Source organism: Orbicella faveolata, unplaced genomic scaffold, assembly GCF_042242905.1.
Source record: "Orbicella faveolata isolate gen_17 unplaced genomic scaffold, um_ofav_v1 contig_34, whole genome shotgun sequence".
NCBI classification, from domain to species: domain Eukaryota; kingdom Metazoa; phylum Cnidaria; class Anthozoa; order Scleractinia; family Merulinidae; genus Orbicella; species Orbicella faveolata.
Window position 1 is genome coordinate 12,211,037 of NW_028301563.1, and position 60,948 is coordinate 12,271,984.

General features: G+C 37.6%; 5 protein-coding genes across 5 annotated transcripts; all 5 read left to right on the forward strand.

Annotated features, from left to right (window-relative positions):
* The first annotated feature begins 20,041 nt into the window (after positions 1 to 20,041).
* Positions 20,042 to 22,169, forward strand: LOC149104806 (uromodulin-like). The gene is made up of 3 exons (XM_089272265.1): positions 20,042 to 20,045; positions 20,587 to 20,715; positions 21,533 to 22,169. The coding sequence occupies exons 1-3, from the start codon at positions 20,042 to 20,044 to the stop codon at positions 21,898 to 21,900; spliced, it is 501 nt and encodes a 166-aa protein (XP_089128391.1). The 3' UTR covers positions 21,901 to 22,169.
* A 9,946-nt stretch (positions 22,170 to 32,115) lies between these two features.
* On the forward strand, positions 32,116 to 32,896 carry LOC149104807 (uncharacterized). The gene is made up of 2 exons (XM_089271004.1): positions 32,116 to 32,479; positions 32,685 to 32,896. Exons 1-2 carry the CDS (start codon positions 32,152 to 32,154, stop codon positions 32,840 to 32,842), a joined length of 486 nt encoding a protein of 161 aa, XP_089127130.1. The 5' UTR covers positions 32,116 to 32,151; the 3' UTR covers positions 32,843 to 32,896.
* A 2,135-nt stretch (positions 32,897 to 35,031) lies between these two features.
* LOC149104808 (uromodulin-like) lies at positions 35,032 to 40,718 on the forward strand. The gene is made up of 3 exons (XM_089272266.1): positions 35,032 to 35,196; positions 35,610 to 35,754; positions 36,575 to 40,718. The coding sequence occupies exons 1-3, from the start codon at positions 35,032 to 35,034 to the stop codon at positions 36,937 to 36,939; spliced, it is 675 nt and encodes a 224-aa protein (XP_089128392.1). The 3' UTR covers positions 36,940 to 40,718.
* A 9,371-nt stretch (positions 40,719 to 50,089) lies between these two features.
* LOC149104809 (uncharacterized) lies at positions 50,090 to 57,410 on the forward strand. The gene is made up of 4 exons (XM_089272267.1): positions 50,090 to 50,445; positions 50,650 to 50,799; positions 55,029 to 55,132; positions 55,858 to 57,410. Exons 1-4 carry the CDS (start codon positions 50,145 to 50,147, stop codon positions 56,206 to 56,208), a joined length of 906 nt encoding a protein of 301 aa, XP_089128393.1. The 5' UTR covers positions 50,090 to 50,144; the 3' UTR covers positions 56,209 to 57,410.
* Positions 52,116 to 54,380, forward strand: LOC149104810 (uncharacterized). The gene is made up of 2 exons (XM_089270938.1): positions 52,116 to 52,531; positions 53,218 to 54,380. The coding sequence occupies exon 2, from the start codon at positions 53,368 to 53,370 to the stop codon at positions 54,169 to 54,171; it is 804 nt and encodes a 267-aa protein (XP_089127064.1). The 5' UTR covers positions 52,116 to 52,531; positions 53,218 to 53,367; the 3' UTR covers positions 54,172 to 54,380.
* Positions 57,411 to 60,948: the final 3,538 nt, after the last annotated feature.

Consider the following 60,948-nt stretch of genomic DNA (forward strand, 5'->3'; position numbering starts at 1 on the left):
AGCAAACAAAATGCACATCGAGTTTCAGGCGTTTCTCGGGAGAACACTTGACGGCGGGACAGAAGACGGCTGTTTTTTTTTTTAGGCAAGACACTGTAACGCTGTACAGTGAGCTAGTAGATGAATAGCAATAATATCAATGCGAATAGCATTAGCAAAGTAACTCGCATTCTCTTAATAAAAGTAAAGGCTTTAAAGAAATTAGTTGCTCAAGTTGATTTGTCATAACTTTGTACAGTTTGTCTTCTAAGAGAGCTTCTGAGAACTTTGTTTGGCCCTGCAGTAAAGATATTGAATCAAAGCAGGCCTATTCTTTTCAGTGATTTGAGCAATCCATTTGCTCTCGTTTATAGAGAAGGAAATAGAGTGTGATTACAAAAGCTTAAAATCTGATAATTTTTTCAATATTCAGTCCTGTATATAATTTGTGAAAAGTGAGGGTTATTTATAACTTCTATTCCTCAAGACAAGAGACTTTAAGAAGAAATTTGATATGAAAGGCAGAGTAACAATTTTTCTTGATTGCGCGGAACAACCATTACTTTGTCTTATCTTAAAAACTGCTCTTCCTATCGGTTTAGCTTAATTTGTTTAAAAGTTATTGAACACTTTTTAACCAGTTTTGATTGAAATTATAAGCAGTATACGATATACAATATACACGTTTTTAGCTCGTGTAGGTTAACTTTTGTGTTGTATGTTTGTTTATCTGTGTTTTTGTTCGATTTGGTTTCTCAAAAAAAATGTATCTAGTGTAATCGCCTGTAGGGAATGCCAAAAGTTCTTTAGTAAACATGGTTGGCTATTGCCCAGACAACAGTGAAACTTAAAAATTTGCTGACATCCCAGACATTATACAAGCAATTTGCAATTGTATAAAATAGTAATTTCTCGTAAATTTAACTTAGTAGCAAGGCTAGTTTCTCTAGTATAAGCAGACCGAGAAGTTTTACAATTTTTTTTTTTTAATTACAACTTTTTTTTTTTTTTTTTAATTTGCTTTACATTTTTTTAAAATCAAAATTAAACACTAAACTAGTAGTAGATCCCTTCAGGTAGTTTTACAAACATACACTAAACGCCTGCATTTAAGCCACACTAGCGGCCATTTCAAAGACACAAACCACTAAGGTTTTGTCGGATTTATGAAAGGAAGCAGGTGACGTTGAATTGTGAAAGCCAAGGTTTTGGCTCACGGTTTTAGCCGCCGTAGTACCAATGAATGCGATAGCGTCCGGCGCTTGCACGTACAAGACGGATAGAGAGGAGAGAATTACGAATTCCTAGCACGACTGAAAATGCCGCCTGATATGGAATGACGGTGGTAGAACTCTCTAGGTACAGTATGGCGGATTTTACAAAAGAAATTATCTCTTCTCTGAAAGTTCCAAGGCTGCTGACTGCTGTTGCAGCATGTTGAGCTGGTAAATTGTGTGTACATAATGTAGATATTAAGAGGCCAACAAAAGAAATCACTTCCAGAAATTTTGCCTTTTTCCTCAATCTATCAAAAAAACTCTTCCTTCGGGAATCTAACCAAGAAACAATTCAGTTTGTAAGTCTCCTCTTTCTTTTAGCCCAAAATCTGTCTCAAAATTCTTTTTGGTGTTTCAACTTTTCTGATCAGATTGATATGAAAATTTCAGTTTTTATCACATCGATTTACATTAAACTTTGTTTAATTCTTCAAGGATTTTGCCTTACGTCATTAGGACATCATTTGGCAATCTTAGTCTTCATATTCCTTAGTTAACTCCACTGTGATAGACTCCAGGCAACGAAGTTATTTCCACAGACAGGCATTTTTCAGGGAATGATCAAATTCCTTACTTTAATTTTGTAAATATATTTAAGCTGTAGTGCTAACATGGTGTAAGGTATTTAAACAGACAATTGTCACTTATAGATATACGTCCAGTACCTTTGTTATTTGATTCTGCAGATGTTAGTAATGAATATCAATACTCCTTTCTAACTTTTCTCATTTGCCTTACAGTTTAAATATAGTGGATACGAGACAATTTCTGGCAGAAACTACAAAATGCCCAAAATTGCCTTGCTTACAAGTTGGATTATAGTTAATAATTGTTATTATTGGGACAGTTTTTATCTCTATAAGTACCTTGTAAGTTTTAACGTCTATTTAAAACTATGAATAAGGACTCTTCATTATTATAACAGTAATTATTATTCACCTTGTTACTCAAAATAATGCAAAGTTTAATGGGTTTAGTACAACTAAGTTATACATACACATGTATGTTTAGTTATATTTACCGCAGCGCTAGAATTACTTATTCAAAGGGCCAGTAGCATGATAGTGCTTTTGTCAAGTTTTCTGTGCGACAAAAGGCACCAGGAGTCAAAAGAAAAGCGCTGGAATTATTGTTGATTAATTTGTTCATGATGCAAAAGTAGATTTCAAATAGCAACAAATTAACTTAAATGAAAATTCAAGTTGAAGATGAAACTAACTCTTATCCCACCAAATTTCTTTCCTGGTTAAATTTTCATCCCACGAAGTTATTAGTTCTCTCACATATTCCAGCAGAAACCAATTAATTTTCAATCTAAATAAAATTTTCAAACTGTACAAATGACTTGCGCACTATCACACTACACCGGGGCCCAATGCCATCTTAGTGCAGTACTAATTAAATTACGTTACGTACAATACAACGTTTAGTAATGAGTTATCCAACATATTTTAATATTGAACACATACAGAGGTTTTTAACTGACTGTGGTAAAACGACAACCAAGGTAATCACTCTGACCAATCAAAAAGGACACAGATATTCGACTGAAGCAATATTGAACTCGAATACGAACTCGAGAAAAGATGTGCGAGCGAGGCTTAGCTAGGGTTGCTTGAGAATATGACGCTAGGCTTTTAAACCAATCACTAAGCGTAGCGAGGCAAAGTCAAAGCAAATTAATGAGAATTACCTTGGGAATTTAGGGTAAAAGCCTCTGTGTTAGTAAATTAAAGCATTCTTTCTGAATGCATGATATAGTTATAACCTGTCGGTGTAAATATTGTTTTATTGTTTAAATGTGCCAGAAGTCTGGATGGAACGTAATGATGTTATCTCGAAAGGTGTTTCTGTTGGGAAATCAAAACATGCCACTTAACCATGGTTCGTTTTAAACATTAACTTGCCGTCAGTGTTAAACGTATAAGAAATACGGCGAAGAATAACTTCTGTTCATAAAAATTTTTCCAGTCTGTTAATAACGATTGAAGAGCGTACTTGTAGAGATTTGGATGGAAATGAGGGTGGATAAACACAGAATTGAATTCAGATTAAATTAGAAGTACAATCTCTAAACTCGGTAGTTAAGACATTTGTTCCATCCAGACATGAATGCAATAAATCTGTAAGTATATGTTTGTTTTTAGAAAAACTCATGTACACGTTTCAGAATGTTAAACTAAATAAAATTCCTTTAAATGTCATGGCTGTTAATCTTTTCAGATAGCTTTTATACTGTGAAAAGATGAAAGTAAACGGCCGACCTCGATCTAGTGGTACTGCCCGGTTCTCTCTGACAATGACACTTAATTTCTTTCATTGAATTCTTTATTATCCTCCACCACTTCTTTCTTTCTTTGCCATCACCTTTTTCACTTTTCACTTCTTCTTCACCATGTCCTTCCTCTTCATGGCAGTTTGCCTCTAATTCTTAATCGGTGAGCTTTGCATAAGCCTAAGTGCACATATCCTTGCTTCTGGATGCCAATTTCCCTTGTTAATGAGACTTGCTAATCGAGCTTTGTGCCAGTCTGCTCTCAATTTTTCTAGTGCATTTAACAGAAGTATTTGTTTGTAATACACTTGTAACGTTCCTCAGAATCACGTTTGATGATTTTACGCCTTGTTTCTTCTTGGATTTTGTTTAGGCGCTCTTTGTTTCCCTTTTCAGCTTTTCTTTTCTTTTCTTTTCTTTTTTTTGTCTTCCGTTCTTCATTCCTGTCTTATTTAGCAAACCTTTGAATGCTCGGTCAAGACTTTGCTTTATGCTTAAAACCTTCTCTTATTTGTCACTGACATCTCCTTTCATTTGAGCAAGTTCCTCTTGCACTGCTTTAGTATACTGATATTGCTCACTGGCCCATGGCTCAAGTTTATTTCTGTTAAAAAGTGTCCCCAAATTAGATGGAATGTTAATTTTCTTCCTTTTTCATTTGGGACATAATTTTTTCGAATTTTTTAACACCTTTGGACACAATGCCTATATGATTAGGCCTTAGTTGTGTCGGGGACATTCTCATCAATTTAAAACAGGAGGCTTCATTTGTTTCAGAAATAAAGAACACTCAAGTCATGCTTGACCTTTTCATAATATTTTTGGGTTTGAAATCTTCTTTTCCTTTCCTTGTAAAGTTATCCAGCAAATAGGGTTGTGCATAGACTACGAGTAGTCCCTCTTTCGCTTAGTCCGTCGTGCGTGACGCGGAAGAAAACCGGGAAAAAAAAATATGGCCGCGCGAAAGGAGGGACTACCGCCTAAGCCCAAGAGTTTGAATTATGCGTTGCTCTCACAGCGCAAAAATATGATTGGCTTATGTTACGAGCGTTGACAACGTTGACAACATTCGAGATACGTGTGACGTCTTGCGGGAATGTTTTGGAACCGGAGCGAATCGAAGTGGTACCAGAGCAAATCGAAGTGCTGGAATCGCGCTTCGCAAGCCGTGATGTTCTTGCGAATCTGCCAACAGGCTTTGGAAAGATTCAAATTTATCCAGTGTTTTGTTTGGCAAAGCTTTCCGCCTCCAACCCGACTGCGAGTGTGTTAGTGATTTCGCCGCTCAGCAGCATCGTCCAAGTCAGCGAATATAAATTCACTGAGCTTGGCCTTTCTGCCGTCCATTTGAAAGATTTAACCGGACTTTTACTTGAAACCGGACATTCACCTGAAACTTTCCGCTGCTATCGGCAAACATTTCACCGTAGTTGGATGATCTCCTATGTCAAACACATAATGTAAATTCTCGGTTGAAACTCTGCATTTGAAATTTTCGCAATAACTTTTATATTTACACTTACAGACGCAGCGAAAATCGTTACAAGATGCCTCATTCGCCGTCTTCTTTTTAAAACGTCTTTGGCAGTTTCGCTGAAAAAACACTGAACGAAGATATACTTCTCACGGCATATGTTTTTGTCTGAGAGCAATTTTATTCAGGATATCTCCCGTGGTTATTGACAACAGGCGATAATAAGAGGACGTCAAGATGAGAAATCCTACACCGAAAAATCACTCGGCCGTGAAAGGGCAAACTCTTGGGCTTAGGCGGATTTCGCGCGGCCATTTTTTTTTTCTCGCGGTTCTCTTTCGCGTCACGCACGACGGACTAAGCGAAAGAGGGATTACTCGTAGTCTGGGTTGTGCATGTTTGTACATATCTGGGAGTATTTTGTTGAATTACTTGGGCCTTTCGTGCGTTAGGTCCTTATACAAGTACTTAAAATAGCCTTCGCTGTTACTCTCTGTTCCAGTTGACAATTTTGGTGATGAATTCCAAGGCAGTCGGCATGGAAGAAATAAAATATAAAGCAACATAAATATAGATAATAAAAGAAATATATAATGAGAACAGGCCTCACATTGTGATTCAATTTCTGCCATGCAAATTGTTCAGTTCAAAAATACTTTTTCAATGAAATAGCAAAGAATTGTGTTGTTAAAAGCATGTCAAAAGAAAATAATGCTAAAGAACCCGCAAGACCGGATGCAAACTTAAACAGATACGTGACGTGAGAAATGCAAGCAGAGACAACACGAAACGCAAGCAGAAACAACAGGAATGCTTCGAGGACTATGATTGGAACACTGCTTGTCGCACTGGTAAAGTTGGGCAATTAAGCAATCAAGAGCTTGACAAGTATCCGTCAGTCATTTCAACCTTCAATTAAAGGGCAAGAAAAATGATAAGGTGCAACGAGTCACTGCACATGCCTTGATCAGAATGGGTGAGGTACTTGATACCCATGTCTCTCTTCAGCGGCACAAAGTACTGCAAGATGCTAACAGTGACAATGATATGGACAGCAGTTCTGATGCGGAAAGTGACAGCGGAGATGATATCGTTATTTCGCAACTTTGTAGCTCTGATTCAGCGTAAAGCGAGAGTGATTTAAAAGGAAACCATCAGTGACAGAATACCTGTTGTAGCACAGGTCTCTGGCCAAACCCGATCTGGGCGCGATATTGTGAGGTCGTTCTCTCACTGTCGTGACTTTTTTTGTATTAGTTGACCCATGTAAGTGGACTGTTTGGAAGTGTTCACCGGTATGTTCTATATGGCTAAAAGAAATACATAGCCCCCCCCCCCCCCCCCCCCTCCCCACACCTATGATGCCTATTTATGCATGATACAGTTATAACCTGTCGGTGTAAATATTGTTTCATTGTTTAAATGTGCCAGAAGTCTGGATGGAACGTAATGATCTTATCTCGAAATGTGTTTCTATTGGGAAATCAAAACATGCCACTTAACCATGGTTCGTTTTAAAAATTAACTTGCCGTTAGTGTTAAACGTATAAGAAATACGGCGAAGAATGACTTGTCTTCTTATAGATTTTTCTAGTCTGTTAATAACGACTGAAGAGCCTACTTGTATAGATTTGGATGGAAATGAGGGTGGATAAAGTCAGGATTGAATTGATTAAATTGGACGTACAATCTCTAAACTCGATAGTTGAGACATTTGTACCATCCAGACATGAATGCAATAAATCTGTAAATATATGTTTGTTTTAGAAAAACTCATGTACACGTTTCAGAATGCTAAACTAAATAAAATTCCTTTAAATGTCATGGCTTTTGATCTTTTCAGATAGCTTTTATACTGTGAAAAGATGAAAGTAAACGGCCGACCTCGATCTTTTGGTACTGCCCGGTTCTCTCTGACAATGACACTTAATTTCTTTCATTGAATTCTTTATTATTCTCCACCACTTCTTTCTTTCTTTGCAATCATCTTTTTCACTTTTCACTTCTTCTTCACTATGTCCTTCCTCTTCATGGCAGTTTGCCTCTAATTCTTAATCGGTGAGCTTTGCATAAGCGCAAGTGCACATATCCTTGCTTCTGGATGCCAATCGAGCTTTGTGCCAGTCTGCTCTCAATTTTTCTAGTACATATAACAGAAGTATTCGTTTTGTAATACACTTGTAAGCTTCCTCAGAATCACGTTTGATGATTTTGCGCCTTGTTTCTTGGATTTTGTTTAGGCCCTCTTTCTTTCCCTTTTCACCTTCTCTTTTCTTTTCTTTTTTTTTTTTTTGTCTTCCGTTCTTCATTCCTGTCTCATTTAGCAAACCTTTGAAGGCTCGGTCAAGACTTCGCTTTATGCTTAAAAACTTCTCTTATTTGTCACTGACATCTCCTTTCATTTGAGCAAGTTCCTCTTGGACTGCTTTAGTATACTGATATTGCTCACTGGCCCATGGCTCAAGTTTATTTCTGTTAAAAAGTGTCCCCAAATTAGATGGGATGTTATTTTCTTCCTTTTTCATTTAGGACATAATTTTTTCGAATTTTTGAACACCTTTGGACACAATGCCTATATGATTAGGCCTTAGTTGTGTCGGGGACATTCTCATAAATTTAAAACAGGAGACTTCATTTGTTTCAGAAAAAAGTAAACTCATGTCATGCTTGAGCTTTACAAAATATTTTTTGGTTTGAAATCTGTTTTCCCTTTCCTTGTAAAGGTACTTTGTCAAGTTATCCAGGAAATAGGATTGTGCATGTTCGTACATGTCTGGGAGTATTTTGGTGAAATACTTGGTGCTTTTATGGTTTAGGTCTGTATACAAGTACTTGAAATAGCTGTTACTCTTTGTTCCAGTTGACAATTTTGGTGATGAATTCCAAGGTAGTGCTTGGAAGAAATAAAATATAAAGAAATATAAATATAGATAATGAAAGAAATATATAATTAGAAGAGGCCTCACATTTTCATTCAATTTCTGCCATGCAAATTGTTCAGTCCAAAAACACTGTTTGAATGAAACAGCAAAGAACTGTATTATTAGAGGCATGTCTACAGAAAATAATGCTAAAACACCTGCAAGACAGGATGGAAACTTAAGCAGATACATGATGTTAGAAATGCGAGCAGAGACAACAGGAAACGCAAGTAAAAACAACAGAAATGCTTCGAAGACTATGATTGGAACACTCTTTGTCGCACTGGTAAAGTTGAACAATTAAGTATCCAGAAGCTTGACAAGTATCCGTCAGTCATTTCAACCTTCAATTAAGGGGCAAAAAAAAGAAAAAAATGATAAGATGCGACGGTTCACTGCACATGCCTTGATTAGAATAGGTTAGGTACTTGATACCCGTGTCTCTCTTCAGCGGCACGAGCGCAGCGGCAGCGACAAGATGATACCAATGACAATGATATGGACAGCAGTTCTGATGCGGAAAGTAACAGCGGAGATGATATCGTTATTTTGCATCTTTCCAGCTCTGATTCATCGGAAAGCGAGAGTGATTCTAAAGGAAACCAACAGTGGCAGAGTATCTGTTGTAGCACAGGTCTCTGGCCAAGCCCGATCTGAACGCAATATTGTGAGGTCGTTATCTCACTGTCGTGACTTTTTTTGTATTAGTTGACCCATGTAAGTGGACTGTTTGGAAGTGTTCACCGGTATGCTCCATATGGCGAAAAGAAATACATAGCCCCCCCCCCCCCTCCCCACACCTAGGATGCCTATTTATTTTAGTGACCCCCTCTTCATTTCTTAATTTTTTGATGATCCCCCCTCTTTTGTGCCATCTCCTTCCCCCAGGCATAAATATTGAATGGTCCCCTATTGTTCAGTATACAGACGAGCCTTCTCGAGGAGACAGACCTTTAGCAAGGACGACCGTGACAGATTGCAATGGCTACCGGAAACAACAAATGACTTCCGTCAATGTTCTGCGCATGTCGGAGTAGAAAGTAGCAAGGAATGACAGGCCTGCACGACTTCTAACAATAGAAACTTTTGAACCATGTGCGCAATCTTTGACCCCTTTATAATTTCGCTCTTACGAGTATGTCTTTAAGGGATTTCCCTCTTTTAAAAGATATGAGTGGTGGCTCTATGAAAATTTGCCGTAGAGAAGGCTGATTTTGTATCAAGTGCCATTTTTGCATTAAAACATGTTTGAGATTAGGCACTGACGGTTGATATTGTGTTACAAAAGGCAAGATATCTTTTCGGCTTTCGTATTTTTGTTGTAGCGCTGATACCCTTTCTGTGAATTTGATATCTGATTGGAGTGTCTCAATCAGATTTTTTGGATAACCTCTAGCAAGGAGACGTGATTTGAATTTAATAATGTTCTCTTCAAATATTGTTCTTGAAGAGTTAGTACGTAAAAGTCTAAGAACTTCTCCCAAGCCAAGGGGTCAAAGATTACGCACATGGTTCAAAAGTTTCCATTGTTAGAAGTCGTGCAGGCCCGTCATTCCTTGCTACTTCTAACCGTCGTCCACTCCGCACCGACCAGAAATGAAATTACCATTCAGTGCGTGGTTACCAAGGGTTAACTTTTTAACTCGCAAATTTTACGTGTGGTCGTCTGTTGTTGGTTTGCCTGTAGACCAAGAGTGACATAATAACATGTAGTGTACAGTCGAACCTCCGATTGCGACAACCTCTCATAAGCAACCGTCTCTCCTCAGCGACCAGTTTTCCAGAATACCAAAAGTCAGATCACTATATTTTGAACCTCTTGTAATCGACCACCTCTCGTAAACGACCGCGACCACTTTAGAGCTATAACCTTGAAATTTTCTGTTGTTTTAAACCTCCAGTGAACGTCCACTTGACAAATGATAGAGCGAAAATTGGATAATAAAACACATCGTAAGATGTTGTAACATCATCGCATTCCTAGGTAGTACAAGAGATGGAAATTTTCTCAACGGAAAGTATCGGTTTTTTTTCTCGAAATTGACTTTTCACATGAATAAGACATTTAAAACGCGGGTAATTCTCTGCAGTTACCATATGCTAATGACGCAAAATTTTGACCGACAAAATGGTCTGAGCTCTCGTAAGCGACCACCTCCCGTAAGTGCTTACGGGATGTTTGACTGTAGTATTTTTATTTTTACGAAAAAAACTTGTGTTTTTTTGCTCGAAAAACAAAGTGAAACGCCTTCGAAAAAATAAAGTTTGTCATATTTACATTGCAAGCGTAACTTGACGCCTGATAATATTTTTTTACGAGTATGGCAAAATTAGAAACGGACAATATGTTTGTCAAAGGGAAAAGAATAAATTTAAATTCAGTCGTTCGAATGGCGTTTAATTAATTAATTAAGTAAATTTTAACGTATAAGAATCGCACGCACGTAGGCCTGTAAAATATGATGTTCAACATCCTACCTTTTGTCAAAACGTTACCAAAACCGAGGAATATATTGAGCTAACAGTCGAAGTCGCAATGACGTCCTGATATAGATATGTATTCAACATTCAGGCCAAGTTTATCACGAACCAACTTCAAAAAAAAAAAAAACTCATTAAGAGGAAAACAACGAAATCAATGTTTAGTTCGCAATAAAGTACCAAAACAAAGATAGAGAACACGGAAAATGCCCTCAAATTTCCAGGATTTTAACAGAACGATTGTTAAAACATGAGTTTCGAACGTTCCTTTCATTAGAATATGACTTTAACTCAGGCATGCAAGAAGAAACTTGTTCCTGTAAGGGTAGTTGACAAACCAGATAGAAATATTTTATTCACATAACAAGTGCGTAATAATTTAAACAGGAAGTCTTTATGGTAGGAGCAGGAGGAGTCAAACTGCTACGAGCAGAAATAGCTCTGAATGACAGAGACAAAACAAGCCATCTCTTATTACACAGTGTTGGCTTGTAATGGGCTGCTATTTGGACTTCACTTCTCCATCTGGTGTTAAGCGGCCTTCACACGGCAAATTAAAGCTGGCAAACTCGTAGTTGGCAAACTCAAGTTGGTGTGTGTGAACGGCCCAAATACAGTACGCAAACACGTTGGCAAACTGTTGGCGACAAATAGAACTTGCCTCTACTCTCGTCAACTTTTTCACCAACTTTTTCGTGTTGGTAAACTCGTTTCTGACGTGTGAACGACTGGCAAACAAGTGCTGTTAACTGTCAACCAATCAAAACACGCGCTCTGTTCACTTGATTTATTTGCGTAACTCTTCACAAAGTGGCGGACGCAATTCAAGATGAACATGAGGCCACTTTTAAATTTATCGAAGAGGTTCACAATTGTCTGGCTGTGTGAAACGATTCATCTGTAGTCTACAAAGATACTAAAAACACACAAAAGAAAATGGAGGAGCCAGTGGACAAACTGGGTTTCGTCCAAACCTTTCTGTCTCTTCTCTTCTCTTCTCCTGTTTCACTGTTCGACGTGAGTGCCACTGCACTAAGTCGGCCATGTTGCAAATTACCGCGTGTTGTGATTTGACGCGAGTTCGACGTGTGAAGGTACGAGTTTGCCAACTTAAGTTTGCCGTGTGAAGGCCGCTTTAGCTCAATATATTATCTTACCATTTCCCACGAGACATAAAATGTAAAAATACTGATGAAGCATGATGTAAATTCAATTTCGTGAATGGCATTTAACTAACTTGTAGCCATCTTATGTGCATGGAGGCCTGCAGAATATAATGTTCAACATTCTTCCTATTTATTAAAAAGTCATATTATCATTACTACTTTTTAAATTGAATTAATTATAAGGTTAGCTCGAAGTTGCAATAACGTCCTAACATAGATGATTTATTCAATATTCAGTTTGATTAATCACGAGCCACCTTGAACTAGAAAACAATATATTAGCGGAAAAACAGCGAGATTAATGTTTAAATTTTCAATAAAGTACAAAAATAAAGGTAGGGAACGAGGTGAGTGCCAAGGAAATTCATTGTTAAAAACATGAGTTTGGAACGTATATTTCTTTGGAATAAAACATTCACTCATAAACAAGCCGAAGAAAAATAAATTATTAAAATAAAGGAGCCCAAGAAGGAATTTCTTCCTGTAAGCTTAGTTGAAAAACCGGCAGATAGAAATATTTTGTTCACATAATAAGTGGGTAATTTAAACGGGAACTCTTAGTAAAAGTAGGAGGAGTCAAACTGACATGAGCAGAAATAGCTCTGAATGACAGAGATAAAACACGCCATCTCTTATTTCAGTGTTGACTTGTAATGAGCTGTTATTTCGACTTCACAACGCCAGACTTTCCATAAGACTTGAGAACTGAAGACGTTCGTTGCGGTTTAAAAATGAATGTTTCTGCCCTCCTCGTTTTTGTGTCATCGATTTCAATAATGCTTCGTCCAACGCAAGCGGAGGGTGAGTTCCAAAATGTCTTACATTTTCATTGATAGCCTTTAAATCGCGTTTTATACTCTCCTACTTAGTGTATCCTAACATCAGCTTGTCTGGGCTGGCATCCCAAACTCTGCCTCATAAGCGGGTTGAGTTTATTGTTGGTTCTTCTCTTCAACCTCTTCTTCTCGGTCATGTTTTCTTCCGGGTACTCCTATTTTGCTATCTTTATGAAGACCGACATTTTAAAATTCCAATTCGACCAAGAATTTGAGTTTGTCCGGATTTGTCTGAACACCGTCAATATTTTCAGTTAGAATTCGCAAAGATCACGCAAAATTGTCATGATAAAATTTTCTCAGGTAAAACTGACACGATATTTCATTAATCACTCACAAAAACGGAGAAAAATATGTTTTTTTGGTAACATTTTTATCTCCTGACTGTCTCTTTGCGAAAGCAATTTCGAATTCGGTCCTTAATTGACGATACGCGAAAAGTTTAAAAGATAAGACTCATGCAAAAATATAAATGTACTTATTTAGTTCAATAGTTTTCTCGATAAAGATGGTAACGATGGTGATAATTAAGAGACTATGATCTAGATCACAGCCTTTTGTGATAAATTGGGAAACTAAACTTCTAAAAGTTGCAGCTCAGTCATTTTTGTCTTCTTTGTCTTTCGTGGAAGCTTTGTTTATTTAGCACTCTTTGGTATTTTAAAGCCGATAGTTGTAATGTCAAAATACTGTAAGATAAAGAAAACCATTTTCATGGAGATTTCAAGTTCTTGAAGCATCATCGTTAAGTTTTCCAGAAATAACGTTTGAATAAATCTAGCGGAATTTATTTGTAATTTGTCTCACAATTTTGTTGCGCATCTACGACGCAATTTGCAAATTGCAAATTGAACGAGGTGTTGTCTAGTGCAACACTCCCTGAATTGGACATGTCTCGCACGTTTTCGCTACAGCAATGCGAGGCATGTTTATAACCCAGTGTAACAGCGCCTTTTAACACGATTGCCGACGCATAATTCTTTACAACAGTTCGTACGAGAAATAGCTACTCGCTTTTATCTTATAGCATCAGACACGGTTCTTAAAAATAATTCTCTGTCAGCACATAAATAAAGACGAAGAGGAAGCTAGAATATCAACACCAGCTATTTTCTCACTAGATGGGAAAAGGGATCTGTGAAATGCGTGTCTAGTTTGTATTCTATCGCCAAAAAAAAAAAAAAAAAAAAAGGATGATGCTGCATTTTTTGTTAATAAAATCGGCAAGGTAATTAATCTGACACCCATTGCTTCGCATTTGTGTAATCTTTGAGGACAGATCTTTCAAAAACCTTTGAAAGGCACGGAAATTTGGAGTTTAAACGGCAAATAATCGAAATGCGGGCTTTCTTGTTATAGTCATAACAAACATATCCTACTATACGTAATGCTGTTGTTAAGAAGTATATTATCTGAATTTAATCATAAACAAAAATAGGAACTTTATGCCCATGGGTTGTGTCACAGTTTTGTCGGTCAGTCTTTTGTTATAAAGGTAATTATCATTTGATTTCTGTAGTCACAAAATAAAAACGACTTCTTACGTGCTCGAAAGCACTCGACAATTAAAAAAGGAAGTTATTACCAGTAACAGGTGGATTTGAAATACCCACTTTCTTCACCGTGTAAAATTACCGTATGTCATCATTAAAACCCCTCAATTAAGTTAAATTATGCAGAAATCATCTTTGTTGTTTACGTATCTTGCAGTCTATAGGCGAGTATATGGTTTTCTCTTGAGCGAGCGAACTCCAGCGTTTCATTTGTTTTCTTTCGTTTTGTGTATTTGTTGAGCTTTTTTGTCTTCTTTTTGTCTAAGTGAGCGATATCTTGGATTCAGTGGGTTGAAGAAAGCAAACAAAAAGTTAAGGGGATGCGTAAATAAATTTAACCAGCTCTTTTCCAGCAAAAACATCAGCGTTACAGGTTATTAATACAACAGAGCATACCTAAAAACATAGTAAATGTTTTCCTTGCACGCTACGCTGGAAAAATTTGGAAAACGCAGCCGGTCATTTTGGATGGATTGAACCTTAGAAAGATAGCCGTGTTTTGAAATTCCTCCTGTTTGAAGAACGTTTCATGATGGGTTGGAGGAGGCGGTAGTCTTAACCACAGAAAGATAGCCGTGTTTTCAAATTTCTCCATTGTAGTTTGCACGCAGCCTGAGTTTTTCATCTCTTTTTCTCACAACGTGAAGTAACTTTCAATGATTCCCCCACTAACCGCTCCCTAGATAGAGAGCGTTAGTGAGAGTAGGGAATATAAGAAAATCACGACGGCAACGACATTTGGAACGTCACTGAACAAAAGGTTTAATGAGCAAAACAATAGCTGTGCGAGTGCGTTACAATTCTTGGTACATTTCCTTGCCGTCCTCTACAAAACAACGACGTGAAATGACCAATTTTTGCGTTGTCTGGAGAACATGAACCACAATGACTAATTTTTTTGAAAAGAAATGCACCGTTGATAGGGCTGGAATACAAAAAGGACAAAGGAGGCCTAGAGGGCATCAGATTTCAGATACGCGTTGTGGGTTTACATACATATTCACCCCTGTTGCTTTCTGCTAAACTATATAGACTATAATATGGGCGCTTGCCACAAAACCAAAAGTTCCGAAATTTTCGAAACAGACGCGAATGGAACGGAAATTTCCTTGGAAAGGTTTCACAAAGTCAGGACATTTTTGGCCGGAAATTTTTTGGTCGAATGGAGAGTGCCCATATCTATAACTCGTTAGCCGGGAAATAGTTAGCAGAAAAATCGGCCACTCAGAAGAGCTAAAATTTCCTTTGTTTTACCTTGAGAATTCGCAATTATTGACATAGCAAACTTCTACATCCATAATTAGGCGGTATAAAATAGTTAAGCATTATGTACTGTAACCTTATTTTGCGCATTTCAGAGGCAAAAATAAGAGTGAATGTGTGGCTGTCCACCGGGACAAAAAATGTGTCTGTTGTAGACTAGGAGTCCGCTGTGGAGACGTGGCTGTTAGTGGAGGTTTGACTGTGTAGTCTATATAGTTTTCAAAAAGTAAGTAGTAGGAGTGAATATGTACGTAAATTATCAACACGTATGCATTAAAGACTAGTGTCTCGTAGGCCTTCTTTTTCCATCCCAGCCATTTCCCCGGTGCGTTTCTATGTCAAAAGCACGAACAATATCCGTGTTTTTTAAAGTTGAATATTTATTAACGGTAATACAGTCGAACCTTTCTAGACGGCCGTTATGGAGAGGTATCAGTAGGGATGAAATATGACATCCATATTTTCTTGGTATTCAACCTTTTTATCTTAAAAAAAGAAAAATGATCAGTGTGACATGTAAATACGTAACAAAATCAAAATATATCAATAAGACTGAGACCAAACAGATATAGAGACCAACGACGCGCAGTTTAAGAGGAATAAAAATAGAATTATTACCTGCTTTCACAGGAAGCGGTACTTTCTTGATAATTGTCTCGGTCTCTCGGACGAGGATAACTCTGTCTCTCGGACCGATAACTTCGTGAATGTTTTCAAAAGTGTTACATCTCCTCGTGTATTCTCTTACCGTTGCGTTTTGCACTAGAATTTCGTAACAATGCCAGTGGGCTTTAACTTAACCTTAAGTTAACCTACGGATTAAACCTCAAGTCAGTGGCATCAATATTGTCACCGGTTACAGACGATCCATTTTCCAAGTTGAGAGGCTTTGATTGAAGTAGAGTGTACCTGTCTACTTGAAACGGTTGTGCTGAAAGTAGCTGGCCAAGCTCCATGTTGATTTCACGAATGACGAATTTACCAAAATGTACCACACGTTTATGTCTCTTGAGGGGTACTTTTTCAGTTTCGACTTCAAATTCTGTGCACCAGTGGGCTTTTGATGGTATTGAAATTAGCTAAAATTAGCCCTTTCGCTCGCGAGTTTCGATGAAGGTAATTGTATCGGCCTAAAATATTATAACATTTGGAGCTTTTGCTAATCAAATGAATGCTTTAGAAACAGCAAAATATGCACTCTGAGCTAGCCAAAATATATTGATAGACATGTTCGCGTTGATCTGTACGAGCGAAAAGAAAATGCACAATTTTCGGCCATTTTCGGCGGCGGCTGGCAGCTATAAAGAAGATTTTCGAACTCTCCTGGATTACGAAAAAAGGTAAAGTGCTTCAGGACCTTTGAAGGATATTTTCGAAAACAAGTCACTGTAGAGGTGATTTGAACAAAATATGAAGAAATCCGAAATTTCGCGACTGTCACCTCATTCTCGGTATTTAGAGGAATTGGCTCTTAATACAACAGAGCGCATCTGAAAGCCCATTAAATGTTTTCTGTCAAATCAACGCTGGAAATACTTTGAAAACGCAACAATTGCCGGTCATTTTGGATTTGTGTTTGAGGAAAACTCTGACAGGGAAATCACTTGATTATCGTGATGTCATCCTTCTTGAAAAGCCCTGTTTTCAAAATGTTTTCCGTCCACACTAAAACACAAGCCGGCGTTTTCAAATTTCTCCAGTTTGAAGAGCATTTTCGAAAAGCACTGGAGGAGACGGTAAAACTAACCGTAGAAATATAGTCCGTGTTTTCAAATTCCTCAGTTTTATTGTGGCCGCAACCTGATTTTTTCACGTTTTCTCTCAAATTGAAGTTAATTAAATTCAATCATTCCGTCACAAGCCGGTACCTAGATACAGAGCGTTACTGAGATTGCCTAACGGATCGAGGCAGCACCGGATCGAGATATTCTAGACTCTTTTTGTGTTTCTATTTCATTTTCTCGTTGTTGGTATAGGGCAAGAATTCGACAAATACGTTTCAAGTAGACTATTACCTGATTCAAGATTATTATTTTATAGTCTTTTTTACATTTGTTTCAAGATTACTTACAGGATTGTTACAAACAACACCGTATAATAAGAGATGGCGTGTTGTGTCGCTGCCATTCAGAGCTATTTCTGCTCATTGATACTCAGCTATAATAGACCGAGATGCTCGCTTGCATCTAACAGTAAATTTTTTATGTAAGGCACCAGAAACATATTATGCAAGACTTGATATTTTTCTCTCCATATGACAGTTTCGGAAGCTGGCATAAGTGTGGCCATCACGGTGCTTCTGATGTCTCAGATGTTTTATAAACTGGACGCTCAGCAGTGTATAATTCGAGGCGAATATTCCATCCGCGGCATGATGTTAAAAGGACATACCTTCATCGAGGAGAAGACCGGAATCTGGCTTAATTGTTTAGACAAGTGTGATGATGACGTCAGATGTCAAAGCTTTAACTACGTCATCAGCCAAGGCATATGTGAGTTGAACAACCGCACCAAAGAAGCCAGACCTGAAGATTTTGTTCCAGATAGCGATCGCTTCTACATTAAACGATTCAGGAAAAGAGGTATTGTCCTTCTTTGAACAGTTCATCTCTTTCTTTTTTTGAGGATAGTAATTGTGTCGTATACAGGCGGCCCAGAATCTCATTGCATCCCGAGGACTACGAACAAAGCCCGCAGTTTTTAGTCAAGAGAGCTTAACAATAGTGGTGTTTAGTTATGACAGAAAAGCGCCAAGAAAAAAAACAAGTTTTTGACTTTTCTATTTTCAGTTCCCCTTGGATCCGTTTCCGAGTTGCCAGCTGAGTCGTGCGCCGAGATTAGGGCGAGTGAAGGAGAAGATGCAGTCAGCGGTAATTACTGGTTCGATTCAATTAAACCTGGCGAGGTAGTCCTGGCTCGTTGTGACATGTCTAAACTAGGTAACTAGACGTCCGGGGTTTTACCTCGATTTATTATTTTCAAACCTCTTGTAATAAGCCTCATCTACGCGCTATAAAATGCCTCAACTTCCAGGCTGTTTCTATCATTACAGACTCTGTATTCTACAAAATAAGGCATATTTGCGATGCGTCCAACCTTGGGGCTAAATGAATTTTTTTTACGAACTTTTACATTTAAGTTCTTTTACCTTTCTATTAATGTAATCTAACCAGCAGTGTCAGTTTTAATAAACCCTTACGGCAATAAACGTCCCCATAGCGAAAATAACGTTCAAGACATGGACATAGACTGTTTAATCTATGAGATGCTCTTCATAAAGAAGAAGCCTAGCTTTAAAACCCAATCGGGCTCTCTCCGCGAAAAACTATTTGTTTAGAGGTAAAACAGCAATAGCATTTATGAAGGCCATGAAGCCGAGAGCTACAAAGATGGGTTTCAGGTCTGCTATCTTCTCTTGACTAATAATTAACAGTCAAACAGGCTCTATCTTCCCCGTGCAACTGACAGCGGGTGTTCAGAACCAGAAGATTCCCACCCAGCAAGACGTTGTGTGTGGAACAGATATGTTTCAAGGAGCAGATCCGTTGCCATTCCCTGACTGGATTATGATAATGATGGACATTTGATAAAGATGTTTTGTTTTTCTTTATAACAAGCAAAAAACTCTCTGAAAGTTAGTTAGTTACTGATCTCTTTTGCCTATTTGCTCCGGGCCGGGCTCCGTCAAATATATCAACAGAAGCTATTGCAGTTTAATTCTTTAAATCTTTTCTTCTAAAACAGATATCGATGACTGTGCAAGTCATCCCTGTAAGAACAACGGGACCTGTACAGACCGAGTAAACGGATTCAACTGCAGCTGCGCACCAGGATTCAATGGCACACAATGTGAAACAGGTAACTATAGCCAAAACTAGTTAATTTTCATTGATATTCTACGGTTTTGAATCTCTTTCTAAGTTTTCTTTTTCAGTGTTGTATCTTTTAACTTCAAGCGTAGTTTTGTTACTGAGTTTTGTTGTTGGTTGTTGCAGGTTCTATCGAATGTGACCGTTATTAACTCTCTGCCTTATCACCTTGAAACAGATATCGATGATTGTGCAAGTCATCCCTGTAAGAACAACGGGACCTGTACAGACCGAGTGAACGGATTCAACTGCAGCTGCGCACCAGGATTTAATGGAACGCAATGTGAAACAGGTAATCGAAACAGATAACCTCACCAATCTTATCGTTCGTGTAAATAATAAAACAGCAAAGTTAACAAAGATTGCGGGGGGTGGCGGGGGAGGGGCAAATAGAAGGGTTTATATCGGGGGAGGCTTTAACGTGGTATTTTACGGTATGACCGTTTTTAAATTTCTACCTTATCCCTTTAAAACAGATATCGATGACTGCGCAAGTCATCCCTGCAAGAACACCGGGAACTGCACAGACCGAGTGAACGGATTCAACTGCAGCTGTGCACCAGGATTTAATGGCACACAATGTGAAACAGGTAGTAGTTCGTGTAAATAATAAAACAGCAATGTTAACAAACGATTAGGAGCCAATAAAAAGGTGTATTTCCTAGAAATTGACAGCCACCGGAAAAGGGAAAACAAAAAGAAAGTCGTCTTTGCCACGAGGAAACCAAAAGATAAACCTTTTTGACGAGTTGCTGTGAAACTTCCATGGTTTTTACTTTTCCAGCAGAAATGTTTTAATTCCTTCTTTACAGTATATTTCCTTGTAAAAGTTTGCCTGTGAGCGGACACACGAACCAAAGTTAAACATGCTAAACACAGTAGGGCGTGTAGTTCCATGGTCATAACCTCCAATCTGGTGAAGGGGGGACAGATGGGGAATTGACCGCATGGGTATGGCTTCGATTCAGGGCCGATTTTATACCTTTTGTGGGCAGGTGGAGGCGAAATGATGCGAAGAGTTAGTTACTTAGATGAGTGAACGAATTCAACTGCAGCTGCGCACTAGACTTTACTGGAACACTGTGATTGAGATAATCGCTGTAGATAACAGGAGGTAATACCACATGCAAGTAACAGGGATGAAACGCCTACAATCGATGGGCAGATGGCAGTACTGTGTGGTTGATATCACTGAAAGTTTCCCGTTAGCCAGCCACACGATTACTCTAATAAAATGTATCCGCTATAGGTGTTTCTATATGCCGTGTAATCACTTTAGAAATGTAAAAACTTTGGAGTGGATTTAAGGCGCCAATTCTACTTATTTTCCTTCGTAACAAGGTTCTCTTGAGATTTTTCTGATACTTTTTGTCGCCTTTTTAATGTGTAAAGTAGTTTATTTTCACCAGAATGCCCTTTTATGCTCGTAATGGGACACTTAACCATCCATTGTGACATTGAAATAGTAACACTTAGATCCCTTTGTTTTTAGACATTGACGAGTGCGCTGCACAGGTCGACCCATGTGATGCTGTTGCCAACTCTCAGTGCAAGAATACGGATGGATCGTACAACTGCCAGTGCAAAGATGGATTTGTAAGGAACGGTCTTAATTGTGAAGGTGCAACACAGTTTTATCATTAGTAGGGATATCTTCTATTCTGTTTTAATTAGCTACAGTTAAAAACTTTATTTGTCGTTATGTAAGGACGGTTTGTCACATTTAAGAATCTTATTTAACAAGTAGGCATGTATCAGGAAAAAAAAAAAAAAAACCCATATGAAGTTAGAATCCACTACATAGTTGGTTAAAGTATCCCACATGGTATTCCTCCAGCGGTTTATCCAATGCCAGAGAGTAAACATACCTTAGTGGAGAAACACTGGCGCTGATTGCGATGTTCTTGCACTTAGAGCCGATATATATCATAGCATGAAGGACAAATTTATTCACCTATGGCTTACATACAGGTTACCAAACAGCATTTGAACTGGAAATTTCAAATGTAAATATGAAGATTTTCTCGTATAAACAGACAAAAAGGTGGTAATTAATACCTATTGTAGAAGTTATATTTCGGTGTCGAGATCTTTTTACAACCTTGTTCCCAGGAATACTGGAAACGAAGACAAATCATATAGAAATGTTTGTGCATGACCGGATGTAATAAAGTGATGCAAAATTGAACAAAATATTTGAAGTGACTGTATTCAAACTACAAGTAACTCCCAACGAAACAGCACGACAGAGGTATCTACGGATCAGGGGAGGGTTATTTACGTATTACTTTGTTTGTTTTTTTAGTTGACATATGTAAGAACTACTGGAATCTGACAGACGCGGAAAGAAGATATGACTACGCAAGACAAGACGACATATGTCAAATGTCTTCTGTGTTTATCACATATTTATTTACACATCTGTGTATTTCCTTAAGTTGATGTATGTCACTGGCAAAATTACCAAAATCTGACAGATGCAGAAAGAAAACATGACTACGTAACAGTAAACTACAAATGTGACAACACACTCAATGGCTGGTATCGCTTCCAAGGAGCTGCAGGCACAAAAATGGTGACCACATGTCCACCGATGGACCGTTGTGGTGCACACTATCCTGTCTGGTTGAGTGGTGGTCATCCTACAGTGGCTGAGGGTACATTCCGAAGTAAAGTCTGCTTTCATAAGTCTGAGCACTGTTGCTACACCTGGTTCTTCATTCAAGTAAAGAACTGTAGCTCCTACTATATCTATAAGTTATTTCCCACGCGGGGTTGTAATGCCCGATATTGCAGCACTGACTAATCCGGTCATAGCATATGTATGTTTCAGTTAGCTTCAGTTGAATAGTAGTGGCAACAGACTTAGATCATTGTCTCTTTTAGTGCCAAGCGGGATATTACTTCCCGACATGATTACCTACAGCAAAACTTAACCATGGCCTGGTTTTTCAAAGCATGACCAAGCTGGGCCAAAATTAGTGTTACCCATTTATAAACTTCAGCCATTTTTTTTCTCTCAACTTTTGACGACGGCTTACAAGCTCTAAGTCCTCTAAAAATAAGCAAAGAAAATACTTTACCCACGAAAGAAAACTTTAAACCTCCATCAACTCTTAAACCTGGATTACAAACACAATGCACATCGAGTTTCAGGCGTTTCTCGGGAGAAGACTTGACGGCGTGACATAAGACGGCTGTTTTTTTTTAGGCAAGACACTGTAACGCTGTACAGTGAGCTAGTAGATGAATAGCAATAATATCAATGCGAATAGCATTAGCAAAGTAACTCGCATTCTCTTAACAAAAGTAAAGGCTTTAAAGAAATTAGTTGCTCAAGTTGATTTGTTATAACTTTGTACAGTTTGTCTTCTAAGAGAGCTTCTGAGAACTTTGTTTGGCCCTGCAGTAAAGATATTGAATCAAAGCAGGTCTGTTCTTTTGGGTGATTTGAGCAATCCCTTGGTTCTCGTTTATAGAGAAGGAAATGGAGTGTGATTACAAAAGCTTAAAATCTGATAATTTTTTCAATATTCAGTCCTGTATATAATTTGTGAAAAGTGAGGGTTATTTAAAACTTTCATAACTTTTATTCCTCAAGACAAGAGACTTTAAAAAGAAATTTGATATGAAAGCCAGAGTAACAATTTTTCTTGATTGCCAGGACCAACCATTACTTTGTGCTATCTTAAAAACTGCTCTTCCTATCGGTTTAGCTTAATTTGTTTAAAAGTTATTGAACACTTTTTAACCAGTTTTGATTGAAATTATAAGCAGTATACAATATACAATATACACGTTTTTAGCTCGTGTAGGTTAACTTCTGTGTTGTATGTATGTTTATCTGTGTTTTTGTTCGATTTGGTTTCTCAAAAAATGTATCTAGTGTAATCGCCTGTAGGGAATGCCAAAAGTTCTTTAGTAAACATGTTTGGCAATTGCCCAAACAACAGTGAAACTTAAAAATTTGCTGACATCCCAGACATTATACAAGCAATTAGCAATTGTATAAAATAGTAACTTCTCGTAAATTTAACTAAGTAGCACAGCCTAGTTTCTGTAGTATAAGCAGACCGAGAAGTTTTACAATTTTTTTTTTAATTACAACTTTTTGTTTCTTTTTAAATTTGGTTTACATTTTTTAAAATTAAAATTAAACACTAAACTAGTAGTAGATCTCTTCAGGTAGTTTTACAAACATACACTCAACGCCTGCATTTAAGCCACACTAGTGGCCATTTCAAAGACACAAACCACTAAGGTTTTGTCGGATTTATGAAAGGAAGCAGGTGACGTTGTGCAATATTTACACAAGGCGTGACTAAGGTTTTGGCTCACGGTTTTAGCCGCCGTAGTACCAATGAATGCGATAGCGTCCGGCGCTTGCACGTACAAGATAGATAGAGAGGAGAGAATGACGAATTTCTTGCACGGCTGAAAATGCCGGCTGATATGGAATGACGGTGGTAGAACTCTCAAGGTACAATATGGCGGATTTTACAAAAGAAATTATCTCATCTCTTAAAGTTCCAAGGCTGCTGACTGCTGTTGCAGCATGTTGAGCTGGTAAATTGTGTGTACATAATGTAGATATTAAGAGGCCAACAAAAGAAATCTCTTCCAGAAATTTTGCCTGTTTCCTCAATCTATCAAAAAAACCCTTCCTTCGGTAATCTAACCAAGAAACAATTCAGTTTGTAAGTCTCCTCTTTCTTTTAGCCCAAAATCTGTCTCAAAATTCTTTTTGGTGTTTCAACTTTTCTGATCAGATTGATATGAAAATTTCAGTTTTTATCACATCGATTTACATTAAACTTTGTTTAACTCTTCAAGGATTTTGCCTTACGTTATTAGGACATCATTTGGCAATCTTAGTCTTCATATTCCTTAGTTAACTCCACTGTGATATACTCCAGGCAACGAAGTTATTTCCACAGACAGGCATTTTTCAGGGAATGATCAAATTCCTTACTTTAATTTTGTAAATATATTTAAGCTGTAGTGCTAACATCGTGTAAGGTATTTAAACAGACGATTGTCACTTATAGATATACGTCCAGTACCTTTGTTATTTGATTCTGCATATGTTAGTAATGAATATCAATACTCCTTTCTAACTTTTCTCATTTGCCTTACAGTTTAAATATAGTGTATACGAGACAATTTCTGGCAGAAACTACAAAATACCCAAAATTGCGTTGCTTACAAGTTGGATTATAGTTAAAAATTGTTATTATTGGGACAGTTTTTAACTCTATAAGTACCTTGTAAGTTTTAACGTCTATTTAAAACTATGAATAAGGACTCTTTATTATTATAACAGCAATTATTATTCACCTTGTTACTCAAAATAATGTAATGTTTAATGGGTTTAGTACCACTAAGTTATACATACACATGTATGTTTAGTTATATTTACCGCAGCGCTAAAGTTATTCAAAGGGCCAGTATTATGATAGTGCTTTTGTCAAGTTTTCCGTGCGACAAAAGGCACCAGGAGTCAAAAGAAAAGCGTTGGAATTATTGTTGATTAATTTGTTTATGATGCAAAAGTAGATTTCAAATAGCAGCAAATTAACTTAAATGAAAATTCAAGTTGAGGATGAAACTAAATCTTATCCCACCAAATTTCTTTCCTGGTTAAATTTGCATCCCACGAAGTTATTAGTTCTCCAACAGATTCTAGTAGAAACCAATTAATTTTCAATCTAAATACAATTTTGAAAATGTAGAAATGACGTACGCGCTATCAAGCTACACTGGGGCCCAATACCATCTTAGTGCAGTACTAATTAAATTACAGCGTTTAGTAATGACTTATCCAACATATTTTAATATTCAACCCGTAGAGAGGTTTTTAACTGACTGTTGTAAAACGACAACCAAGGTAATCACTTTGACCAATCAAAAAGGATACAGACATTCGACTGAAGCAATATTGAGCTCGAATACGAACTCGAGATAAGATGTGCGAGCGAGGCTAAGCTAGGATTGCTTGAAAATGTGACGCTAGGCTTTTAAACCAATCAGTAAGCGTAGCGAGGCAAAATCAAAACAAATTAATGTGCATTACCTTGGGAATTTAGGGTAAAAACCTCTGTGTTATATTAGTAAATTAAAGCATTCTTTCTGAATGCATGATATAGTTATAACTTGTCTGTGTAAATATTGTTTCATTGTTTAAATGTGCCAGAAGTCTGGATGGAACGTAATGATCTTATCTCGAAAGGTGTTTCTGTTGGGAAATCAAAACATGCCACTTAACCACGGTTCGTTTTAAACATTAACTTGCCGTTAGTGTTAACCGTATAAGAAATACGGCGAAGAATAACTTCTCTTCTTATAAATTTTTCCAGTCTGTTAATAACGATTGAAGAGCCTACTTGTATAGATTTGGATGGAAATGAGGGTGGATAAACTCAGGATTGAATTGATTAAATTAGAAGTACAATCTCTAAAATCAATAGTTGAGACATTTGTTCCATCCAGACATAAATGCAATAAATCTGTAAATATATGTTTGTTTTAGAAAAACTCATGTACACGTTTCAGAATGTTAAACTAGATAAAATTCCGTTAAATGTCATGGCTGTTAATCTTTTCAGATAGCTTTTATACTGTGAAAAGATGAAGGTAAACGGCCGACCTCGATCTTTTGATACTGCCCAGTTCTCTCTGACAATGACACTTAATTTCTTTCATTGAATTCTTTATTATCCTCCACCACTTCGTTCTTTCTTTGCAATCATCTTTTTCACTTTTCACTTCTTCTTCACTATGTCCTTCCTCTTCATGGTAGTTTGCTTCTAATTCTTAATCGGTGAGCTTTGCATAAGCGCAAGTGCACATATCCTTGCTTCTGGATGCCAATTTCCCTTGTTAATGAGGCTTCCTAATCGAGCTTTGTGCCAGTCTGCTCTCAATTTTTCTAATTCATTTAACAGAAGTATTTGCTTTGTAATACACTTGTAAGCTTCCTCAGAATCACGTTTGATGATTTTACGCCTCGTTTCTTCTTGGATTTTTTTTAGGCGCTCTTTCTTGCCCTTTTCAGCTTTTCTTTCCTTTTTTTTTTTTTTTTTTTTATCTTCCGTTCTTCATTCCTGTCTTATTTAGCAAACCTTTGAACTCGGTCGATCAAGACTTTGCTTTATGCTTAAAAACTTCTCTTGTTTGTCACTGACATTGCCTTTCATTTGAGCAAGTTCCTCTTGCACTGCTTTAGTATACTAATATTGCTTACTGGCCCATGGCTTAAGTTCATTTCTGTTAAGAAGTGTCCCCAAATTAGATGGATGTTATTTTCTTCCTTTTTCATTTGGGAAATAATTTTTTTGAATTTTTTAACACCTTTGGACACAATGCCTATATGATTAGGCCTTAGTTGTGTCGGGGACATTCTCATAAATTTAAAACAGGAGGCTTCATTTGTTTCAAAAATAAAGTACACTCATGTCATGCTTGACCTTTTCATAATATTTTTGGGTTTGAAATCTTCTTTTCCTTTCCTTGTAAAGTTATCCAGCAAATAGGGTTGTGCATAGACTACGAGTAGTCCCTCTTTCGCTTAGTTCGTCGTGCGTGACGCGAAAGAAAACCGCGAGAAAAAATATGGCCGCGCAAAAGGATTTCGCGCGGCCATTTTTTTTCTCGCGGTTTTCTTTCGCGTCACGCACGATGGACTAAGCGAAAGAGGGACTACTCGTAGTCTAGGTTGTGCATGTCTGTACATGTCTGGGAGTATTTTGTTGAATTACTTGGGCCTCTCGTGCTTTAGGTCCTTATACAAGTACTTAAAATAGCCTTTGCTGTTACTCTCTATTCCAGTTGACAATTTTGGTGATGAATTCCAAGGCAGCCGGCATGGAAGAAATAAAATGTAAAGAAACATAAATATAGATAATGAAAGAAATATATAATGAGAACAGGCCTCACATTGCCATTCAATTTCTGCCATGCAAATTGTTCAGTCCAAAAATACTTTTTCAATGAAATAGCAAAGAATTGTGTTGTTAAAAGCATGTCAAAAGAAAATAATGCTAAAGAACCCGCAAGACCGGATTCAAACTTAAACAGATACATGACGTGAGAAATGCAAGCAGAGACAACAGGAAACGGAAGCAGAAACAACAAAAATGCTTCGAGGACTATGATTGGAACACTCCTTGTCGCACTGGTAAAGTTGGGCAATTAAGCAATCAGGAGCTAGACAAGTATCCGTCAGTCATTTCAACCTTCAATTAAAGGGCAAGAAAAATGATAAGGTGCAACGAGTCACTGCACATGCCTTGATCAGAATGGGTGAGGTACTTGATACCCATTTCTCTCTTCAGCGGCACGAAGTACTGCAAGATGCTAACAGTGACAATGATATGAACAGTAGTTCTGATGCGGAAAATGACAGCGAAGATGATATCGTTATTTCGCATCTTTGTAGCTCTGATTAATCGGAAAGCGAGAGTGATTCAAAAGGAAACCAACGGTGACAGAGTATCTGTTGTAGCACAGGTCTCTGGCCAAACCCGATCTGGGCGCAATATTGTGAGGTCGTTCTCTCACTGTCGTGACTTTTTTTGTATTAGTTGACCCATGTAAGTGGACTGTTTGGAAGTGTTCACCGGTATGTTCTATATGGCTAAAAGAAATACATAGCCCCCCCCCCCGTCCCACTCCTATCCTTATTCATTTTAGTGACCCCCTCTTCATTTTCTAATTTTTTGATCATTCCCCCTCTTATTATCCAGCCCCCCTTCCCCTTCACCTAAGGCATAAATATTGAATGGTCCCTTATTGTTCGGTATACATACAAGCCTTGTCGAGGAGACAGACCTTTAGCAAGGACGGCCGTGACAGATTGCAGCGGCTACCGGAAACAACAAATGACTTTCGTCAATGTTCTGCGCATGTCAGTGATGTTTGCTAACCGTCTTCCACTCCGCATCGACCGGAAATGAAATTACCATTCAGTGCGTGGTTACCAAGTGTTAAACTTTTAACTTGGAAATTATACATGTGGTCGTCTTTTCTTGGCTTGCCTCTAGACCAAGAGTGACATAGTAACATGTAGTATATAGTCGAACCTCCGGTTGCGACCACCTCTCGTAAGCGACCAGTTTTCCAAAATACAAAGTTTTCATGTGCATGGAGGCCTGCAGAATATAATGTTTGATATCACTCCCTTTAAAAATAAATAAATAAATAAATAATAATAATAATATATTAATATATTATCATCATCATCATCATCATTATTATTATTATTATTATTATTATTTTTAATTTGAATATAGGCTTAGCTCGAAGCTGCAATAACGCCCTAACATATATTTATTCAATATTCAGGTTAATTAATCTTGAGCCACCTTGAGCTAAAAAACAATATATTTTTTAACAGAAAAACAACGAAATTTATATTTATATTTTCAGTAGAGAACAAAAACAAAGGTGGAGAACACGATAGACATGAGTTATTGCTTTATCGAAATAGAAAATAAAAGGTCTTCGGAATAAAATAGTTTGCCATATTTACATCGCAAGCGTAACTTGGCGCCTGAAAATATATGTTTTTTTTTTCCAATTTAGGAGTGTGGCAAAATGAGAAGCAGACAATATGTCAATTTGTTTGCAAAAGGAAAAGCATAAATTTAAATTCATTTGTTTGAATGGCGTTTAATTAATTAACTAACTTTTAACTTAAGACAACCACATGCTTGCAGGGCTGTAAAATAAATTGTTTAACATCCTACCTTTTGCCAAAACGTCAACAAAGCCGAGGAATATAGTTAAGCTAACAGTCGAAGTCGCAATGACGTCCTGTTATAGATATGCTTTCAACATTTAGGCCAACTCTATCTCGAACAAATCTGAAGAAAAAAAAATTAGTAAGATGAAAACAACGAAATCAATGTTTAATTCATAATAAAGAACCAAAACAAAGATAGGGAACACGGAAAATGCCGTCGAAATTCCAGGTTTTTAACTGAGTGATTGTTAAAAACATGAGTTTGGAACGCATCTTTCATTGAACTAAACACTCATAAACAAGCGCAAGAAGGAATTCCTTCTTATAAGTTTAGTTGAGAAACCCGCAGATAGAAATATTTTGTTCACATAATAAGTGCGTAGTTTAAACGGAAAGTTCTAGTAGGAGCAGGAGGAGCCAAACTGACATGAGCAGAAATAGCTCTGAATGACAGAGACAAAACACGCCATCCCTTATTACAGTGTTGACTTGTAAAGAGCTGGTTATCTGTCGACTTCACATCGCCAGCTGGTGCTAGCTCAATTCTTTCCATAGGACTTCAGAACTGAAGACGTTCGTTGCGGTGAAAAATGAATGTTTCTGCGCTCCTCATTTTTGCGTCATCGATTTCAATAACGCTCCGTCAAACGCAAGCTCAGGGTGAGTTCCAAAATGTCCTTACATTTTCATTGATAGCCTTTCAATCGCGTTTTATACTATCCTACTTTGTGTATCCTAACATCCACTTGCCTGGGCTGGCATCCCAAACTCTGCCTCAAAAGTGGGTTGAGTTTGTTGTTGGTTCTTCTCTTCAACCTCTTCTTCTCGGTCATGTTTTTTTCCGGGTACTCCTATTTTGCTATCTTTATGAATACCGCCATTTTAAAACTCCAATTTGACCAAGAATCCGAGTTTGTCTGAGTTTGTCTGAACACCGTCAATATTTTCATTCAGCTGGAACTCGCCAAGATCACGCAAAATTGTTATGATAAAATTTCTCAGGTAAAACTGACACGATATTTCATTAATCACTCACAAAAACGGAGAAAAATGCGTTTTTTTTGGTAACATTTTTATCTCCTGTCTGTCTCTTTTGCGAAAGCAATTTCGGTCCTTAATTGACGATACGCGAAAAGTTTAAAAGATAAGACCCATGCAAAAATATAAATGAACTTATTTGGTTCAATAGTTTTCTCGATAATGATGATAATGATGGTGATAATTAAGAGAGTATCATCTAGATCACAGTCTTTTGTGGTCATTTGGGAAACTAATCTTCTAAAAGTTGCAGTTCAGTCATTTTTGTCTTCTTTGTCCTTCGTGGAAGCTTTGTTTATTTAGCACTCTTTGTTATTTTAAAGCCGATAGTTGTAATGTCAAAATACTGTAAGCTAAAGAAAACTATTTTCAAGGAGATTTCAAGTTCTTGATGCATCATCGCTAAGTTTTCCAGAAATAACATTTGAATAAATTTACCGGAATTTTTTTGTAATTTGTCTCACAATTTTATTGCGCATCTACGAGACAATTTGCACGAGGCGTTGTCTAGTGTAACACTCCCTGAATTGAACATGTCTCGCACGTTTTCGTTACAGCAATGCGAGGCATGTTTATAACCCAGTGTAACAGCGCCTTTTGACACGATTGCCGAAGCATAATTCTTTACAATAGTTGTTACGAGAAATTGCTACTTGCATTTGTCGTATAGCATCACTACATTCTTAAAAATAATTCTCAGTCAGGACATAAATAAAGACGAAGAGGAAGCTAGAATATCAAAACCAGCTATTTTCTTACTAGATGGGAAAAGAGGTCTGTAAAATGCGTGTCTAGTTTGTATTATATCGCCTAAAAAAGGATGATGCTGCATTTTTCGTTAATAAAATCGGCAAGGTGATCTTTGAGGAGAGACGTTTCAAAAATCTTCGAAGGGCACGGAAATTTGGAGTTCAAACGGCAAGTAATCGAAATGCGGGCTTTCTTGTTGTAGTCTAACAAACATATCCTACTATACGTAATGCTGTTGTTAAAAAATATATTATCTGAATTTAATCATAAACAAAAATAGGAACTTTATGCCCATGGGTTGTGTCACAGTCTTTTTCGGTTAGTCTTCTGCAATTAAGGTTATTACCCTTTGAATTCTGCAGCCTAAAACTAAAAACGACTTCTTACGTGCTCCAAAGCACTCGAGAATCAATAAAGGAAGATATTACCAGGAACAGGTGGATTTGAAATGCCCCATTTTCTTCACCGTATGAAATTACCATATGTCATTATTAAAACCTTCAATTAGTCAAATTATGCGGAAAACATCTTTCTTGTTTAAGTATGTTGCGGTTTGAAGGCCAGTATGCGGTTTTCTCTTGAGCGAGGGAACTCGAGCGTTTCATTTGTTTTCTTTCGTTTTGTGTATTTGTTGAACGTTTTTGTCTTCTTTTTGTCTAAGCGAGCCTTATCTTGGATTCAGTAAGTTGAAGAAAGCAAACAAAAAGTTAGGGTGATGCGTAAATAAATTTAACCAGCTCTTTTCCAGAAAAAAACGCCAGCGTTACAGGTTATTAATACAACAGACCACATATAAAAACGTAAATGTTTTTCTTGCACGCTACAAGGAAAAAAATTGGAAAATGCTACAATCACCGGTTATTTTGGCTTGTCTTTGAGGAAAACTCTGGCAGGTAAATCGCTTGATTATCGCGATGTCATCGTTTTCGAAAAGCTCTGTTTTCAAAATGTTCCCCGTCCACGCACACTAAAACGCAAGCCGGCGTTTTCAAACTCCTCCTGTTTGAAGAGCGTTTTCATAACGGGTTAGAGGAGACGGTATGTCTAAGCATAGAAAGATAGCCGTGTTTTCAAATTCCTCCTGTTGGAAGAGCGTTTTCATGAGGATTAGAGGAGACGGTAGGCCTAACCATAGAAAGAAAGCCGTGTTTTCAAATTCCTCCTGTTCGAAGAGCGTTTTCGTGACGGATTAGAGGAGACGGCAGACCTAACCATAGAAAGATAGCCGTGTTTTCAAATTTCTCCACTGTAGTGTGGACGCAGTCTGAGTTTTTCACCTCTCTTTTTCACTTAATGAAGTAAATTTCAATGATTCCGTCACCAGCCGCTCCCTAAATTTATTTCAAGATTGCTTACAAGCAACACTGTGTAATAACAGGCGGCGTGTTGTGTCGCTGCCATTCATACGAATTTTGTTCATTGACACTCAGCTATAAGAGAGCGAGTTGCTCGCTTGCATCTAACAGTTAATATTTTATGTAAGGTGCAAGAAACATATTAAGCAAGACTCGATATTTTTCTCTCCATATGACAGTTTCAGAAGTTGGCATAAGTAGGGCCATCACGGTGCTTCTGATGTCTCAGATGTTTTATAAACTGGACGCTCAGCAGTGTATAATTCAAGGCAAATATTCCATCCGTGGCATGATGTTGAAAGGACATACCTTCATCGAGGAGAAGACCGGAATTGGGCTTAATTGTTTAGACAAGTGTGATGATGACGTCAGATGTCAAAGCTTTAACTACGTCATCAGCCAAGGCATATGTGAGTTGAACAACCGCACCAAAGAAGCCAGACCCGAAGATTTTGTTCCGGACTGCGATCGGTTCTATATTAAACGATTCAGGGAAAGAGGTATTGTTCTTCTTTGAATGTTCATCTCCATCTTTTTTTAAGGAAAGTACTCGTATCTTATACGAGCGTGCCCAGAATCTCATTGCATCCCGAGGACTACAAACAAAGCCCGAGGTTTTTCGTGAAGAGTGCATAACAAAAGTGGTGTTTAGTAATGACAAGAAAGCGCTAAAAAAAACAATATTTTTGACTGTTCTATTTTCAGTTCCCCTCGGATCCATTCCCGAGTTGCCAGCTGAATCGTGCGCCGAGATCAGGGCGAATGAAGGAGAAGATGCAGTCAGCGGTAATTACTGGTTCGATTCAATTAAACCTGGCGAGGTAGTCCTGGCTCGTTGTGACATGTCTAAACTAGGTAACTAGACGTTCGGGGTTTTACCTTGATTTATTATTTAGAAACTTCTTGCAATAAGCCTCATCTACGCGCTATAAAATGCCTAAACTTCCAGGCTGTTTCTGTGAGTCTGTGATTAGAGACTCTGTATTTTACAAAAGAAGGCATATTTTGCGAAAAGTGCAACTTTGGCGCTAAATCAAATTTTTACGAACTTTTATATTTAGGTTATGTTACCTTTCTATTAATGTAATAACCAGGAGTGTGTTTTAATAAACCCTTCCAATAAGCTTCTCCATAGCGAAAAGAACGTTCAAGACATGGACATAGACTGTTTAATTTATGAGATGCTCTTCATAAAGAAGCCCAGCTTTAAAACCCAATCGGGCTCCATCCGAGCAAAACTATTTGTTTGGAGTTGAAACAGCAATAGCATTTATGGAGGTTAAGAAGCCGAGAGCAATAAATATAAAGAACAAGGCCAGCTTTAAAACCCAATCGGACTCCATCCGAGCAAAACTATTTGTTTAGAGTTAAAACAACGAGAGCGTTTATATAGCTCATGAAGCCGAGAGCTAAAATGATAGGTTTCAGGTCTGCTATCTTCTCTAGACTAATAATTAACAGGCAAACAGGCTCCATCTTCCCCGTGCAACTGACAGCGGGTGCTCAGAACCAGAAGATTCCCACCCAGCAAGAAATTGTCTGTGGAACAGAGATATTTCAAGGAGCAGATCCGTTGCCATTCCCTGACTGGATTATGATAATGATGGATATCTGATAAAGATGTTTTGTTTTTCTTTATAAAAAGAAAATAATTCTAAAAGTTAGTTAGTTGCTGATCTCTTTTGTCTATTTGCTCCGGGCCGGGCTCCGTCAAATATAACAAACTAAGCTATCGCATTTTAATCCTTTCAATCTTTTCTTCGAAAACAGATATCAATGACTGCGCAAATCATCCCTGCAAGAACAACGGGACCTGCACAGACCGAGTAAACGGATTCAACTGCAGCTGTGCACCAGGATTTAATGGCACACAATGTGAAACAGGTAATCATAACAGATAACATGACCAACCTTCCAGTTCGTGTAAATAATAAACCAGCACTGTTCACAAATGTTTTGGCTTAGCATTTTTGATTAAAGAAAAGCACAGTGTTTTCCAAAACTTTCTTTTTTCTCCATAATTCTGTCCAATTGACCTATCCAAGTCTCTAAGAAGCGAAATTTGGGCCGATAAACGATCTTCTGCATTTTTGGTTATTTTGCAGATATTGTTGCTTTGGGATCTGTCGTATACAGTAAAATCCTTCGTTAAAGCCCTGGGCCTATATAACTTCATAAGGGGTTTTGTGTGGGCTTAAAGACGGAGGTTCTTATATCCGGGGGGGGGGGCATATAAGCGAAATAGAAATATTGTTTCGGATCGAGGAGTTATAACGTATCTGAGCAACGAGTTAAAGCTAATATACCATTACATTTAGAGCCATTACATTTATAATACATTTATTGTGAGTCACAATAAAGGGAGAATATGTTTCAAAAACATCTATAAAACACTAGTGTGACTGGAGCAACTGGAACGGAACAGAACGTTATGTGATTTATACATTAGATGGGCTCATATCCGGGGGGGGGGGCCTTATATCTGGAATATAGCAAATAGAAGGGTTTATATCCGGGAGGGGCTTTAACGTGGTATTTTACGGTAAGACCGTTATTAACTTTCTACCTTATCCCTGTAAAACAGATATCGATGACTGCGCAACTCATCCCTGTAAGAACAACGGGAACTGCACAGACCGAGTAAACGGATTCAACTGCAGCTGTGCACCAGGATTTAATGGCACACAATGTGAAACAGGTAGTAGTTCGTGGAAATAATAAAACAGTAATGTTAACAAACGATTGGGAGCCAATCAAAAGGTGTATTTCCTAGAAATTGACAGCCACTGGAAAAGGGAAAACAAAGAGAAAGTCAATCGTCTTTTACTATTATTGCCACGGGGAGACCAAGAGATAAACTTTTTTTAAGAGTTGCTGTGAAACTTTCATCTTTTTTACTTTTCCAGCAGAATGTTTTAATTCCATCTTTACAGCATATTTCCTTGTAAAAGTTTGCCTTTAAGCGGGTACACGACCCAAATTTACACATGCTAAACACACTAGGGCATGTAGGTCCATGGTCATAACCTCCAATCTGATGAAGGGGGGACAGATGGGGAATTCACCGGATGGGTATGGCTTCAGGGCCGATTTTACACCTTCTGTGGCCAGGTGGAGGAGAAATGATGCGAAGAGTTATTTGAAAGTGAAGACAAATATTTTACTTAGACGAGTGAACGAATTCAACTGCAGCTGCGCACTAGACTTTACTGGAACAGTGTGAATGAGATAATCGCTGTGGATAACAGCAGGTAATACCAGATGCAAGTAATAGGGTTGAAACGCCTATAATCGATCGGCAGCTGGCAGTATTGTGTGCTTGATATCACTGAAAGTTTCTCTAATAAAATGTATTTGCTAAAGGTGTTTCTATATACCGTGTAATCATTTTAGAAATGTAAAAACTTTGGAGTGGATTTAAGGCGCCAATTCTACTTATTTTCCTTCGTAACAAGGTTCTCTTGAGGTTTTTCTGATATACATATATATATATATATATATATATATATATATATATATATATATATATACCTATTTTTGCTTTTTTCCTGTGTAAAGTAGTTTACACATGAAAATTCCATTTTATGCTCGTAATGGGACACTTAACCATCCATTGTGACTAACACATAGATCCCTTTGTTTTTAGACATCGACGAGTGCGCTGCACAGGTCGACCCATGTGATGCTGTTGCCAACTCTGAGTGCAAGAATACGGATGGATCGTACAACTGCCGGTGCAAAGATGGATTTGTAAAGAACGGTGCTATTTGTGAAGGTGCAACACAGTTTTATCATTAGTAGGGATATCTTCTATTCTGTTTTAATTAGGCTACAATTAAAAACTTTATTTCTCGTCATGTAAGGACGGTTTGCCACATTTAAGGATCTTATTTAACACGTAGGCATGTATCAGGAAAAAAATAATAAATAACCCATATGAAGTTAGAATCCACTACATAGTTGATTAAAGTATCCCACATGGTATTCCTCCAGCGGTTTATCCAATGCCAGAGAGTAAACATACCTTAGTGGAGAAACACTGGCGCTGATTGCGATGTTCTCGCACTTAGAGTCGATAAATATCATCGCATGAAGGACACATTTGTTCACCTATGGCTTACATACAGGTTACCAAACAGCATTTGAACTGGAAATTTCAAATGTAAATATGAAGATTTTCTCGTATAAACAGACAAAAAGGTGGTAATTAATACCTATTGTAGAAGCTATATTTCGGTGGCGAGATCTTTTTACAACCTTGTTCCCAGGAAAAATGGAAACAAAGACATATCATATAGAAATGTTTGTGCATGACCGGATGTAATAAAGTGATGTAAAATTGAACAAAATATATGAAGTGACTGTATTCAAACTACAAGTAACTCCCAACGACACAGCACGACAGAGGTATCTACGGATCAGGCGAGAGTTATTTACGTATTACTTTGTTTGTTTTTTTTCGTTGACATATGTAAGAACTACCAAAATCTGACAGACGCGGAAAGAAGATATGACTACGCAACACAAGACGACATATGTCAAATGTCTTCTGTGTTTATCACATATTTATTTACAAATTTGTGTATTTCCTTTAGTTGATGTATGTCACTGGCAAAATTACCAAAATCTGACAGATGCAGAAAGAAAATATGACTACGTGACAGTAAACTTCAAATGTGACAACACACTCAATGGCTGGTATCGCTTCCAAGGAGCTGCAGGCACAAAAATGGTGACCACATGTCCACCGATGGACCGTTGTGATGCACCCTTCCCTATCTGGTTGAGTGGTGGTCATCCTACAGTGGCTGAGGGTAAAGTCACAAGAAACGTCTGCATTAATAAGTTTGCCTGTTGTCAGATATCATTCCCCATTGAATTAAAGAACTGCGGCTCCTATTATATCTACAGGTTATTTCCTCCGTGGAATTGTCCTGCCCGATATTGCAGCACTGACTAATCCGGTCATAGCATATGTATGTTTCAGTTAGCTTCAGTTGAATAGTAGTGGCAAGAGACTTAGATCACTGTCTCTCTTAGTGCCAAGCGGCATATTACTTCCCGACATGATTTCCTACAGTAAAACTTAACCATGGCCTGGTTGTTCAAAGCATGACCAAGCTGGGCCAAAATTAGTGTGACCCATTTATAAACTTAAGCCATTTTTTTCCTCTCAACTTTTGACGACGGCTTACAAGCTCTAAGTCCTCTAAAAATAAACAAAGAAAATACTTTACCCACGAAAGAAAACTTTAAACCTCCATCAACTCTTAAACCTGGATTACGAACAACCTGACCACTATAAACAAACAAAATCTACATCGAGTTTCAGGCGTTTCTCGGGAGAAGACTTGACGGCGTGACATAAGACGGCTGTTTTTTTAGGCAAGACACTGTAACGCTGTACAGTGAGCTAGTAGATGCATAGCAATAATATCAATGCGAATAGCATTAGCAAAGTAACTCGCATTCTCTTAACAAAAGTAAAGGCTTTAAAGAAATCAGTTGCTCAAGTTGATTTGTTACAACCTTGTACAGTTTGTCTTCTGAGAGAGCTTCTGAGAACTTTGTTTGGCCCTGCAGTAAGGATATTGAATGAAAGCAGGTCTATTCTTTTGGGTGATTTGAGGAATCCATTTGCTCTCGTTTATAGAGAAGGGAATAGAGTGTGATTACAAAAGCTTAAAATCTGATAATTTTTTCAATATTCAGTCGTGTATATAATTTGTGAAAAGTGAGGGTTAATTAAAACTTTCATAACTTCCATTCCTCAAGACAAGAAACTTCACAAAGAAATTTGATATGAAGGCCAGAGTAACAATTTTTCTTGATTGCGCGGAACAACCATTACTTTGTCTCATCTTAAAAACTGCTCTTCCTATCGGTTTAGCTTAATTTGTTTAAAAGTTATTGAACACTCTTTAACCAGTTTTGATTGAAATTATAAGCAGTCTACAATATAGAATACACACGTTTTTAGCTCGTGTAGGTTAACTTTTGTGTTGTATGTTTATCTGTGTTTTTGTTCGATTTGGTTTCTCAAAAAAAATGTATCTAGTGTAATCGCCTGTAGGGAATGCCAAAAGTTCTTCAGTGAACATGTTTGGCTATTGCCCAGACAACAGTCAAACTTAAAAATTTGCTTACATCCCAGACATTATACAAGCAATTTGCAATTGTATAAAATAGTAACTTCTCGTAAATTTAACTTAGTAGCACAGCCTAATTTCTGTAGTATAAGCAGACCGAGAAGTTTTACAATTTTTTTTTTTAAATTACAACTTTTTGTTTCTTTTTAAATTTGGTTTACATTTTTTAAAATTAAAATTAAACACTAAACTAGTAGTAGACCTCTTCAGGTAGTTTTACAAACATACACTAAACGCCTGCATTTAAGCCACACTAGCGGCCATTTCCAAGACACAAACTACTAAGGTTTTGTCGGATTTGTGAAAGGAAGCAGGTGGCGTTGTGAAATATTTACACAAGGCGTAACAAAGGTTTTGGCTCACGGTTTTAGCCGCCGTAGTACCAATGAATGCGATAGCGTCCGGCGCTTGCACGTACAAGACGGATAGAGAGGAGAGAATTACGAATCCCTCGCACGGCTGAAAATGCCAGCTGATATGGAATGACGGTGGTAGAACTCTCAAGGTACAATATGGCGGATTTTACAAAAGAAATTATCTCATCTCTGAAAGTTCCAAGGCTGCTGATTTCTGTTGCAGCATGTTGAGCTGGTAAATTGTGTCCACATAATGTAGATATAAAGAGGCCAACAAAAGAAATCTCTTCCAGACATTTTGCCGGTTTCCTCACTCTATCAAAAACACTCTTCTTTCGGTAATCTAACCAAGAAACAATTCAGTTTGTAAGTCTCCTCTTTCTTTTAGCCCAACATCTGTTTTCAAAATTCTTTTTGGTGCTTTAACTTTTCTGATCAGATTGATATGAAAATTTCAGTTTTTATCACATCGATTGACATTAAACTTTGTTTAATTCTTCAAGGATTTTGCCTTACGTCATTAGGACATTATTTCGCAATCTTAGTCTTCATATTCCTTAGTTAACTCCTCTGTGATAGACTCCAGGCAACGAAGTTATTTCCACAGACAGGCATCTTTAAGGGAATGATCAAATTCCTTACTTTAATTTTGTAAATATATTTAAGCTGTAGTGCTAACATCGTGTAAGGTATTTAAACACACAATAGTCACTTATAGATATACGTCCCTTACCTTTGTTATTTGATTCTGCATATGTTAGTAATGAATATCAATACTCCTTTCTAACCTTTCTCATTTGCCTTACAGTTTAAATAAGTGGATACGAGACAATTTCTGGCAGAAACTACAAAATGCCCAAAATTGCGTTGCTTACAAGTTGGATTATAGTTAAAAATTGCTATTATTGGGACAGTTTTTAACTCTATAAGTAGCTTGTAAGTTTTAACGTCTATTTAAAGCTATGAATAAGGACTCTTTATTATTATAACAGTAGTTATTATTCACCTTGTTACTAAAAATAATGTAATGTTTAATGGGTTTAGTACAGCTAAGTTACACATACACATGTATGTTTAGCTATATCTACCGCAGCGCTAAAGTTATTTAAAGGGCCCGTACCATGATAGCGCTTTTGTCAAGTTTTCCGTGCGACAAAAGGCACCAGGAGTCAAAAGAAAAGCGTTGGAATTATTGTTGATTAATTTGTTTATGATGCAAAAGTAGATTTCAAATAGCAACAAATTAACTTAAATGAAAATTCAAGTTGAGGATGAAACTAACTCTTATCCCACCAAATTTCTTTCCTGGTTAAATTTGCATCCCACGAAGTTATTAGTACTCTTACACATTCCAGCAGAAACCAATTAATTTTCAATCTAAATACAATTTTCAAACTGTACAAATGACTTGCGCGCTATCACGCTACATTGGGGCCCAATGCCATCTTAGTGCAGTGTTAATTAAATACATTAGGTACAATACAACGTTTAGTAATGACTTATCCAACATATTTTAATATTCAACCGGTAGAGAGGTTTTTAACTGACTGTGGTAAAACGACAACCAAGGTAATCACTTTGACCAATCAAAAAGGACACAGACATTCGACTGAAGCAATATTGAGCTCGAATACGAACTCGAGATAAGATATGCGAGCGAGGCTTAGCTAGGATTGCTTGAAAATGTGACAAGGCAAAATCAAAACAAATTAATGTGAATTACCTTGGGAATTTAGGGTAAAAACCTCTGTGTTATATTAGTAAATTAAAGCATTCTTTCTGAATGCATGATATAGTTATAACCTGTCGGTGTAAATATTGTTTTATTGTTTAAATGTGCCAGACGTCTAAATGGAACGTAATGATCTTATCTCAAAACGTGTTTCTATTGGGAAATCAAAACATGCCATTTAACCATGGTTCGTTTTAAACATTAACTTGCCGTCAGTGTTAAACGTATAAGAAATGCGGCGAAGAATAACTTCTCTTCATATAAATTTTTCCAGTCTGTTGATAACGACTGAAGAGCCTACTTGTAGAGATTTCGATGGAAATGAGGGTAGATAAACACAGAATTGAATTGATTAAATTAGAATTACAATCTCTAAACTCGATAGTTAAGACATTTGTTCCATCCAGACATGAATGCAATAAATCTGTAAATATATGTTTGTTTTAGAAAAACTCATGTACATGTTTCAGAATGTTAAACTAAATAAAATTCCTTTAAATGTCATGGCTGTTAATCTTTTCGGATAGCTTTTATACTGTGAAAAGATGAAGGTAAACGGCCGACCTCGATCTTTTGGTACTGCCCGGTTCTCTCTGACAACGACACTTAATTTCTTTCATTGAATTCTTTATTATCCTCCACCACTTCTTTCTTTCTTTGCAATCATCTTTTTCACTTTTCACTTCTTCTTCACTATGTCCTTCCTCTTCATGCCAGTTTCCCTCTAATTCTTAATCGGTGAGCTTTGCATAAGCGCAAGCGTATATCCTTGCTTCTGGATGCCAATTTCTCTTGTTAATGAGGCTTGCTAATCGAGCTTTGTGCCAGTCTGCTCTCAATTTTCCTAGTTCATTTAACAGAACTATTTGTTTTGTAATTCACTTTTAAGCTTCCTCAGAATCACGTTTGATGATTTTACGCATTGTTTCTTCTTGGATTTTGTTTAGGCGCTCTTTCTTTCCCTTTTCAGCTTTTCTTTTCTTTTTTTTAGTCTTCCGTTCTTCATTCCTGTCTTATTTAGCAAACCTTTGAATGCTCGTTCAAGACTTTGCTTTATGCTTAAAAACTACTCTTCTTTGTCACTGACATCTCCTTTTATTTGAGCAAGTTCCTCTTGCTCTGCTTTAGTGTACTGATATTGCTCACTGGCCCATGGCTTAAGTTTATTTCTGTTGATTAGGCCTTAGTTGTGTCGGGGACATTCTCATCAATTTAAAACAGGAGGCCTCATTTGTTTGAGAAATAAAGTACACTCATGTCATGCTTGACCTTTTCATGATATTTTTGGGTTTGAAACCTTCTTTTCCTTTCCTTGTAAAGTTATCCAGCAAACTGAGGGTTGTGCATAGACTACGAGTAGTCCCTCTTTCGCTTAGTCCGTCGTGCGTGACGCGGAAGAAAACCGCGAGAAAAAAATGGCCTCCTTTCGCGCGCTTCTCACCCCCAGGATTTCGCGCGGCCATTTTTTTTTCTCGCGGTTTTCTTTCGCGTCACGCACGACGGACTAAGCGAAAGAGGGACTACTCGTAGTCTAGGTTGTGCATGTCTGTACATGTCTGGGAGTATTTTGTTGAATTACTTGGGCCTCTCGTGTTTTAGGTCCTTATACAAGTACTTAAAATAGCCTTTGCTGTTACTCTCTATTCCAGTTGACAATTTTGGTGATGAATTCCAAGGCAGCCGGCATGGAAGAAATAAAATGTAAAGAAACATAAATATAGATAATGAAAGAAATATATAATGAGAATAGGCCTCACATTGCCATTCAATTTCTGCCATGCAAATTGTTCAGTCCAAAAATACTGTTTTAATGAAATAGCAAAGATTTGTATTATTAAAAGCATGTCAAAAGAAAACAATGCTAAAGAACCCGCAAGACCGGATGCAAACTTAAACAGATACATGACGTTAGAAATGCAAGCAGAGACAACAGGAAACGCAAGCAGAAACAACAGAAATGCTTCGAGGACTATGATTGGAACACTCCTTGTCGCACTGGTAAAGTTGGGCAATTAAGCAATCAGGAGCTTGACAAGTATCCGTCAGTCATTTCAACCTTCAATTAAAGGGCAAGAAAAATGATAAGGTGCAACGAGTCACTGCACATGCCTTGATCAGAATGGGTGGGGTACTTGGTAACCATGTCTCTCTTCAGCGGCACGAAGTACTGCAAGATGATACCAGTTACAATAATATGGACAGCAGTTCTGATGCGGAAATTGACAGCGGAGATGATATTGTTATTTCGCATCTTTGCAGCTCTGATTCATCGGAAAGCGAGAGTGATTCAAATGGAAACCAACAGTGACAGAGTACCTGTTGAAGCACAGGTCTCTGACCAAACCCGACCTGGGCTTAATATTGTGAGGTCGTTCTCTCACTGTCGTGACTTTTTTGTATTAGTTGACCCATGTAGATAGACCGTTTGGAAGTGTTCACCGATATGCTCTATATGGCTAAAAGAAATACATAGCCCCCTACTCCTGTCTGTTTATTTTAGTGACCCCCTCTTCATTTCTTAATTTTTTGATGATTCCCCCTCTTTTTTTTTTTTTCCAGCCCCCCCCAAAACATAAATATTGAATGGTCCCTTATTGTTCGCTGTACATACGAGCCTTCTCGAGGAGACAGACTTTTAACAAGAACGACCGTGACTGGTTGCAACGGCTACCGGAAACATCAAATGACTTCCGTCAACATTCTGCGTACGTCAGTGATGCTCGCTCACCGTCGTCCACTCCGCACAGACCGGAAATGAAATTATCATTCAGTTCGTGGTTCCCAAGGGTTAACTTTGTAACTCTCATATTATACATGTGGTCGTCTGTTGTTGGTTTGCCTGTAGACCAAGAGTGACATAATAACAGTCGAACCTCCGATTGCGACCACCTCTCATAAGCGACCGTCTCTCCTCAGCGACCAGTTTCCCAGAATACAAAAAGTCAGATCACTATGTTTTGAACCTCTTGTAAGCGCCCACCTCTCGTAAACGACCGCGACGGCTTTAAGAGCTAAAAGCTTGAAATTTTCTTTTGTTTTAACCTCCAGTGAGCGTCCACTTGGCAAATGATAGTGCGAAAATTGGATAATAACACACATTGTAAGATGTTGTATTCGCATTCCTAGGTAGTACAAGAGATGGAAATTTTCTCAAAGGAAATGAAACTATCGTTTTTTTTTTTGTTTTTTTTCTCGAAATTGACTTTTCTGATGAATAAGACATTTAAAACATGAGTAAGACTCTGCAGTTACCATATGCTAATGAGGCAAAATTTTGACCAGCAAAAAGGTCTGAGCTCTCCATAGCGACCACCTCCCGTAAGCGTCTACCTAAACTTGACATTTTGGTTGGTCGCTAACGGGAGGTTGGACTGCAGCATTTTTATTTTTATGAAAAAAACTCTTTTTTTTTGCAAAAAACAAAGTGAAACGTCTTCGAAAAAATAAAATTTGTCATATTTACATTGCAAGCTTAACTTGACGCCTGATAATTTTTTTTTACGAGTATGGCAAAATTAGAAACGGACAATATGTTTGCCAAAGGAAAAGAATAAATTTAAATTCAGTCCTTTGGATGGCGTTTAATTAATTAAGTAACTTTTAACGTATAACAATCATACGCATGGAGACCTGTAAAATATAATGTTCAACATCCTACCTTTTGTCAAAACGTTACCAAAACCGAGGAATATATTAAGCTAACAGTCGAAGCCACAATAACGTCCTGACATAGATATGTATTCAACATTCAGACCAACTTAATCACGAAAAAATATGAACAAAAAAAAACTTATTAAGATGGAAACAACGACCTCGATGTTTAATTCATAATAAGGAACCAAAACAAAGCTGGGGAACACGGTAGATGTCGACGAAGTTAACGTTGAAGGTTTTTATTTGGGTGATTGTAAAAACATGAGTTTCCAACGTTTCTTTCATTGGAATAAAACATGCACCCAGGTCTACAAGAAGAAATTCTTTCCTGTAGGCGCCGTTGACAAACCCGCAGATAGGAATATTTTGTTTACATGATAAGTGCGTAATTTAAACAGGATGTCTCTGCCGGTAAGAACAGCAGGAGTCAAACTGACACGAGTAGAAATAGCTCTGAATGACAGAGACGAAACACGCCATCTCTTCTGAGAGAGGACTTCTAATGAGTTGATATTTCGACTCCACGTTTCCAGCTTGTGTTAGCTCAATACTATCTTATCGCTTTCCACTAGACATAAAATGTGAAAACTGATGAAGCATGATGTAAATTCAGTTTCTTGAATGGCATTTAGCTAACTTGTAATCATCTTATGCCTCTCTTATGTACATGGAGGCCTGTAGAATATAATGTTTAATATCACTCCCTTTTATAAACATTTATATTATTATTATTATTATTATTATTATTATTATTAAATGGAATATAAGCTTAGCTCGAAGCAGAAATAACGCCCTAACATAGGTATTTATTCAATATTCAGGTAAACTAATCTTTTGAGCCACCCTGAACTAAACAACACTATATTTTAAACATTGAAACAACGAAATTTATGTTGAAATTTTCAATAAAGAACAAAAACAAAGGTGCAGAACACGAAAAATGCCATGGGAATTTAAGATTTTTTACTGAGTGGAAGTAAAGACAAAAAAGAAAGAAAAAAAAGTTTGCCATATTTACATCGCAAGCGTAACTTGGCGCCTGAAAATATATGTCTTTTTCTTTTCCATTTAAGAGTATGGCAAAATGAGAAGCAGGCAATCTGTCAATCAGTTTGCAAAAGAAAAAGCATAAATCTAAATTCAGTTGTTTGAACGGCGTTTAATTAATTAACTAACTTTTAACTTATAACAATCGCATGCATGCAGGGCTGTAAAATAAACGGCTGTAGAATAAATTGTTCAGCATCATACCTTGTGCCAAAACGTTAACAAAACCGGGAGGAATATAGTTAAGCTAACAGTCGAAGTCGCAATGACGCCCTGATATAGATATGCATTCAACATTCAGGCTAACTTTATCACGCACAAATCTGAACAAAAAAAAAAATAAGATGAAAACAACGAAATCTATGTTCAATTCATAACAAAGAACCAAAACAAAGATAGGGAACACGGAAAATACAGTCGAAATTAAAGGTTTTTAACTGAGTGTGTTAAAAACATGAGTTTGGAACGTATCTTTCATTGGAATAAAACATTCACTCACAAACAAGCGCAAGAAGGAATTTCTTCTTGTAAGCTTAATTGAGAAACCCGCAGAGAGAAATATTTTGTTTACATGATATGTGCGTAATTTAAACGGAAAGTCTTAGTAAGACCAAGAGGAGTCAAACTGACATGAGAAGAAATATAGTTCTGAATGACAGAGACAAAACACGCCATCTCTTATTACAGTGTTGACTTGAAATGAGCTGTTATGTCGACTTCACATCGCCAGCTGGTGCTAGCTCATTACTTTTCATAAGACTTGAGAACTGAAGACGTTCGTGACGGTGTAAAAAAGAATGTTTGTGCCCTCCTCATTTTCGTGTCATCGATTTCAATAATGCTTCATCCAACGCAAGCGGAGGGTGAGTTCGAAAACTTCCTTACATTTTCATTGATAGCCTTTAAATCGCGTTTCATACTCTCCTACTTTGTGCATCCTAACATCCCCTTGTCTGGGCTGGCATCCCAAACTCTGCCTCATAATCGGATTGAGTTTGTTGCTGGTTCTTCTCTTCAACCTCTTCTTCTCGTTCATGTTTTCATCCATGCACTTCTATTCTCCTCTCTTCATAAAAACCGACATTCTTAAATTCCAATTTGACCAAGAATCCGAGTTTGTCTTGGTTTGTCTGTAAACACACTCAATATTTTCATTCAGTTAGTATTCGCAAAAACCACGCAATATTGTCATGATAAAATTTTCTCAGGTAAAATTGACACGATATTTCATTAATCACTCACAAAAACGGAGAAAAATACGTTTTTTGGGTAACATTTTATCTCCTGTCTGCCTCTTTTGCGAAAGTAATTTCGGTCCTTAATTGAAGATACGCGAAAAGTATCAGGAACCATAATCGGGGACGGAGACCGTAAGTCTCGGGATTCGCGCGCACCTATGATATGGGACAATTTTCCTATTTTGAGAACAAATTGCGCCATCCTGACGTCATATATCCGCGCGGATTCACGCACATGTCGGGGGCTCTCGCGTGGATGTTGTCACGTTGCGTGATCAAATGGTGAGAGTTGAGAGATTCTCTTGCGTATTTTGCACGGCGATGGCAGGGAATAAGGCAGGGAATACGAACCAGGGCGCTTATATGTAGTTTTATGCTCTGAGCTTACGGAAAAAGTGGGTTTTTCAGGGTCGAAAACAAGACTTCAATCTCGCGCTGAGAATGAATAATAAGATCTGCTCACGCTAGTTGTAAGCTTACGCGTATGTTTTTGCGTTTGTTCTGACTTAAGAATATAGCAAGAAAACTCTCTACTCTGGTATCGAGTTAATTTGTGAGTTTCTCAGACAATGGTTAATCATAACCAAAACCTGTTTTGACGGTTTTCTTACTGTTTGTGCTTGTTTGGTGAGTTTGCAAAAGATTTTGTCGGAAAGGAAAGTCTGACGCGTACAGTTGGCTCATTTGCATAGTGTAGCTCGTGCACTTTCAACTCCGAGTCGGTGTTTTCAATTGTCAACAAATCTTGAGAAAGATTTCTTTCGTTATATTTTGTGCTGAGATGCTGCAACAAATTTCACAAATGCAAAAAAGGCAACTAACATTATGTGTGTTTCTTCAAAATAAGCATAGTGAAGTTTTACATTGCGAAAATGAAAATAGACAAGGAGTTTTGATAACTCGATCAACAAAATCAAAATCGTTATTCGAAGTTGATTAAAGAAAGCGTCATCGTAACTTTGCTGATTATTTCTGCTTTATTCGCATATTTTCAGCTTAGCTTTTAATATGTTCTCAAACATTTATCAATCTTAAACATATTTAAAAACTATAGAGTTATTGTTTGAGTTCGATGTACGCTTTCACACGAAAGTGCGGCGGAATTACAATTTGTCATGTTTACTGACTGTGCAAAACACGCATCGGCGGGCGCTCTGATTCATCGACAACAGAGAATTTACTGGACTTCTACACGAATAAAACTGAGCAGTATCTACGGACGTTAAGTTATTGGGCCTTGATGAAACATCAAGCGTTACTTACAATTCAAGCGAAACTCAAACTAGCAATTATTTTGTTTAGTTTTCGGTCGCGATAGACTGGCAAATTCCTCGCAAGGGTGTGGCAAGAGGAGCTAGGAAACTATGAAGTCCTGAAGTTCTGCTATATCTTAATATATCCAGCTAGTTTTTTGCTGTGTAATGGAAAAGCTGTTAATCTTCAACATATGTGAAATTTAAAGTGGAGTAATGTACAGCTCATGTAAAAGAAGCATCCGTCGGAACACAACTTGGTCAGCGATATATATAAGCTTACAGCGGAACATACCTAAATTCGACACTGTCTTACTTCACTCAAACTGGAGCAGCTTACGACGAAAATACCCAAGCAAAATTCCAACAGACGTAAACGCGTTTAGTTGTGGGCCAAAAACATGAAAAATTTCGGGAATTTCGGACGCCATTTTCCCCGCGCGACATCCGCAAAAATCCTCGCAGCATGTACGCGCGTGTTCCGCAGGTAATGGCGCAATTTGTTCTAAAAATAGAATTATTGTCCCATATCATGGGGACAACCCCAATACTAGAAATGACGCGCGCTTACGGTCTCCGTCCCCGATTATGGCTTCTGATTTGGTTCAATAGTTTTCTTGATAATGATGATGATGATGATGATGATGATGATGATCAAGAGGCTAAGATCTAGATCACAGTCTTTTGTGATAATTTGGGAAACTAATCTTCTAAAAGTTGCACCTTTGTCATTTTTGTCTTTGTCTTTCGTGGAAGCTTTCTTTATTTACTGAGCACTCTTTGGTATTTTAAAGGTGAGTTCTTGCAATTTCAAAATACTGGAACAGGTTGTGAGATAAAGAAAACTATTTTTAAGGAGATTTCAAGTTCTTGTTGCATCGCTAAGTTTATTTAAAATCATTGATTTGTAATTTGTCTCCCAATTTTGTTGCGCGTGTGCGAAGCAATCTGCACGAGACGTTGTCAACGGAAAAATATAGCAATGGTGTTAAAAATAGAACTTCTGCTTTGTTGGAGCATTGTTTGGCTAAAATTTGTCAAACATTTTTTATGTTCGGAACTTAAGTAAACAGTGACTTGTGATAAAGCAATCTGTATTGCGTTTTAAGTAAATAAGTCTCAATACGCTCGCGTAGAGATGGTCGCGGCGGTTCAAACTACGGTTTTGTACAGTTAGAAAGTAAAAAGAAAAGCTATTTTAATTTGTTCTAGTCTCAATTTTCCTTTTTGACCTCAGCCCAAAAATAACGTATCTTTATGCAGCTTTTTCACGCTGAATATACAGGCTACGCAAATAACTTTTGTCTTATTGACACATTTATCTTGAAAGCTGAGCTTAGTTAGTCGACGATTTCAATGAAGCCGACTCTATTCAGAAGTCTATTCATGCCTTTCAGGTTGTCATTAGTTTTTAGCTGATTTTATTTAGCCGTCTTTATTTTGTTCCTTACATGATGTAATCGTGTATTGCGCTAGTATAAGTAAAGTACTCTGTTCATTGTAAGACGATTAACATCTCGACGATTTACGATTTTACATCAACGAGTTGTGCATCGTAGACGTGTAGCGAAGTACGAAGAATAAAACGTGTGAAGTCCAAGTTCTCTGAGTGTCCTGATTTCAGTAGTAGCAGATCCGACGGTACTTTGGAACCCGTGACAAGTTCCTTTCCCGCAGCAAGCGAGTTGCTGTAAGCTAATTCCTGAGTCAAGTGCAGTCGTCCAGCCAGTTAGGCCTCTCAATGCCCGTTTTCCCCTAGTTAGAGTTCAGAGGGGAAAAACCCGTTGTCACAACGTTATCTAGTCTAACACTTACTGAAATGGACACGTCTTGCAAGGTTTTCGTTACAGCAATCGTTTTAAAAAGTAGAATTTGATTCCTCTTAATGCAACGTCGCTGCAACGAAAACATTGCGAGACATGGTTATTACAAGGGACATTACATTGGGCGATTCTTCATCCATCTTGTGTCGCAAAAAAATTGCGAGTGTCTTTAGTATAAGCCAGAATAACAGCGCCTTATGGTGTCGACACGATTGCCGACGAATAATTCTTCACAAAACGCCTTGCGACAAACTGCTGCACCTATTTATCCTATAGCGTGTGACTTTCTTCGAGATGATTCACCCCTTCATCACTTAAATAGAGATGAAGATAGGAAGGAATCTCAAAACCAGCTATTTTCTCACTAGATGGCAAAAGGGATTTGTAGATTCCGTGTCTGTTTTGTATGATATCGCCTACAGAAGGATAATGCTGACGAGGTGGTTAATCTGACCCTCATTGCTTCGTGTTTTGTGTGAACTTTGTAGAAAACTGAGGTTGTCTAACGGAGGCGCCACTTACTTTCAATTTGATATATTGTACGTTTCTTCATTGTTTTTCTTTGATTCTCTCCTTGTTTGCTTATCTTTTTGTTCATGGGCCTAGAATTCGACAAAAAATTTTCATGTTAAGAATATTACCTTTTTCACGATTTTTATTTTATTGGTCTCCTTTGATTTCAAGATTGACAGTTTGACACTGATTGTTTACGGCGCCATGGCCAAATGAAACCTTTCACCATTTAGCCTAGCTATAAGAGGGCGAGGCTTCCTAGGTTAGGATACTGTTCGCTCCCATCTAACAGTTAATTTGCTTATGTACGATGCAAGATTAACATTTTATATTACATTTTTCTCTCCATATAAATTTAATAGCTTCAGAACCTAGCCAGTGGCTTTCTTACTCTGTAAGTATGAGTCTGGTCTTCACGCTGCTTGTAATGTGTCAGGTGTCTTGCGAATTGGACACTCAGCAGTGTAGAAGCGAATATTCTATCCGCGGCATGATGTTGAAAGGGCATATCTTCATGGCCAAGAAAACTGCAAACTGGTTGAAGTGTGTAGACAAGTGTAACCATGACATCAGATGTCAAAGCTTTAACTATGTCATCAGCCAAGGCATATGTGAGTTGAACAACCGCACCAAAGAAGCCAGACCTGAAGATTTTGTTCCGGACAGCGATCGGCTCTATATTAAACGATTAGATGGAAGAGGTACTGTTTTTCTTTGAGTGTTTATCTTTATCATTTTGAAGGAGAGGCAGTCGTATCCCAGGAAAGAAGTGCCCAAGACCTTCTGGCATTTTAAGGACTGCTAACAAAGCCTGCAGTTTTTCGTCAAGAGAGCTAAACAATAGTGATATTTAATTATGACAGAAAAGGCTCAAATAACAACTTATTTGCTTTTTTTTTTTTTAGTTCCTCTTGCATCCGTTTCCGAGTTGCCAGCTGAGTCGTGCGCCGAGATCAGGGCGAGTGAAGGAGAAGATGCAGTCAGCGGTAATTACTGGCTCGATTCAATTAAACCTGGCGAGGTAGTCCTGGCTCGTTGTGACATGTCTAAACTAGGTAACTAGAAGTTCGGGGTTTTACTTCGATTTATTACTTTCAAACCTCTTCCAATAAGCCTCATCTACGTGCTATAAAATGCCTCAATCTCCGGGCTGTTTGTATGATTAGAGACTCTGTATTTTACAAAATAAGGCATATTTGCGATGCGTACAACCTTGCATAGGCGTTAAATCAAATTTTTACGAACTTTTACGTATAAGTTATGTGACCTTTCTATTAAGGTAACAACCAGGAGTGTATTTTAATAAACCTATATTTCAAGGAGGAGATCCGTTGCTATTCCCTGACTGGATTATGATAATGATGGATATCTGATAAAGATGTTTTGCTTTTCTTTATAAAAAGCAAAAATTTTAAAAGTTACTTAGTTAGTGATCTCTTTTACCTATTTGCTCCGGGCTGGGCTACGTCAAATATATCAACGGAAGCTATTGCAGTTTAATCCTTTCAATCTTTTCTTCTAAAACAGATATCGATGACTGCGCAAGTCATCCCTGTAAGAACAACAGGACCTGCACAGATGGAGTGAACGAATTCAACTGCAGCTGTGCACCAGGATTTAATGGCACACAATGTGAAACAGGTAACTATGGCCAAAATTTATTTTCCCTCAGATGTATGGAGTTTTTAATCTCTTTCTATGTCGCTTGCTGTGCTTTTATTTTTTAAACCGCTTGAAAAGGGCAGAGACTTTTTTGTTGTTGCAAAGTTCTATTGTATATGACCGATGTGTGATAATAGATTTTTGGCCTGAGAAAGCACTTCTGTAAAACTTGTGAAAACTTTCTGGTTGCGAGGATCAGGACCGGAATCTGTTAAAGGGAAATATCTTCAGAGCCGCCAACAGCACTCAGCACTTAGGTCCAACGATATCATTTTAATCCAAGAACGTAACAAAAGAATATTTCACAAGGCACGGCCATTTAAGCCGAAAACAAAATTCTAAAGGTTTGCGAAAGTTTTCAAAAAATCTCAACTAAACATTATCTCATACATTTCAGAAAGCTCGATTAACTGTAACGGAATTTGCAGTTTTCAACATTAATAACTTTCAAAACAATAAAGGGAGATAACAGTTCAACAAAACGACTATCACAGGTAGTAATTACAGCTCAGCGCTTATTACAGTTATGATCTACAACAAAAATAGCAGGTGTTTGTTAAGGTTAATGAACTGGAATAGTAAACTGTAACTTAGAAATGCAAAATGAACTAAAACAAATATATCTAAACCGAATATGTAAAATATACTAAATAATCTGATTTTCTCTCCTGACAGTTATTATCTTTCTGCCTTTTTCCCTTACAACAGATATCGATGACTGTGCAAGTCATCCCTGTAAGAACAACGCGACCTGTGCAGACCGAGTGAACGGATTCAACTGCAGCTGCGCACCAGGATTCAATGGCACACAATGTGAAACAGGTAACTATAGCCAAAACTAGTTAATTTTCATTGATATTCTACGGTTTTGAATCTCTTTCTAAGTTTTCTTTTTCAGTGTTGTATCTTTTAACTTCAAGCGTAGTTTTGTTACTGAGTTTTGTTGTTGGTTGTTGCAGGTTCTATCGAATGTGATCGTTATTAACTTTCTGCCTTATCACCTTGAAACAGATATCGATGATTGTGCAAGTCATCCGTGTAAGAACAACGGGACCTGCACAGACCGAGTGAACGGATTCAACTGCAGCTGCGCACCAGGATTTAATGGAACACAATGTGAAACAGGTAATCGTAACAGATAACATCACTAACCTTATAATTCGTGTAAATAACAAAACAGCAATGTTCACGGATATTTTTGCTTATGCATTTTTGATTAAAGAAAAGCACATTTTTCCCCAAAGCTTTCTTTTTTCTCCATAATTCTATCCAGTTGACCTATGCAAGTCTCTAAGGAGTGAAATTTAGGCCGATAAACGATCTTATGCATTTTTGGTTATTTTGCAGATATTGGTGTTGTTGGTTCTGTCGTATACCGTAAAATGCCGCGTTAAAGCCTTGGGGTCATATAACTTCATAAGGGGTTTCCTGTGGGCTTAAAGACGGGGGGCTTATATACGGGGGGAGGCATATAAGCAAAATAGAAATATTGTTTCGGAATGAGGATATATAACGCATCTGAGCATTTAGAACCATTACATTTATAAGACATTTATTGTGAGTCACTATAAACGGAGAATATGTTTCAAAAACATCTATAAAACACTAGTGTGACTGGAGCAACTGGAAAGGAACAGAACTTTATCTGATTCATACATTAGATGGGCTCGTATCGGAGGGGGGGGGGGGGGGGCTTGTATCGGGAATAATATCGCTGTTAGCAAATAGAGGGGTTTTTATCGGGGGAGGCTTTAACGTGGTATTTTACGGTATGACCGTTATTAAATTTCTGCCTTATCCCATTAAAACAGATATCGATGACTGTACAAGTCATCCCTGTAAGAACAACGGGAACTGCACAGACCAAGTAAACGGATTCAACTGTAGCTGTGCACCAGGATTTAATGGCACACAATGTGAAACAGTGTCGAGGAAAGGGTTGTTGTTATCCATCGTAGTAGATGCAGTACCTAGCGTATGATTCACACCACCCTCAGTCAGTAAAGCGCGGTATTGTGAAGTGTCTGTACGACCGGGCTAAACGTCTCGTGACCAAACCATCAGTAATCGCTGGAGAGAAGAAACATCTGTCATCTGTACTTGTTTCTAACGGATATCCCTCCTCTTTTGTACAGAAGATCACAAAGGCACGAACAACCCCAAGAAGAGAGCCTGTCGCGGAATTTAAATCCACCGCCGTTTTACCTTATGTCCAAGGGGTTTCGGAGTCTCTCCGCCGCTGCCTAGAACAACAAGGCGTTCGCACCGTCTTTAAGTCCGACACGACACTTCGGTCACACTTAGTGCGACCAAAGGACACCGTCAACCCGGCTAAACAAGATGGTGTTGTCTACAGGATTCCCTGTGAGTGCGGCAAAGTCTACATCGGGAAAACAGGAAGATCTATGCAGGAGAGGATCAAAGAACACGACAGGGATATACGACCCGCCCGTACGCAGACCTCCGCCGTTTCTGAACACACCCACGAGACCGGCCACTATCCTATGTGGAATGAGGTCAAGTTTATTGATCGAGATCCTCACTGGTACACACGTAGGGTCAAGGAAGCTATTCACATAAGACTTCATCCTAACAATATCAACAGGGATAGTGGAATTGAAATTCCTGAAGCAGGGATACCCACGATTAAGAAACACAACAACAGCAGAACGGTACAACAGCGGACCACTGAGGGAACAGCTACTCGCCGGAACAATGGAACAATAGGAGGATCGAAATGCACCAATCACAGCCGACCTTTGTGATATAAATGATACCGTGCAATCAGTCGACCTTATCGCCTGAAGAAGATTAGCAGTAAGCAGTCGAAACGTCGCGATCTACATCTCAAGTGACTACATCGTAAGACAAACGATAATACACTTTATTAACGTGAAACAGGTAGTAGTTCGTGAAATAATAAAACAGCAATGTTAACAAACGATTGGGAGCAAAAGGTGTATTTCCTAGAAATTGACAGCCACTGGAAAAGGGAAAAAAAGAGAAAGTCAATCGTCCACTCTGGTGAAGGGGGGACAGATGGGGAATTGACCGCATGGGTATGGCGTCAGGGCCGATTTTACACCTTCTGTGGCCAGGTGGAGGAGAAATGATGCGAAGAGTTATTTGAAAGTGAAGACAAATATTTTACTTAGACGAGTGAACGAATTCAACTGCAGCTGCGCACTAGACTTTACTGGAACAGTGTGAATGAGATAATCGCTGTAGATAACAGCAGGTAATACCACATGCAAGTAATAGGGATGAAACGCCTACAATCGATGGGCAGATGGCAGCACTGTGTGGTTGATATCACTGAAAGTTTCCCGTTAGCCAGCCACACGATTACTCTAATAAAATGTATCTGCTCTAGGTGTTTCTATATGCCGTGTAATCACTTTAGAAATGTGAAAACTTTGAAGTAGATTTAAGGCGCCAATTCTACTGATTTTCTTGGTAACAAGGTTCTCTTGAGGTTCTTCTGATTTTTTTTTTTTGTTGTTGTTATTTTCACATGTTTAGTAGTTTACTTCCACCAGAATTCCTTTTTATGCTCGTAATGGGACACTTAACCATCCATTGTGAAATTGAAATACTAACACTTGCATCCCTTTGTTTTTAGACATTAACGAGTGCGCTGCACAGATCAACCCATGTGGTGCTGTTGCTAACTCTGTGTGCAGGAATAAGGTTGGATCGTACAACTGCCAGTGCAAAGATGGATTTGTAAAGAACGGTGCTATTTGTGAAGGTGCAACACAGTTTTATCATTAGTAGGGATATCTTCTATTCTGTTTTGATTAGCTACAGTTAAAAACTTTATTTGTCGTTATGTAAGGACGGTTTGCCACATTTAAGAATCTTATTTAACAAGTAGGCATGTATCAGGAAAAAAAAAATAAATAACCCATATGAAGTTAGAATCCACTACATAGTTGGTTAATGTATCCCACATGGTATTCCTCCAGCGGTTCATCCAATGCCAGAGAGTAAACACACCTTAGTGGAGAAACACTGGCGCTGATTGCGATGTTCTCGCACTTAGAGCCGATAAATATCATCGCTTGAAGGACAAATTTATTCAGCTATGGCTTACCTACAAGTTACCCAACAGCATTTGAACTGGAAATTTCAAATGTAAATATGAAGATTTTCTCGTATAAACAGACAAAAAGGTGGTAATTAATACCTATTGTAGAAGCTATATTTCGGTGGCGAGAACTTTTTACAACCTTGTTCCCAGGAAAAATGGAAACGAAGACAAATCATATAGAAATGTTTGTGCATGACCGGATGTAATAAAGTGATGTAAAATTGAACAAAATATATGAAGTGACTGTATTCAAACTACAAGTAACTCCCAAAGACACAGCACGAGAGAGGTATCTACGGATCAGGGGAGAGTTATTTACGTATTACTTTGTTTGTTTTTTTTAGTTGACATATGTAAGAACTACCAAAATCTGACAGATGCTACAAGAAAATATGACTACGAAACACAAGAAAATCACGCCAAATGTGACAACACACTCAATGGCTGGTATCGCTTCCAAGGAGCTGCAGGCACAAAAATGGTGACCACATGTCCACCGACATTCCGTTGTGATGCAGCCTATCCTGTCTGGTTGAGTGGTGGTCATCCTACAGTGGCTGAGGGTAAAGTCACAAGAAACGTCTGTATTAATAGGTTTCCCTGTTGTAAGAATTCATTCCTCATTCAAGTAAAGAACTGCCGCTCCTATTATATCTACAAGTTATCAGGCATATCTTATTGTCCTGCCCGATATTGCAGTACTGACTAATCCGGTCATAGCATGTGTATGTTTCAGTTAGCTTCAGTTGAATAGTAGTGGCAAGAGACTTAGATCATTGTCTCTTTTAGTGCCAAGCGAGATATTTACTTCCCGACATGATTACCTACAACAAAACTTAACCATGACCTGGTTGTTCAAAGCATGACCAAGCTAGTCCAAAATTAGTGTCACTCATTTATAAACTTAAGCCATTTTTTTCTCTCAACTTTTGACGACGGCTTTCAAGCTCTAAGTCCTCTAAAAGTAAGCAAAGAAAATACTTTACCCACGAAAGAAAACTTTAAACCTCCATCAACTCTTAAACCTGGATTACGAACAACCTGACCACTATAAACAAACAAAATGCACATCGAGTTTCAGGCGTTTCTCGGGAGAAGACTTAACGACGTGATATAAGACGGCTGTTTTTTTAGGCAAGACAATGTAACGCTGTACAGTGAGCTAGTAGATGAATAGCAATCATATCAATGCGAATAGCATTAGCAAAGTAACTCGCATTCTCTTCACAAAAGTCAAGGCTTTAAAAAAATTAGTTGCTCAAGCTAATTTGTTATAACTTTGCACATTTTGTCTTCTAAGAGAGCTTCTGAGAACTTTGTTTGGCCCTGCAGTAAAGATATTGAATCAAAGCAGGTCTATTATTTTCGATGATTTGAGCAATCCATTTGCTCTCGTTTATAGAGAAGGAAATAGAGTGTGATTACAAAAGCTTAAAATCTGATAATTTTTTCAATATTCAGTCGTATATATAATTTGTGAAAAGTGAGGGTTATTTAAAACTTTCATAACTTCCATTCCTCAAGACAAGAGACTTTAAAAAGAAATTTGATATGAAAGCCAGAGTAACAATTTTTCTTGATTGCGCGGAACAACCATTACTTTGTATTATCTTAAAAACTGCTCTTCCTATCGGTGTAGCTTAATTTGTTTAAAAGTTATTGAGCACTTTTTAACCAGTTTTGATTGAAATTGTAAGCATTCTACAATGTACAATATACACGTTTTTAGCTCGTGTGGCTTAACTTTTGTGTTGTATGTTTGTTTATCTGTGTTTTTGTCCGATTTGGTTTCTCAAAAAATGTATCTAGTGTAATCGCCTGTAGGGAATGCCAAAAGTTCTTTAGTAAACATGTTTGGCTATTGCCCAGACAACAGTCAAACTTAAAAATTTGCTGACATCCCAGACATTATACAAGTAATTTGCAATTGTATAAAATAGTAACTTGTCGTAAATTTAACTTAGTAGCACAGCCTAGTTTCTGTAGTATAAGCAGACCGAGAAGTTTTGCTTTTTTTTTTTTTTTAAATTACAGCTTTTTGTTTCTTTTTAAATTTGGTTTACATTTTTTAAAATTAAATTAAACACGAAACTAGTGGTAGACCTCTTCAGGTAGTTTTACAAACATACACTAAACACCTGCATTTAAGCCACGCTAGCGGCTATTTCAAAGACACAAACCACTAAGGTTTTGTCGGATTTATGACAGGAAGCAGGTGACGTTGTGAAATATTTACACAAGGAGTGACAAAGGTTTTGGCTCACGGTTTTAGCCGCCGTGGTACCAATGAATGCGATAGCGTCCGGCGCTTGCACGTACAAGATGAATAGAGAGGAGAGAATTACGAATTCCTTGCACGGCTGAAAATGCCAGCTGATATGGAATGACGGTGGTAGAACTCTCTAGGTACAATATGGCGGATTTTTCAAAAGAAATTATCTCATCTCTGAAAGTTCCAAGGCTGCTGATTTCTATTGCAGCATGTTGAGCTGGTAAATTGTGTGTACACAATGTAGATATTAAGAGGCCAACAAAAGAAATCTCTTCCAGACATTTTGCCTGTTTCCTCAATCTATCAAAAAAACTCTTCCTTTGGTAATCTAACCAAGAAACAATTCAGTTTGTATGTCTCCTCTTTCTTTTAGCCCAACATCTGTCTCAAAATTCTTTTTGGTGTTTCAACTTTTCTGATCAGATTGATATGAAAATTTCAGTTTTTATCACATCGATTGACATTAAACTTTGTTTAATTCTTCAAGGATTTTGCCTTACGTCATTAGGACATTATTTCGCAATCTTAATCTTCATATTCCTTAGTTAACTCCACTGTGATAGACTCCAGGCAACGAAGTTATTTCCACAGACAGGCATCTTTCAGGGAATGATCAAATTCCTTACTTTAATTTTGTAAATATATTTAAGCTGTAGTGCTAACATCGTGTAAGGTATTTAAACAGACAATTATCACTTATAGATATACGTCCAGTACCTTTGTTATTTGATTCTGCATATGTTAGTAATGAATATCAATACTCCTTTCTAACTTTTCTCATTTGCCTTACAGTTTAAATATAGTGGATACGAGACAATTTCTGGCAGAAACTACGAAATGCCCAAAATTGCCTTGCTTACAAGTTGGATTATAGTTAAAAATTGTTATTATTGGGACAGTTTTTAATTCCATAAGTACCTTGTAAGTTTTAACGTCTATTTAAAGCTATGAATAAGGACTCTTTATTATTATAACACTAATTATTATTCACCTTGTTACTAAAAATAATGTAATGTTTAATGGGTTTAGTACAACTAAGTTATACATACACATGTATGTTTAGTTATATTTACCGCAGGGCTAAAGTTATTCAAAGGGCCAATAGCATAATAGTGCTTTTGTCATGTTTTCCGTGCGACAAAAGGCACCAGGAGTCAAAAGAAAAGCGTTGGAATTATTGTTGATTAATTTGTTTATGATGCAAAAGTAGATTTCAAATAGCAACAAATTTACTTAAATGAAAATTCAAGTTGAGGATGAAGCTTACTCTTATCCCACCAAATTTCTTTCCTGGTTAAATTTGCATCCCACGAAGTTATTAGTTCTCTCACAGATTCCAGCAGAAACCAATTAATTTTTAATCTAAATAAAATTTTCAAACTGTACAAATGACTTGCGCACTATCACGCTACACCGGGGCCCAATGCCATCTTAGTGCAGTACTAATTAAATTACGTTACTTACAATACAACGTTTAGTAATGAGTTATCCAACATATTTTAATATTCAACACATAGAGAGGTTTTTAACTGACTGTGGTAAAACGACAACCAAGGTAATCACTCTGAACAATCAAAAAGGACACAGACATTCTACTGAAACAATATTGAACTCGAATACGAACTCGAGAAAAGATGTGCGAGCGAAGCTTAGCTAGGATTGCTTGAGAATATGACGCTAGGCTTTTAAACCAATCACTAAGCGTAGCGAGGCAAAGTCAAAGCAAATTAATGTGAATTACCTTGGCAATTTAGGGTAAAAACCTCTGTGTTAGTAAATTAAAGTATTCTTTCTGAATGCATGATATAGTTATAACCTGTCGGTGTGAATACTGTTTTACTGTTTAAATGTGCCAAAAGTCTGGATGGAACGTAATAATGCTATCTCAAAAGGTGTTTCTGTTGGGAAATCAAAACATGCCACTTAACCATGGTTCGTTTTAAACATTAACTTGCCGTCAGTGTTAAACGTATAAGAAATACGGCGAAGAATAACTTCTCTTCATATAAATTTTTCTAGTCTGTTAAAAACGACTGAAGAGTCTACTTGTAGAGATTTGGATGGAAATGAGGGTGGATAAACATAGGATTGAATTGATTAAATTAGAAGTACAATCTCTAAACCCGGTAGTTAAGACGTTTGTTCGATCCAGACATGAATGCAATATTCTGTTAATATATCTTTGTTATAAAAAAAACTCATGTACACGTTTCAGAATGTTAAACTAAATAAAATTCCTTTAAATGTCATGGTTGTTTATCTTTTCGGATAGCTTTTATACTATGAAATGATGAAGGTAAACGGCCGACCTCAATCTTTTGGTACTGCCCGGTTTTCTCTGACAATGACACTGAATTTCTTTCATTGAATTCTTTATTATCCTCCACCACTTCTTTTCTTTCTTTGCAATCATCTTTTTCACTTTTCACTTCTTCTTCACTATGTCCTTCCTCTTCATGGCAGTTTGCCTCTAATTCTTAATCGGTGAACTTTACAAGTATACACATATCCTTGCTTCTGGATGCCAATTTCCCTTGTTAATGAGGCTTGTTAATCGAGACTGTGCCAGTCTGCTTTCAATTTTTCTAGTTCATTTAAGGTTACTTTAAACCTTCGCGGGAGTCCTCCAGAAAAAAATTCGTACGCGCGCTGTTTTCAAGGAAACCCCCACAAACTATATATCAACAGAAAGGTTATAAAATCTAGAATTCGATAAAATTATGTTTTGTTTTGGATTTTGCTTTCCAAAGACGGCGCAGGCTGTCAACTCCAAAATGACCGACTGACGTTCCAGCGAATTAATCGGGTATCAAATGCGATCGTTCATGCAAAATAACTGTGCAGTGTTAATCACAAAGTATGTTGCTCCTCGTCAAATTAAGGTATCAGTATACCCCAAATGACCATCATTCGTTTGCGCCGCTTTACGGTCGGACAGTTCACGAAAACTCCAGTAAAGTATACATTTTCTGAAAGTTTAAGAATTGTAGATTACGAAGGTATATCGATTAAAATTACAAAAAATAAGGTTTTCCGAATATAGCGCTATATTTCCCAAAGTATAGAGGTTCACTAATCAAGCTCGTTTCCGATCGGGTTTGAGCGAGAGGACGCGATGAACATCGCTATGTTTTCTTTTCTTCCTTTCTCTAAAAAACGGTGTCGAGAAATTTTGAT

Coding starts and splice junctions, on each gene's coding strand:
- LOC149104806 (XM_089272265.1), top strand. Junction 20,716..21,532: donor GAACGGTCTTAATTGTGAAG/GTGCAACACAGT, acceptor TATTTCCTTAAG/TTGATGTATGTCACTGGCAA.
- LOC149104807 (XM_089271004.1), top strand. CDS start 32,152: ATGACAGTTTCAGAAGTTGGCATAAGTAGGGCCATCACGGTGCTTCTG. Junction 32,480..32,684: donor TAAACGATTCAGGGAAAGAG/GTATTGTTCTTC, acceptor TTCTATTTTCAG/TTCCCCTCGGATCCATTCCC.
- LOC149104808 (XM_089272266.1), top strand. CDS start 35,032: ATGGGGAATTCACCGGATGGGTATGGCTTCAGGGCCGATTTTACACCT. Junction 35,197..35,609: donor CACTAGACTTTACTGGAACA/GTGTGAATGAGA, acceptor ACTAACACATAG/ATCCCTTTGTTTTTAGACAT. Junction 35,755..36,574: donor GAACGGTGCTATTTGTGAAG/GTGCAACACAGT, acceptor TATTTCCTTTAG/TTGATGTATGTCACTGGCAA.
- LOC149104809 (XM_089272267.1), top strand. CDS start 50,145: ATGAGTCTGGTCTTCACGCTGCTTGTAATGTGTCAGGTGTCTTGCGAA. Junction 50,446..50,649: donor TAAACGATTAGATGGAAGAG/GTACTGTTTTTC, acceptor TTTTTTTTTTAG/TTCCTCTTGCATCCGTTTCC. Junction 55,133..55,857: donor GCCAGTGCAAAGATGGATTT/GTAAAGAACGGT, acceptor GACATATGTAAG/AACTACCAAAATCTGACAGA.
- LOC149104810 (XM_089270938.1), top strand. CDS start 53,368: ATGCAGTACCTAGCGTATGATTCACACCACCCTCAGTCAGTAAAGCGC.